At 43.5% G+C, this 72,089-nt stretch overlaps 3 protein-coding genes and 1 long non-coding RNA gene across 5 annotated transcripts; all 4 read left to right on the top strand.

Moving 5' to 3' along the window:
- Nucleotides 1-21,644: 21,644 nt before the first annotated feature.
- Nucleotides 21,645-33,158, top strand: LOC133895152 (serine/threonine-protein phosphatase 7 long form homolog). The gene is made up of 3 exons (XM_062335331.1): nucleotides 21,645-22,138; nucleotides 22,204-22,447; nucleotides 33,030-33,158. Exons 1-3 carry the CDS (start codon nucleotides 21,675-21,677, stop codon nucleotides 33,156-33,158), a joined length of 837 nt encoding a protein of 278 aa, XP_062191315.1. The 5' UTR covers nucleotides 21,645-21,674.
- A 2,811-nt stretch (nucleotides 33,159-35,969) lies between these two features.
- Nucleotides 35,970-38,190, top strand: LOC133896124 (alpha carbonic anhydrase 7-like). Of its 2 annotated transcripts, none has more exons than XM_062336641.1 (7): nucleotides 35,970-36,289; nucleotides 36,374-36,591; nucleotides 36,768-36,874; nucleotides 36,963-37,101; nucleotides 37,219-37,386; nucleotides 37,584-37,637; nucleotides 37,843-38,190. In XM_062336641.1, exons 1-7 carry the CDS (start codon nucleotides 36,187-36,189, stop codon nucleotides 37,951-37,953), a joined length of 900 nt encoding a protein of 299 aa, XP_062192625.1. In that variant the 5' UTR covers nucleotides 35,970-36,186; the 3' UTR covers nucleotides 37,954-38,190. The 2 variants fall into 2 exon arrangements, with proteins under 2 accessions (XP_062192625.1, XP_062192626.1); XM_062336642.1 differs by having other exon boundaries at nucleotides 35,972-36,289; nucleotides 36,999-37,101.
- A 10,080-nt stretch (nucleotides 38,191-48,270) lies between these two features.
- LOC133896301 (uncharacterized) lies at nucleotides 48,271-48,813 on the top strand. Its single transcript, XR_009905741.1, has 2 exons — nucleotides 48,271-48,450; nucleotides 48,578-48,813. It is a non-coding gene; the product is annotated as an uncharacterized LOC133896301 (long non-coding RNA).
- Nucleotides 48,814-49,875: 1,062 nt separating this feature from the next.
- Nucleotides 49,876-52,033, top strand: LOC133896123 (alpha carbonic anhydrase 7-like). The gene is made up of 7 exons (XM_062336640.1): nucleotides 49,876-50,020; nucleotides 50,105-50,322; nucleotides 50,498-50,604; nucleotides 50,729-50,831; nucleotides 50,948-51,115; nucleotides 51,300-51,353; nucleotides 51,640-52,033. Exons 1-7 carry the CDS (start codon nucleotides 49,918-49,920, stop codon nucleotides 51,721-51,723), a joined length of 837 nt encoding a protein of 278 aa, XP_062192624.1. The 5' UTR covers nucleotides 49,876-49,917; the 3' UTR covers nucleotides 51,724-52,033.
- The last annotated feature ends 20,056 nt before the right edge of the window (nucleotides 52,034-72,089 follow it).

Raw genomic sequence — 72,089 nt, 5'->3', positions numbered from 1 at the left:
CAACAATATATATATGGCAAAGTTCTCCCGGTCGTTCAGTTATCACCAGATTGACTGGTGGGTGAGGAGCGGCAACCATCTTGCCATGCTGACAAGAAGCACAACTAAGGTTCTTCTCAAACTTGAGCTTGGGCAATCCTCGGATCAAACCTAGGGCACTCAAGCGAGTAAGCAAATGAAAGCTTATGTGACCTAGTCTCGTATGCCACATCCAAAGCTTAGAAGAAGGTTATGTAATCAAACAACGAGAAGAACCAAGAGACTCAGAAAAATCTGCTCCAAAAACTCTCCTAACTCTAGAAATTTGACAAATCAAAGCATCAGAAGAATTAAGAACTTGAGAAGTATCGCGATTGAACCGCACTTCTAAGTCCTCATTTAGCAACTGAGATACAGAGAGAAGATTGTTTCCCAGATGTTGCGCACCAAAGCCACATCTTTGAGAGTGAAACTCTCATTCACCTTTACCATACCTTTGGCCTTCACTCTTCCTTTCCGATCATCCCCGAAAGTGATGTTCTCATTCCGCTTCATCGGGGTGAGGCTAGAGAACCATGATGCATCTCTGGTCATATGCCGCGAACAACTAGAGTCAATGAGTCACTTATTCTCGAGGCCTCGTCCTGCCACCTACATATGAGAAGAATAGTAGGTGGATGGCTTAGTACTGGGGTTAGATAGAAATCCCTTGGGAATTCAGTACTGGGTCATCCGCCCTGAAGCAGTGAGCGCTGGTGAATGCATATCAATACTAGCTCGCTGGGGGTGAGAACCACAATGAGAAAAATATGATCCGCCAAAGTGCTGGGACTCAAAGTCTCTTACACGTGGACAAAAACCATATGAGTCATGGTAAAATCCATGAAGGACAAAGCCTCTGGAAGAAAACTGATGAGTGTCTTAGACTCGTGGGAGAGAGCGAGGAAAAGGCTCATGTACACCAACAAAGGAGCAGTATATGTCCCAGGTACTCCACTCCTACTCACGCCGCCCATCTCTCCTACGACGAAAGCAAAAACCAATAAGGTGACCCTCTCTCTAGTAGTAGGTGCAGTGGTAGCGTCTCTCGAGAACTCTATTGTCGGTCACTCTAGGCTCTCTCACTGGGGCTCTCACCTTGGGTTGTGGAGTTTTCTTGGGTTGTGGTGCTGGATTCTTCTTGATAGGCTGTGGTGTGGGTTTCTTCTTGTTGGGTAGTGGTGTGACATTGATTTTGGACTTCTTAGCTTGTAGGGTAGTAGGTGTGGTGAAAATAATCTTATTATCACCATTGTAAGCAACCCTCTCAAATCCCAACCCAAGAGCCAAACCCGCCTTGTCAGCACACATATTTTTCTTAGTCAAGATCAAATTCATTTTTCCCTTGCCCTCTGAGTACTTCTCCACTAGAGAAAGGAGATACTAAGGGCCTGTTTGTTTGAGCTTCTGCTTTTGGTTTTTCTGAAAAGCTGTACTTTTGGCTTTTCCGAAAAGCTGCTTTTGGAAGTAGCCAGTTGGCTTCTACAATAAATTTTTGGCTTCTCGGTACATAACTTCTCAGAAAAGCTACTCTCAGCGAGCTTCTCAGCTTCTAGTTCATTTTCCTCAGAAGCAGCTTCTAGCTTCTCTAGAAGCCACTTCTCAGCAAACCCGTTTGTTCTGGCTTCTGGCTTCTGGGCTTCTGACAGAAGCAGAAGTCAGAAGCAGCTGGAAACAAACAGGCCCTAATTCTCATCCAAGAGTTTCTGAACTTGCCCTCTAACTCAGTTGAACTTGTCTTGAAAGACTATACAAGTGGAACAATTCAGCTATACATTCTTCAAACACTCAGCACTCGCCAATATAGATTCTAGCTCTTTAAGAAGCTTGTCTATCAGTTCAATATCCTTTGCAAGCAAAGGGAAATTCTTGCAAGCACCTAAGAGAGTAGACCTAGATTCCTTCTCAAGGAGCTTCTTCTCGACATTCTCAAGCCGAGTGGTGACTTGAGCATGCACATTTTGAAGCTCAGCAAGTTCAGTCATAACCACCAAACAACTCTCACACTCTTCATCATCAGACATAGACCTAAGCAATGCAAGTTCAGAAGAAACAGACTCATACTTAGGCCTAAGCCCCTTCAACTCATGTACAGCTTTCTTAAGTAACCTATCCTGGCTAATGAGAGCATATTCAAGATATCAACTTGGACAGAAAGCTGGTCGTAGGAAGGAAATACCTTGGAGGGATCAAGCTCAGGATCGCTGCCATTGTTGTCATCTGCCATGAAGTAGAGGCTGGTGAAGTCTTTGTTCTTCTTCTTGTCCTTCACCGGTAGCACCCCCTCCTCTGAGCTCTCATCCTCACTAGAAGAGGTGTCGATGTCGCTGAGAGCATGTAACACCCTGGTTTTTAGAGTTTGCAACTTTTAAAAAAAAATTCAACATTAGTAAGTAGCTTCACCAGTTGAATAGGTTTAAAACCTATTTTCATAAACAATCAATCAATATAAGTTATAATTTTGTGTGCATTACATGCTGAGTTTTGTTAGGAGTCACGTAAATGCATTAGAGATATTTTTCTTTTTCTTTCTATTTGGTGTTTTGAGTGAAAAATATTTTGAAAAGGTTTTTACAAAACTCAGTAGTAAATTAGTTAAGGATCTTAATGGTTAGAATTTAAAATCCTTGAATTCATCATCTATTCAATCCTTTATCATACCTGGTTCTTCTCTAGTTCAATTCAAATCTTATCCAAATCCTTGTTTAAAGCGAATCTCTCATCTTTGTCAAATTCTACCCAAATCCAAATTCAAATTCCTTACCTACTCCCATTCTTGTCAACCTCATTTTTCGTTTCTCTCAAATTCACTCCACGCTCAAATCAATTACAAAACCTATTCAAATTTCTCTAGAAAAGTTTTTTTTCTAAAACCCTATATATGCCTAAAGTGTCTTTGGACCCAATCCTACCTAAGCCCAAGCGCTTGGCCGGCACACAAGTCATGTAGAAGGTCCAACACAAAGGATCCACGAAATCTGTAAATATTAGCGGAGTCCTGGATAGTCTCATCTTCCCATACAATTTCGGAGTTCAAGATGATCTCAAATGCAAATGTTGACAATACCAAAGTTGTAGGTCTCATCAAGATCTTCAATTTGAACATATGGAAGCCCCCTTTTGGATAATTGAGCTAGGAGTTATGGCCCCCGAAATCAGTGTTGCGTAGATAGGTCTCAGTTCAAACAATTTATCTTGTGACGCATTTTTAGAAATCAAAATAGAGTTTCCAGAAATTCCAATGAATACCAAAGTTGTAGATATTTTCGAGTGCTACAATTTAGATTCTAGAAAAGTAAAATTTGGAGTCCGGACGGTGGCGATATCGTCCACGGAATAGGGTGCTGTGAAAAAAGAAATCCTAACCGACTCAAACTCGAACCCGAATCGTGTACGGCTTGGACTCCACCTCAACCAATCGCCCCTAACCCTATAAATAAGTGTTACACGTCCTCCCCTACCCCTTTCCATGCCTCCAAACCCTAGCCACCTCAGGTGCCCTGCCCGTGCACTGACGTTCGCCGGTGTCACCGCTGTCGCAACCCGTGATGCGCTACGTCATCGTATCCGCAAATCCTCCTTCCCCGATGTCAAAGCAAGGTGAGAACCCCTCCTTCTCCTTCTTTACCCCCTTTTTACAATCATACTAAGTCCCTATCCAAGCCCTAGCCCTGTCCAAAGCCCGATCTACGCCGCCACGGTCATTACCGTCGCCGATTGGCATTGACGTTCCCGGCTATCCAAATGTTAAATCGCCATGCCCTTTCACCAGTGCATGACCCATGATGTTCCCCGCGCTCTCACCAACCGAGTCATCCAGTAGAGCAGCCAAACCGCCAAGATCAAGGTTGACATACCCGCTGTCCGATTTCTAGACGCGTTCTCTGCGTGCACCGAGTTTTCTGTCGCGTTCCCCATCAATTCGGAAGTTGTATGGATGTGCCATCTGCGTCACGACATGTCCCATGAAGTCTTCTACGTGACCCTAATAGCCTTTCATCGGTTGTGCAGTGACTTGAGTGGAATGTGATTGCCAACCGCAGCATATCGCAACTGCCACCCATCTCATCTCCGCTGATCGTTCTTCCTCTCAGGGGATGATCTACCAAAACCCATGCCATATCATTGTGTTCCTAGGAAATACAAACATCTTTGTTTAGACGGTTCCTCAAAATTCATAGCCAATCTCCGGGAATGTGAACATCTTCATTGCTGCATCTGTTCGCAGTTACCACTAAACCTAGTAGCAGTAATTGCTGTTTTACCGCTACCTAGGATGACCCCTTCCAAAAATGACCCTACCTTTGAGTTAGCCTTTCTGTGTTGTATGCTATGCTTCCCTCGTTTCGCTGAAACACCACTGAAGCCCAACATCGATGTCAGTGGCCACGTGCTCGATCGCCATCTTCGACGAAACCCAAGTCACCAGCGCTACATAGAGTTGCCGGCAGTATCCTTAACCCAGAAGCATAACCTCTGACCTTTTTGATCCATCATAACCGGTCGAGACTAGATCTCAACGTACCTCTTCTTTAACCCAAGATTGTGCTTGCATATCATGCCAAGTCAGCACCACATCATCATCCTTAGCTAGTCAGCGAATTCTAGTCAACACTATACTTCTTGAACCTTGTGTAATTGTAGGATCGAATAAGCGCAAAATACCCAATCAGAGGGGGGGGGGTGAATGATTGCAGAAACCTAATTCAAAGATTAACTCACCCAAATCAAAACTCAATTAACTCAGTATTCCACTCGAAACAGAATGCACAAGCTCTAGTAAAAATGATGTAGAGAAAGATCTGCTGGTCAGATTGCTCTCAAATTTGATCAGCGGAAACTATATTCAAATACGAAACTAACCCAATAAGTATCGAGTAAATTGGATATGTGGATCAAAACGTATTCCTGGTCGAAGCAGACTATGTCAACCAGTATCGAGTAAATCAAAACCTAGTCGAGTTAACAAAAAGCTACTCGAGAACAAACCAAATCCACTCAAAAAATTTCTCAGATCAAACATTAGATATTATAGTAAGGTTTTGGATGAATTAAACCAAGATGAAACTTTATAGACACATGAAATTAACTGAAAACCAAAATCGAGCATGCAGAATCTAAAACGGAGAGAAAATTCTGAATCAACAACTCATGAACTTACGAAACTTGATTTTCATTGCATAGATGAGTTTACAAGATGTCTCTCCAAAGCATCCAGTAAGGATTTCCACGAAATTCCAAAACAGCTCTCTCTCGAGTTTCTCTATCTCTCTGCTACGTTCTGCGCCCCTATTACCCAATACAACATACCTCTCTATTTATAGGGTAGCCACACGCACAAACGTGACCGAATCAAACTACAACTCCCTGTCGTATTCAATCTGGTCTCTATCCTCTTCTAATCACAAGAGGACAAACAACTTTCACTAATTAATCTAATTAGCCAACAACTCTTACGTAATCATGCATACACATCTTCGATGCACACATGCATGTACGTAACCAACTCAGAGTCTGTCTCCAACACTAACTCTTGTCTCAAGTCTAGCCACCACACGACTCTCTCGTGCCTTATCCGACTTGAACACAAATTAGTCTTCACGTCCTCTCATGTTCAAATCGTCTCCTGTGTCCCGCATGACATCATCGATCACCACGACCTCAGTTCATCCTGAACCTAGTCGTCGAACCTCAGTTCCTCCGTGAACTTAGTTCATTGATACGTCATCGACCACGTTCGCCTTCGAGCAACACCTGCACATGAATCAATCAATAATCGAGTATGAGCACAAGGCCTTCCCGATTTGACTCAAGATCAGTTCACGCAACACCATGCAAACTCCAAGCAAAACCAACACGCTAACACAAGCATACCCAACTAATGTTAACGCATCAAACTAACTATGCTATCCAAGCATATCTTAGCAACTCATGAACATCAACCAAATGTCATTATGCTAAATCACTTTGCTCTGCCAATTTCATCAATTAAACTAATTTTTCATCACATGATCTCACAATCTCCCCCTTGATGAAAATGTCGGCAACCCTCATGTGAACATTGGCAACCTTTTAACAAACATGATTTGATTTTAAAATCAAACGCAAAGTGAAATCAAAAGATAAAAAAAAATCCTTTGAAGAAATTTTTTTCTCTCCCCCTTTGAAGAAAAAAAATCAAAATGAGCAACTTTCTCTCCCCCTTTGGCAATGATTTGACCAAAAATTCAAAACAGAGAATCAAATCTTGTTATTCAATTATTTCAATGAGCATCAGAATTCATCCACATATATAACAAATACTCGACCAAGCCACACTATCAAGAATACTTGCACCAACCCGTCTACACATGTAAAAATATAGTGTGAGCACAACTTATCAAGTATAATTAATGATTTATTTGTAAGGCATGGTCTCCCAATCTCAATCACTCGAATCCTCAATTTATATTCTATCAAAAACATGAATATCAAAAGTATGTCATCGTTTTGATTTAAAAAGACATATAACAAGATGCCAATTTTGATGTCAAGAACTTCTCATATTCTTTTGCAACGAATTATATGCACCATCAGCCTTATTCTATCCAAACATACCCAGCATATGTCAAAAAGACAATCAGAAGCTTAAGACAATGATTTTGGTCATACACGAGTTCTTCCAAGTTCATATCAAAGTGTAATGATAAGCAGTCTCGAAAAAAGAAGTACAACAGTGCATATTTACTTGATCTTTTGTCTATCAACTATTATTCAACTCCTTTTCATTTCTTTGATTCTTTCACATATAGCATTTTTATCAAAGATCAAAGTAATCAAGAGTTTAACCATGATAAAATTTAATTCAAGTTGTCATTCGATTTAAAAAGCCATGAAAAAAACTACACAGTTACACATGTAGATATGAAAGTGCAAAAACTCCTATATAGCATAAGCACTGGCTTCAAAAGTCACATATGTATCAGATATGATGCTCATCATATTTCATTATTTTCTTATTTTTATAAACTTCGACAAGTTCTAAAGATATAAGAACTCCTCCTCAAAACAATCCCATAGGATGAATAACACCAAGTTCTTCTCGAAGAAAAGTAAAACGAGAAGAATCCATAGGTTTTGTGAAAATGTCTGCCAAATGGTGTTCAGTATTCACACAGATAAGTTCAATATTTCCTTTTTCAACACTGACTCTAAAAAAATGAAATCTGATGTCAATGTGTTTAGTCCGAGAATATTGCACAAAATTTTTAGCAATACTTATAGCACTAGTGTTATCACAGAAAAGTTGAACACTCTCTAAATTAGCCCCATAATCTTTAAGTGTAGCAACTATTCAAAGAGTTTATGAACAACAACTAGTAGCAGCTGCATATTCAGATTCAGCAGTAGATTGTGCAACAGATGACTGTTTCCTAGATGACCATACAACAAGAGAATTACCCAAGAAATATACCATATGTACTTTTTCTGTCAATTCTACAACCTCCAAAATCAGCATCAGAAAAAGCTCTTAAGCTAATAGATGAAGAAGCAGAAAGCCAAATGCCAAAATCTTGAGTTCTATGAAGATACCTTAGAATCCGTTTGACAGCCTGTCGATGTGAAGCACGTGGAGAAGCTTGAAATCGCGCACACAAGCATACAACAAATTGTATGTCTGGCCTTGAAGCAGTGAGATACAAAAGTGATCCAATCATACTTCTATATTCTTTTTGATCAACTGGCTCACCATCTTCATCAGGATCAAGTGTCGTTGTTGCACCAATAGGTGTCATGATCGGTTTGCTGTTTTCCATCTCAAAATATCGTAACAGGTCTCGTGTATATTTACTTTGATGAACAAAAGTACCTTCTTTGGTTTATTTGACTTGAAGTCCCAAAAAATACGTTAGTTCACCCATCATACTCATCTCAAATTCTCTGCTCATCATTTCTGAAAACTGGGACACCAAAGCATGAGAAGAACAACCAAAGATGATATCATCCACATAAATCAGAACAAATAGTTGATCATTACCGTGCTTGAGCACAAACAATGTCTTATCCACTTTTCCCATTTCAAAACCATTTTCAAGCAAAAAGGTTTTAAACCTATCATACCACGCTCTAAGGGCTTGTTTTAAACCATACAAAGCTTTCGACAACTTGTATATATAATCTGGATATTTAGGATTTTCAAAACCAGGTGGTTGCTTAACATAAATCACTTCATTTATTTAGCCATTCAGAAAATAATTTTGACATCCATTTGATATAATCTAAGCCTTTAGATGCAGCAAAAGCTAAAAGAATTCTAATGGCTTCTAGTCTAGCAACCGGAGCAAAAGCTTACTCAAAATCTAGCCCTTCTACCTGTGTAAAACATTGAGCTACAAGTCTAGCTTTGTTTCTAACAACAACACCATCCTCACTTTGTTTATTTTTGAAAACCCATTTAGTATCGATAAGTGAATGACCCGGAGGAGGTGCGACCAGCTTCCATACTTTATTGCGTTCAAAATTTTCAAGTTCCTCATGCATGGCATTGATCCAAGATTCGTCAGTTAATGCATGTGAAACATCTTTGGGTTCAAAAGAAGCAACAAAAGCTGAATAAACATGAGAAATAGAATCAATAAACCTGGACCGTGTGACTCACTTATGCAAATCTCCAATCATCTGATCAGGTGGATGACTCCGCTGAATGTGCAAAGGAGCTGTCACTCGAGAAGCAATCTCTTCTTCTCCTTCAATACGCACAGATGATGTAGTAGCGTGAGGATGTCCAACTGTAACTGAAGTGATTTAAGGTGTCAAGGGATCTACAGCTGATTGTACCATCGGGATAAAAATCTCATCCTCATCAACCTCATCATCATCCACAAAAACTACACAAACGTGGTCAGAATAGGGTAGCCACACGCACAAACGTGACCGAATCGAACTACATAAACATGACTGAATTGAAAAACAACCTCTGGTGCTTGGTAATTTGTGGATTTTATACTCGTTTTCTTTGCATAGGCATCAATTTAAGTTTTCTTCAAAAAGTGCGGAGTATCCACAGAAATCTGCGGAGGTTCCGAACAAATCTACGGAGAGTCCGCAATTTGTAGGATCAAATATGCGCAAAAATACCCAATCAGAGGGGGGTGAATGATTATGGAAACTAAATTCAAAGATTAACTCACCCAAATCGAAACTCGATTTAAACTCAGTATTCCACTCAAAACAGATTGTACACGATCTAGTAAAAATGATATAGAGAAAGATCTGCGAGTCGGATTGCTCTCAAATTTGGTCATAAGAAACTAGATTCAAATACAAAACTAACCCAACAAGTATTGAACAAATCGGATATGTGGATCCAAAGTTATTCCTGATCGAAGCAGACTGTGTCAACCAGTATCGAGTAGATCGAAACCTAGTCGAGTTGACAAAAAGCTACGCGAGATCGAACCAAATCAACTCGAAATTTTCTCAGATCAAACACTAGATATTCTAGCATGGTTTTTTATGGATCAAATCAAGATGAAACTTGATAAAAGCACAAGATTAATCGAAAACCAAAACCAAACATGCATAATATAGAACAAAGAGAAAATTCCGAATCAGCAACTCATCAACTTACAAAACTTGATTTTCATTGCATAGATGAGTTTACAAGATGCCTCTCCAAATCATCCAACAAGGATTTCCACAAAAATCTCAAAACAGCTCTCTCTCAAGTTTCTCTATCTCTCTGTTGCGTTGTGTTGCCCTGTTCTGTGCTCTGTTGTGTTCTGCCCAATACAACAGACCTCTCTATTTATAGGGTAGCCACACGCACAAACATGACAATCGAACTACAACTCCCTGTTGTATTCAATCTAGTCTTTATCCTCCTCTAATCACAAGAGGACAAACAACTTCCGCTAATTAAGCTAATTATCCAACAACTCCTATGTAATCATGCATGCACATCTCCTATGCATACATGCATATACGTAACCAACTCAGAGTCTGTCTCTGACACTAACTCTTGTCTCAAGTCCAGCCACCACACGACTCCCTCGTGCCTGCTCCGACTCAAACACGAATTAGTTTTGACGTCCTCTCACGATCAGATCGCCTCATGCGTCCATCGCGAAGCCTTGTCTCCATATGCACTGTTCTCTCAGCTTGAACATCCCGCATGACATCCTCGATCACCACGACCTCAGTTCCTCCTGAACCTAGTCACCGAACTTTAGTTCCCCCTGAACTTAGTTCGTCGATTCATCATTAACCAGGTTCGCTTTCGAGCAACACCTGCACATGAATCAAACAACAATCGAGTACGACCACAAGTCCTTCCCGACTTGACTCAGGATCAGTTCACGCAACACCACGCAAACTTCAAACAAAACCAACATGCTAACATAAGCATACCTAACTAATGATAGAGCATCAAATCAACTATGCTATCCAAGCATATCTTAGCAACTCATGAACATCAACCAAATGTCATTATGCTAAATTACTTTGCTCTGCCAATTTCATCAATCAAACCAATTTTTCATCACATGATCTCACACAATTTTTTAATCCACTGCATTCAGATTGTTAAATTTTTAGATTTCGTCTATTCACCCCCCCCCCCTCTAGGTGACATTTCATAACCTTCATGTAAAAACTCACAAAGGGAAAAATAGTACCACACTTAACCTTCTCGGTCTCATAATCTTTTACAATTTTTATTCTTCATGAATAAATCTTCATAATCATTGCATACTCTTCAGTGTTTTAGAAAATATGATATGCATGCTCTTTAATAATTAAGTGACATAAAGCTTCAAAGTTAATTCAAATACACTAAGGCTTCTAAGTCTCTCAATAAAATTATCAAAGTTCGACAAATACGCTCTCCCTCATAGCAACATCCTTTGAACTTCATAACTCAAATGTCGTAATCATATTTTTCATAAATATGCATAATCAATGGTACACTATTACCAAAATGTTGAGTCTTTCATCTTCTCCCATAATTAATCTAAATATTGTGATGAGAGTAATTGGAGCAACATGCTTCATTCATGAAAGAGCTTAATTCATTTAAGTAACCACTTATTTGATAGTTGTGCAATTCAAACAAAGTTTACCTTTATAGAGGATTAATCCTTACAGAGGATATTTGGGGTAAATGAGTTGCAATGATGCATACCTATTGGCTATAACATAGAAATTCTCAACACTAAAGGTTGAATACTTGCAACTCTCTCTTAGTGGATTCAAAGTTACAATCAACAAATTTGTTCTATATATTTTTAGGATTTGGCTAGTACCACTATCCATTCTAGTTTAGATCTTGGTGATAGCGACTTCGGTGCCACCGGCAACGTTCTTCGGGGGATGTGGCAATGATGACGTGCAAGTCAACTACAACAGTTTTGGGTTGTGGTGTGCTTGTGTGTGTTGTGGCAGTGGCCTTTGAGCCACCGTGTTTTCTGTTTTAATGAGGCTCCATCATCGGATTCCATGCCGACGACAGCAAGTTCATGGGCGGTGGCTTATGGGCCCCACTACTTGTATGCGTGTGTGCGTTTGTGTATATTCATGCACAATATTGTAGGGCAAAAATAGTAACTCGATCCGATGGCGGTATACTTGTAACACCCGATGTTTTAGCATTTAGAGAATAGTCAAATTCACTCATTTAAAAAAAATCATAATTAATTAAAACCTACTTAAATCCAAGAAATATATATATATATATGTATATGTATATGTATATGTATATGTATATGTATATGTATATGTATATGTATATGTATATGTATATGTATATGTATATGTATATGTATATGTATATGTATATGTATATGTATATGTACATGTACATGTATATGTATATGTATATGTACATGTACGTGTATATATATATATATATGGATTTGTATATTTAAATATTCATGTATATATATATATATACCTTTGTAAATATGTATATGAATGAACAAATACATATGCATGTACATAAGTGTATATGTATGTATATGAATATATTATTATTTGGCTAAGTATTCCAAAATTCACCCGAGTCAATTTCTAAAATTTCAAAGCCAGCACTAATTTGTGCATTTGCATTTTGGTTTCTTGGAGTTCATGGTTCTTTGTTTGGGGACATGAATTTGAATATCTCTTAAATTCAAATCTCGATCTTAGATTTAAATTTAGCTTAAATCCAAATCAATTCCAATCTTGTCAGAATTATATATCTTTAATCCAAATCCTTCCAAATCAAGTCCTCAATTCAAATTCCCGTCAAATCTAGCTCAGAGAAATAATTCAAAATTTGAATTATTCAAACCCCTATCTCTTTTTGCAATATTCCCAAATCAATCCCCCTTTCTCTTTTCTTTCTTTTCTCCCTGGGCCATTTTCCCTTTCCTCCTTTAAATCAACCCAATTCTCCATCTCTAGTGATCTCTTCCCTTTCTCTTGTCGTAGCCCAAGATCAGGCGAGAGGCCCATTTCTTGTCCTTGTGCCACTCGACCTGGCCAGCCGTGCTCCACCGCAGTGTGGGCTGAATGCCTGTGCTCGACCCAGTATTTCCCGGAGTTTTTTTATTTTTATATTTTTTTTGATCAAAAATTTAAATAAATAGATTCCCCGCAAGAGAAATTGCAAAACTAGGCGCCTGCCGCCCTCTCAGGGGGCTGCAGCCCTTTGAGATGGCGGTTAGGCGACCTAACCGTCCCCTGAGAGGGCGGCAGGCCTAACCGCCTCCTCAGAGGGCGGCAAGGGGGCTAACCGCCCCCTCAGGGGGCGGGTAGGCCCGGGGAGGGCGGTTAGCCCCCTTGCCGCCCTCTCAGAGGGCGGTTAGGGCCTTTTTTTCCCTAAAAATGTAATTTTTTTGTGTAATTCAAGAAATAAAAAAAGGGCTTTAAGAAAATTTGGAATTTAAATTTGGAGTAGGTTATGTAATAGTCGGAGAATAAAAAATCAGTAATTAGCACTCGCAGCATTTTACATGAGTATGGGGTGCTAACGACGACAAACATAGTATTAAACATAGGGTGAAAATATTACAATACACTGTAACCGTGACGATACGATGAGGAAACAAAGGTGGCATGTACGGTTCGCACTAAGACCTACTTATTAGTGCACCGATCCTAATCATAACATGCCTTAGAGAGGGAAAGTATGTCGGGTTATATTAGATACTCTCTACTGAGTGCATCTATGATACTTTCCCTTTCGGAGGGCATCGGGACCTGCCGCCTTAGCACGGTGGGCTCTCTCTCGCTTCCTTTCCCTATCAGCCTCCCGATCCTGAGCCACGGTACGGTCGTGCGCCGCCTTTCTCATGCTCTCTTCTTCCTCCCGCTTGAGACGAAATTCCTCTTGCTATTGCTCGTACTCCCGACGTGCATATGCTTCCCTTCTCCTTCTGTGCATCATTTTGCTCATTGTCGAGCCATTGAATAAAATCACAGAGCGGTGGAGGGGACTAAACAAATGGAACAAGATGAGCGGTTAGTAAAATAGGGTGCGAAATCGGAAGAGATGAGGCTGATATCTGTTGTTGTACCGGTCGATAACCAGTTGTTGCATGTTGAGGCTTGTCATACTCGTAGTTGGCACACATGAAGAAGCGCAGCCCATAGGTGTATGAGATGTCCTGCGACTCACGGAGCTTGCAAAGGTTACCACAGAAGCACATTAGTGGTTTGAGACCTTCAGGTATGGTACTCCCCCAATGTTTCTTTGGTGGGCTTGATGGAGCTGAGGAAGACATTGCACTTGAGAGATCTGAGAAATGAGTGGTGCATCAACGTAAGGAGGTTCGGCTATTTATAGTTGGAGGAGGCAGGAGCATTGGATTCACTCTTGAAGAAAGAAGTGAGTGCAGGAGCGTAGCCGGTGGCAGGAGCATCGGATTTCATCTTGAAGAATGGGAAAGTTGTGTCATTGATCATGGTCAGAGATTCCACATTTATTGGTACCCGTGTTGTTATTTATTGTTTGAAAAAAGCTAGATAGTGTTGTCACTTCTTGTTTAAAGCCTGCGCAAGGAGGCATGTGTTGTCAAGTCATGGTTAAAGTTCAGTAGTGTGGTCACTTCTTCATTAAAGTAACACTCCCAACAGAGGAAGCGAGGTTTTTGTAAGATATAATGACGACGACAGAATGTAGCTTGTGATCGTGTCGGATTAAGAAATGCAACTAGGATGCCATCGTTTTGGAATACGAAATGCAGTTACGACATGCTAAGTTGACCATAAAGAGTAAACGTGTCTGAATACGTAGGAGTACATCACGAAGCGAACATGCATATGTAAGTTACATAAAATATAAAATGCTACTGCTGCCTCCCTCGTTGCCGTCGCGCGTGCGCCCCATCGTGGTCCCGATGCCACTGGTTAACCCTCACGTGACCCCTGGAGTAGGTGAGGGGGTCGGGTGGACTGACGTGTCTGGTAGGCCTAGTAGGGAGCACCGGTGTTGAGGCATCGTCCTGCGTGGGCTGTGTCCGAAGGGGAGCACTGGATACCTGGGACCGTTGGAGGACGTCGTAGTCAGGTGTGCCCCCGAAGAAGACACGAACGAGGTCGTATGTGGCGTCTGGGCCAGCCTCATCCTCCTTACTAGGGTAGGAGGACTGTGAAGGCTCTGCTGGCGTCCACGTGTACTGGCTGGAGCGGCCTACGAACAAATAATTATGTTACATACGAACAATGTGGTATTGGAAGTAGTAGTAAAAATTGTTGCAGTATATCAATAATATGGAATTACATCAGGTGCATCACCAGGTACATCAGTGATTAAAATGGTACAAAACGAGCACAACGCACCATAAAACTCACCTAGACAACAGGTGCATCACCAGGTGCATTTTTTGGACAATATTTGTACGTGTGACCTATTTCATTGCACTGACTGCATCACTTGACCCTAGGGCCAGCCTCGGATTCGTCCATATCGTTGCGAATCCGACGAGTTTGTCTTTGGCCAGGTGCGTTCTTCAACTTTTCCAAATCAGGCACATATATTCTTGCAGGCCCTGGATTACTTGTAAAAGTGTCAACAATGTCGTAACCATACAGCTCATGATTTCAGGTGTTGAGTATTTGATCTTTCATAAAATACTTTGAAACATATTGCCTGTGAAGCATATGGTTCTCCGCACACGCAGCTATGATATGTGTACAAGGTTTGTGGTGTAATTGTGGCTTCTGGCAACTACAAATGCATGTCCCACTCCTTAGCACACACTCTTGATCATGCCGCTCACGTCTACCCCCCCCCCCCCTCCGACCCTTATCCTGGCACAGGACACTGAACCTGTGCTCCGCAATCCCCTCTTGATTTGCGCGATGCATGTGGGCCTTCTTATTGGCCTTCTCCATGTACTCACATAGCATCTGTCCGTAAAGCATACGATTGTACTCCATTACAATCTTAGCAGCTGCATACCGATCAATAAAGTACTTATAAGTCCCATGCAAAATGCCTTCTACAATGCCAACTAGTGGTAGGGACCTCATTCCTCGCATGACCTAGTTATAAACCTCTGCAAGATTTGTAGTCATTACTCCATACCTTGCACCACCACTGTCGTACAACAGAGCCCATTTTTCATTTGGCTCATTACGTATCCACTGTGAGAAGCTCCGAATAGATGAGCCTGATCTCCTTACAATCTGCGAAGTATCGGTTGGAAGAGGTCCGAGAGCTATTGGTTCATCACCGTTAGGTGCAGCCTCCGCAGTTTGTTTTAGAGTTATTTCATCAAGTCTTGCCCATAGTGCATTGAACTTCCGTTGCTGGTTTTGACTCCACAACTTTTTGAAAAGCTTCATCAACTTTTTGTTTTTAAACTGTCTGTAGAAGTTCACACCCATATGCCGCATGCACCACCTGCTTTTGAGGTCGGGCCACTGTGTTGCTACACCCCGTCGAACGCTACCATGTTGCATATCCAGCAAAGCCTGCAACAATCCTGCATATCTATCATGAATGAGACACACATCTGGTCGGTCAAGAACAATTGCATGTTTGACCCGCTTTAGGAACCAATACCAGCTGTCCCAATTCTCACTCTCCACGAAAGCAAACCCTAGTGGCAGGACTTGGTTGTTACTGTCGACCCCAATTGCAGACAATATCTGCCCTTTGTACTTCCCAGTCAGGAATGTTCCATCTAGACATATGATGGGTCGGCAATATCGAAATGCTTTGATAGTTGCAGTGAATGCAAAGAAAGCACGCTGCAACACTCTTTTCCCGCTGTACTCCACATCAGTAGAGGGGTAATGCTTGATATCATAGTAGCTGCCTGGGTTCCTTCCACAAATTGTGGCTAATTGACGAGGTAGATTGTGATATGAATCTTCATATGTTCCGAACCTCATCTCAATAGCCTTTTGTTTCGCCCTCCATACCTTCGCATAGTTTATTGTGTACTGGAACCTTTGCTCAATAGCACAGATTATTGATCGTGGCTCATACCTTAGGTTGTCCACAATCTCCCCGTACATAATATTTGCAATGAAGACAGATGACAGGTTCCGGTGCGCGAACTCTATTTCCTCAATGTGACAATTATGTTCCTTAACCATTGAGCACTACCAGTAGTCTACCCATTTCCCTCTGAATGCGTGCACCCACCAAGGACACTGCGGCACCAAACACTTCACATCGTACTCCCTTTTACTGGATTTTACAACCTTGAATTGCCTCTGAAGAGACAACGACCAGAATTTCACTGCATCAATAACTGCCTCATTTGTAGGGTACATAGCACCCTGTGACATCTCATTCTCATGGTACTGCCACGGTGTCCGGTGAGCCTCGCTAACCACCAGCTTCGAAAATTCATGATCCCTCCACTCTGCAGGAACTGGAGCATTACCCTCCTCGTCAGACGAATCCCCATCGGCAAGGCCTTCCTCCAACTCTTCATCCTCCAAATCCATATATTCAATGATGCTAGGGATGTGCTCCCCTTCATCAGCTACACCCATCGTTTGCAGCTCTGGAATATTACCAACATCCTCCCTGGACCCAACATTAGCCGCCTCTGATTCATCTTCCACTGTCTCACTTGGTGCTGCTACTGCTTCCGTAGAGTTCACCTCAGTTTGATCTTTCAGTTACGCCTCAGCTAACAAAACCAGTGGCAGGCCACGTTCACAACATATATCTATATACTGTCTCCAAGTTGATGTGGCTTCAATGGGAACAAGCTCACCAAAGTATCCATGACTAGCACGACTGAGGACAGCTTTCAACTTCAGCTCATGTTGCTGCGGATCCAGTTGGAAAAACCGCATGAGCCATTTGCACACACCCACAATGGTCCTCTCATTAGCTTTACTAAGACCCTTCATGACATGACGAAATCCAGATAAATCTACACCGTTATGACCGTACCTAATTCACCCTCACCATAATATATCTGAAAAATTAATTTATCTGTCATCCCTGGAAACACCCGCAAACATAATCAATGTTAAGACCAACAAACTATATTTCTAATTATCGGATAAAATAATTTCTAAATGCTACATCCTAAGCTCGCAAATTATCATATACTGCTACCTGCTATGTCGCACATTACAACACTAATATAGTAAAAATAATATACTAAAAATAATATTCTATATTTCACTGCTATCGTACAATTTTCTAAGTAAATTTGACAATTTTCTAAACCCTAGGTCATACATGTCTAAAACATATGTCATATATACTACTACTGTACTAATTAACAACAATAAAAGGAAAAAAAGACTTACCCGAAAATAATCTTCAAATCCGCAGCTCAAATGCAGCAGGGCTTCGCTGGGCTCTCTTCCTCCCCTCTCCTCTCCTCTCTTCTCCTCCCTCTTCTCAACTTTTTCTTTTTTCTGAATAAAATGATATTTTGGGCTAATTTTAGCCCCTTTTATAGAAGAGGCCAGGTGGGGCAGGCAGCCGAGCGCGGCGGGCGGGAAGGCCCCTTACCGCCCCATGAGAGGGCGGTAAGGGTCCTTACCGCCCTCTCAGGGGGCGGTAAGGGAGGCGGCTCGGGCGGGCAGGCCGTACCCGCCCTCTGAGGGGGCGGTTAGGCCTCCCGCCCTCGCAGGGGGCGGTTAGACCTAACCGCCCTCTTAGAGGGCTACAGGCATCTAGTTTTGCAATTTCCCCTGCGAGGAATCTATTTATTTAAATTTTTAATGAAAAAAATATAAAAATAAAAAAGCTCGTATTTTCCGCACCAAACCGAGTTCTCACTAGTTAGTGATGCGTGAGACCTGTCAATATGACCCATATTCTTTCTCCAGCACCTTTCCTTTTCGTACTCGAAGAACGACAAAACCGCTCGTGGATGATCTCACCCACGGGCATGTGAGCGGACCACCTCTATCGTGCCTTGGATGCACCCGGGAGAAACTCCACTCCTCTGCCGCACCGCTTTTCCTCTTTTCTCCATTGCCCGGCCACCTACTCACGCTCTTATCCTCATCCGAACCGAGCTTCGCAAGAAACCCTAGCGCCGCCTACCACTGCATTTGCTCACTGCCTCCCACAACAAGACCCAAAGCACTGTCTCACTCCCTTCCACCATTGTCTGCTGCCAAAGAGTCCTATCACACTACGATCAAAGGAGGTCTAGCTCCTTCTTCTTTCCTAGTGAGATCGACAACCGTGCACATCTTCATTAGTGAGCGGCTACCTCTCCTTCCTTTGTTCGTCGGGAGCTCTTCTCCCCCATCCTTCTTCCCTAGTCGTGATGCGCTATGGGACACAAGACATGACAAGATATGCAAGGCAGGGATCTACTAGGAGGGGCGTTCCCTTTTTCTATACTACTGATCCCTTGGCGCATCGGGGCTACGCCGGGTAGGCACCCTGTCGTGGCAACATCGTCTTCTCGCTGCAACTGCTCGATGGCAGCAGGCCACCTCCTTCAGGCCCAACCAAGGCCAACTCGTCCTCGGATAGCCTCAGCCTAGTAGCGCAGGCTCAGTTTCCTTCTTGGCTGAAGCACATCTAGGTCGAGCTTTTTTATATTTTTATATTTTTTCAATTAAAAATTTAAATAAATAGATTTCTCGTGGAAAAAATTATAAAACTAGACGCCCACCACCCTCTCATGGGGATGTTAGACCTTACCGCCCTCTGAGAGAGCGGTAAGCAGTCCGACAGACTCTTACCACCCTTTCATGGGGCGGGTATGCTTGCAGCCCTCTGAAGGGCAAAAATTCGATTTTGTACAACATACGTGACCGTATTTGCTTAAATGGACAACTATTTTTCGTATTTACAATTTTAGCACATGTATTCGGCACACGGTGTGCCGAAAATGATTTTTCGGTACACGGTGTACCGAAAAAGGTATTTTCAGCACACCGTGTGCCGAATACGCTGTATTCGGCACACGGTGTGCCGAAAATGACTGTATTCGGTACACCGTGTGCCGAAATACACTTTTGTCACGTCAAGTCACGTCGTTCTTTTTACTTTTCTCTTTTCTTTTCTTTTTGCTTTTGTCCTTTTGTGCCCACGATTTTTGGCCGGCTGCAGCCAACTGCATGGCGCATGTGCTCACCCATGTGTTGTTGTCTGCTCGGTGAGGCTTTAAATGGAGAGAGCAAGGAGGCATCAGCGAGCAGAGAAGAGCAAGGAGGCATCAGCGAGCAGAGAAGAGCAAGGAGGAGAGCAAGGAGGAGAGCAGGGAGAGGAGAGCAGAGAGGAGAGAAGAGCAGAGCAACAAATTAGTGTGAGCAGTCGAGCCCGAAGAGCTGCGGTGCAGCAGGACAGCCTTCCTTAGTAGTAAGTACTTATATTTATTTGAATCATAGATTATGTATGTACTTATATTTAGATTAGAAAATATAGTTATAGCATGTAGATATTAAGTTGCTAAAATAGAGTAGGTGTAAGATTTGCATATTCTATGATCTTGTAATAATAGATGGTACTATAGTGTAATAATAATCGTAATATTTAGATTAGAAAATGTAATTAGAGCAAGTGGACAGTTCGAATAAATTGGATAAACGATATTAAGTTGGTAAAGTAGAGTATGTATACTATTTGTATATTCTATTATCTCGCAACAGAAGCAACTATAGTGTAACATTAACTGTAATACTTAGAATAAAAAATGTAATTAGAGCAAATATAGTATTTATTCTGCTCGAATACATTGGATAAGTAATATTAAGTTGGAAAAACAGAGTAGGTACAATATTTGCATATTTTATGATCGCACAACAAAAGCAACTATAGTGTAATATTAATCGTAATATTTAGATTACAAAATGTAATTAGAGCAAGTAGATCGTTCAAATCATTTAGATAAATGATATTAAGTTGGTAAAATAGAGTAGGTATACTATTTGTATATTCTATTATCTCGCAACAGAAGCAATTATAGTGTAACATTAACTGTAATACTTAGAATAAAAAAAGGAATTACAGCAAGTATAGTATTTATTCCGTGCTAATGCATTAGCTAAAATAGAGTACGTATGTAACATACATCTAATTAGTTATTTGGTCATTTATGTTTGTTTAGCAGAGACGCTATGACTATCCATATTTATTATGGAGAACATCCCGCTGTTTTGCATGGGAGACTCGTGTCCATTCAAAACTGCCAGCACGTAGAGAGTACGGTTGAGCTACCAATTGATCTAAAAGGCTTACAAACACATGTTATGAGCCTTTTGTGTCTAAACCAGCAGTCCTACAATGTTATCCTAGAGGGTGTTAGGCCACGGCCTGTACCAAACAGCTCGCTCATTGTCCATACGTTGTTCGATTTGAGAACGAACAACGCTTGGGCCTTGTACTCACGTAAGGCATTAGAGGAGAACTTTGAAATAGGAGTGTACGTAACCATAGTATCACGACCGGTGCATGGTGAAGAGGTGGCTACTGTGGAAGGATTAGACCATAATGTGATGCATGATGAGGCGGGAGGGAATGTCGGGGAGGGCACTTCGGGTACGGATGGACCCGAAGTGGACCATGGTGAGGTAGATGCACAATGCATGGAGGATGAAGCCGGTGGTAGTGGCGACGAAGAAGGTGCTGACAATGATGACCCGGTGCCGGTGATCCAGTACTTTCATGGTGCTGGGCTGCTAAATTGTACCATCAGTGAGTATAACACCCTATCTAATTGGGGATATCAGAATAGCGACATCCAGGTGGGGCAACGGTTTCGGAACAGGGAAGAGGTCATCCACTTTATCAGTAACTATGCTGTAATCACAAGAAGGGACTACAAGTGTGCCCGATCTAACCATACAGAGTATGAGGTTAGGTGTACGAAGCATCCGACTTGTCCTTACTTCGTACGAGCCCATAAGCCAAAGCACGAGAACTATTTTGTGCTGAGTAGACACACCCCACATACATGCAGCGAAGAGGCTATTAGGAATGTGAGTCACGCGGTTGATGCGAGGTTCATAGCCCAACTACTCATCACCCTTGTTGGCACAAACATATGTTTGTCGCCAAAATCCATTATGAAGGAGGTGCAGACTAAGACGGGTATGCTGATGCCCACCGGATGCGGATGATGCAACAGTTATGCAACATTATGCGTGAGCTCACATCACGTCCATACGAGCCGACACATTACAGTTGGGGATCTGCTGTGTTGGCTGCTACATACAAAGGATTGTGTGCCGCAACCCAACGGTCAACAAAGATGGGATCTATTTCTGGTTGCCTACACCTTCTACAGCTCTGGAGCTGGGATTATCTCCCGGTGTGTCGACCGTGGGTGAGCAAGACCTACTATCCAGTTCCCATCTCTGACGGCGTCGCCGACGACATGAGGCCAACGATGGGTTATAGGTGGCTTCATGCCAGGCTGCGATGGAGTCACCACCAAGACCATGGAAACTACTCCCGGGTGATCAGTGACCTTGATGTCCTCAGTGCTGATCTTGTGGAGTGGGATCCATGGCGTAGTGAACGAGTGGCCGAAATTGCGACTAGCGGCCTCATCGCACCATCTTGTTTCCGTGACTCCGACCTATGGATGACTAGATGTTTTCTGCTTTATATGAACAATGTAGAAGTGTATTCTCCTGACCGTGTGCAGAGGCAGTTTGGTCATCGTCAGTTGGTGCCAGTACCTCCCCCACGAGACGCTGGTCAGGCGCACGAGTAAGTTTGTTACTGTAGATACCATTTTTATGTTACAAAATTTTAACTATTTATGTCACATACAGGAGGAGTGCCCAAGGAAACGCAAGCACCCACGACTGGGCGGAGATTAATGCAGAACACATAACCCGGTGGATGGAGTCTGGTGCAGTGGATGTCGTTGTTCCTGCGGGACAGTACGACGATAGCTCGTACTGGGAGTACCTTGCGTGGTATCAATCACGAACGCGTCCCACCTTACTTAGCGGCAGCGTACCGCCAGCCCCTAGACCCTTCCCCGAAGATCGTGCCCGGCTTCTACATGTGGTGGTAAGTGATGTTGTACTTATAACGATTTTCATTAGTTTGTCATCCGTATTACTGACATAACCCTCAACAACAACAGACCGAAGCGGGGATCGAAATGCATAGGCATGCGGAGCATGACCGTTGGGAAGCGAGTGGGTCAGCCACGCGAAGGGATAGGCACCCTCTCCGAGACTACATGACGACGAGAGGGTCTCGCCTTTGGTCCGCGATACGTGGACTAGGTGGTTGCGCCCCGCGTTATAGGGCATACGACGTACCTGCCATGGACCCGTCCCATGCCTCCCACAGCAGGCGCTCATCCAGTGCTCATGAGGCACATTCACGGGAGGCCCCTTCGTCTGCGGCACATCATGGGACACGTTCTTCTGCTGGAGCCGAGGAGGTGATACCTGAAGCTCCCGCTCCTGAGGAGTGCATACTGGGTTCCCAGCCCCCTCCGTTCACACAACCTACTCAAGCTACGCAGACAACTCCACCAGGATTATCAACTCACAACGAGGATGTCATTGACTGCACACACCAGACGCCCACCTGGAGTGGCACTCAAGATTTTGACTGGGTTGGTGCATTGCAATCGAGCAGCTTCACGGAGCTACTGAGCGGCCAATACCCCCAATATCCCGATGCACCAGGGGGTTCACACTGGTACCAGGAAGCTGGGACTTCATCATTTCGGACTCCCACCGAGCACGTACTACCGGCGGTCACACTCCTGCATGACGATCCTACAGCATGGTATATGCAGGGCCGAGTTAGCGGTTCTGGATACACATTCGGCGGAGTTGGAACACATCATGAAGACGAAGATGAGGACCAAGGGCACACATGGCAGGGGCCAGCTCAGGCGGCTGGGATGAGGGCCACACACCCGCCAGACGCTTACACTCCTGAGGATTTCTTGCGGCGTAGGCATCGTTAAAGAGCCATTTGTACTATGCCATACACTATATTATGTACTCATTTGTACTATGCCATACACTTCAATGTTCAAGTAATTATATTTAGTTTACATAATCTTTTTTAACTAATTATGACACATAACTTATTTATCAGTAACTTATTAAGTATTTGTATATATCATTTTCGACATTTCATACATGTTTATTGTTTGTTAAATAACCAGCGAATCGTGCTTTGGTGCAGACCAAAAAAGTTGCAGGGAAATCTCAATATGGCGAGAAATTCTACTACTGCATTCCCATGGACATATACAACGATCGATATAGCATTAACTGTCTGCTTGCAGGTTGTGCGTGGAGGGAAGGATGATCCCTTCAAAGAGAGCAACCTAATCCAAGCTGTGTCTAAATTAAATACAAGACCGCCATGTTCTGCGTTCACCGTTCCACTTCTACATGTAACAACCGACGACCTTAGGGCCCTATTACATGAGCGCCGCCGAATATATCTTAGGGTGCGAACTAGCCGACCATCCTTCTTTACTGGGTTTCTGTATGAGGCAACGAAGGATGGCGATGTTGCCCGACCAGTATGCATCCCACATACAGGTTCGTCATTTTCTATTTCATCACCATAGTTGTCTTATTGTTTTTGATTCGAATACCCCTCTTCTGCTTTAGGCATTCCCAGAAGACGCGGAGTTAATCAACAAAGAAATACCACACCTCTTGGCAATGCAAATGCTCTTCGGCGGGGGTGTGCTGCCTGGTTCGCGTCGAAGATGACGAAGATCAGCGAACCCAAGGGGTACAAGAGCTGATGAAAATTTGATGCCACTAATGCCTCGGCGTTCCACCAGCCACACAGGAGAAGGTTCAACTCTTACTACAAGAGCACATCCTACTACCGCGATACCTGAAGACGACAACGACGACGATTTCATGCCACCAATGCCTCGGCGTTCCATCAGCCACATAGGAGAAGGTTCAACGAACAATACAAGAGCACGTGCTCGAACCGTGATACCTCCGGACGACGACGATGACGACGATTTCATGCCATCAATGCCTCGACGTTCCACCAGCCACAGCCACACGGTTCAAGGTTCAACGAACCATACAAGACCACGTGCTCCAATCGTGATACCTCCAGACGATGACGACGACGATTTCATGCCACCAATGCCTGATACCTTATTAATCTTGCGCATGTTCGAATATACCCTGTTAAGACTATTGGTCGCCTTAAAGACTGTTTTTTTACTCATGCATTTTAAAATATTTTAGATTAGCAAATTTTTAATTTTGTTACATAAATTACACAGGCAAATCACATAATGGGAGGAGTACGGAAAAAAAGGTATTTCGGCACACGGTGTGCCGAATACCAACTGTATTCGGCACACCGTGTGCCGAATACGCTTTTTGGTTGTATTCGGCACACCGTGTGCCGAAAATGCCTTTTTCGGTACACCGTGTACCGAAAAATCATTTTCGGCACACCGTGTGCCGAATACATGTGCTAAAATTGTAAATACGAAAAATAGTTGTCCATTTAAGCAAATACGGTCACGTATGTTGTACAAAATCGAATTTTTCCCCCTCTGAAGCGGTAAGCTCAGTAAATGTCGGTGAACAGTATCCGAAATTCAATTTTACTCCTATCTTTTTTATTCAAAACAGTGATATTATGTCGCTCCAAAACTCCTAAAACTTTTTGTAAGTGTTACATAATTCATGTGCAACCCATTTTAATTAAATTCACCCAAAAATCCTATGTAGAATTTAAACTAAAATTCTCCAAAAAAAAAGGCTACTTTTATAACTTCTAGTAATTGTTAGGGCCTCAAATAAATTTCTAAAAATCTGGTAAAATTCACTAATATTATTCTTATGTGATGTGATAATTTCTAAAATTATTTTCAGTCCTAGATTATATGGTAAAAAAGTGGATTCCTTTGTAATGCACCATTTATATGTATTTTTATAATTTCATGTGATATTCTTCTTTTAACTTAATTTGAATTCAAACATATATAAACCTAGTGCTAAAAATAATTTTAGAAATTATCACATCACATAAGAAGAATATTAGTGAATTTTACCAGATTTTTAGAAATTTATTTGAGGCACTAACAATCGCTAAAAGTTATAAAAGTAGCCTTTTTTGAGAATTTTAGTTTAAATTCTACACATGATTTTTGGATTAATTCAATTAAAATGGGTTGCGCATGAATTATGGAACACGTAAAAAAAATTTAGAATTTTTGGAGCAACAGAACATCACTGTTTTGAATAGAAAAGATATGAGTGAAATTGAACTTCGGAGTATTGTTCACCTACATGTACTGTTCACGTACTGTACCTTATCGCCGTCTACGCGCCCATAAAAGTGCGGTAAGAGTCTGTGTGACTAGTTACCGCTCTCTTAGGAGGCGTTAAGTGTCTAATCGTTCTCTGAGAGGACAGTAGACGTCTAGTTTTGTAATTTTTTTCACGAAAAATCTATTTATTTAATTTTTTAATGAAAAAATATAAATAAATAAAAAACTCCATCTAGGTCTGGTTGTTGGCCCAGTAGCTCGAACCCATTATAATCTCTAGCGAATTTCTTTTATCCTTGGTTAGTCAGGCTAAAAACAATCGTGGGCTGTGCTTTTTCCTCCTCCGTGGCCCGCTTTGTATTTAACCCAGCCATTGATTCCAGTCGATTATTCATTTTTCGTAAATGGGCCATTAACTCCCTGGGCTATAGGACCGTAGGTCCTCAGCCCGATCCCAAATCAGACTTAGAACTTTTAGTCAGTTGGGCTTTGCCAAATGCGTCCATTTATAATCAGACCCAATTCCGTATCCAAAGCTCACCTAAACCCAAGTCCAGATCCAACCCAGATCCAGTCAACTAGGGCTCACTCGTCAGGGTCAATGGTCAACTGTTGGCCATTGAATATTGACTTTTAGTGAGGCCCACTAACCATTAATTTTCCTAAAATTTATTTAACATTAAGGACTATTTATGGAATATTCTCTCCTTTCTCCTTTTCATGAATTAATCTTAGACCAATATTTTGAAGATTGTAATTGTTGTGTTTAAACTCTAATTGTGACGATTCTTTCACTAAATTAATCTAAAATCGAGATCCATTTCTCTATCCTAGTGTAGTAGTTGTTAGGGCACTTTTGGTGTTCTGTTTGGTGTTTATTGGTTCTTCAGTTGTATAGGCGTCTTATAATCGTAAGTCATGCCATGCAGAAGTAGAAGACTTCGCATCTGAACTAGAAGGGTAGAGGAAGACTTTGAAGAAGTCACGTCCTAATCTTCTTGACCTTTTTGAACCTAAGTTTCAATAATCTAAAATGACTATCGAGGAATTATGCATGATTGTCCAATATTTGTAATATAAATATAGGGATACCTGTATGGTCGTAAAAAAATATCACAAAGAGAGAGATAGGGTTTATACAGGTTCGGACCTTTAAGTGGATAATAACCATATGCCATGTCTTGCCTTGATTAATCTCAAGATCAAAGTTTACAATAAGGATGTGTGTATATCTAACCCTAAGAAACTATGCAGGTTTCTGCGTGTTACTATTTCTAAAGCCCTAGACGGATGATGGTTGCTTCTGCCGTGGATGGTAAACAATGGAAAAACAATATTTCACCACTACATTTCGTCACTAATGATATATCAAGTGATAATATAAAATTTTGTCACTAATAAACTACATAATATTGAGGAAAAAATATTTTAGTCACAAGTAACCTGGTTAAACAGTGCAAAACAATGTTTTGCTACTATATTTTGTCACTAATGGTATTTCCTATGATGATGTCAAATTTTATCACTAATAAACTACATAATAATGAGAAAATAATTATTTAGTCACAATCAACTTGTTAAATAGTGGCAAAACAATGTTTCACCGCTACATTTTGTTACTAATGGTATATCAGGTGGCGATATAAAATTTTGTCAAAAGTAAACTATATAAAAGTGATGAAAACTAGTTTACTTATAATTAATATGAGAATTAGTGATAAGACAAAATTTTGACATAACCTTTTTGTCACTAATACTCTAATCTCTTTTAGTGTTGGAGTCTAAGTTTCGATAGAAGCCTGAAGTATCCTTCATGGATACTGTTTCATAATATGGCATAGTCAAATTTGTAGAGATATAGGAGCGACGGAGAGCTAGAGGATCGTTAGGTTAGAGCATTGGGCGGGGCCGCGTGGCGTGTGATACGGCGAGGGCATAGCTATGGATGAGTGGTGGTAGGGATGGTTGTGGAGCGATCTGTAGATCTATTGTAGTTCAACTTACTCAACTAACTAGTTATTTTGATTAAATTAAAATAACTAATTTGTTAATTAAATTATATTAATATAGATTCATAGATATTTATTGGTGTTTCCATCCCTACTAGCCGTGTCAAGTGCACTATGGTGTGCAAGCTGCAATGGACTCGTATTCGTCCCGCAAGGCACCAAGCATTTTCGCGTTCGAGCGCCGTGCACGGCCTAGCTTTTCACAGCCCAACGTTCAGAGGCGGCGGGTGCATAGGCGTGGCCTGGCACCCAATCGGCCTCCCTCCGGCACATTGCACACGCCCTCAGGAGTCGCGCACAACCATGTGCCCCGCCACGCTGCGTACGACCTCGAGAAAACCGGGCCTTCCAGGCTCCGGCCTTCCTTCGACGGTCGAGGCTACCTAGGAAAAAATGACATGTTGATCATAACTGTCAGTTATTGAAAATCCAGTTGATGAGAGGGCACCAATATTAGATTAGTTCTACACGTCATGGTACGCGAAAAATGATAAATGAGATACTATATAGGTGACGGATATCTTTAGTGACGGATCATATTACGACTCATCATTTATGTATCCTCACATTAGGATCGATCTATGACCCGTCATTTATGACGGTTCAAGAACGATGAATCACTGATGACATAAGTGACGTATTGTAAATACACCCGTCACTAATATATAACATATTAGTGATGAATCTTTCTAGATCAGTCATAAGTGACGAGTCATGTTACGATCTGTCACTTATGATAAGTTATAAATGATATGTACTATTATGATCTGTCACTTATAACTCAACTTTTTTATTAACAGGATTTTTCTCCTTCTGTTCTAAGGATTTTTCAATTTTTCAATAACAAAATATTACCAAATCTGGATTCATCAAGATTACCTACATCTAAAGAAAGAAAGTCGGACTAGTTGAATTTACATAGCCTTTCATCATAAATATTTTTTTATTTTATTTTTTCTCACCTTAGCAGTATTTGAATATGAATCATTATATATTTTTGCTCAAGTTTGATGTAAGGGGTGGTGGCTATGGGCACAAATGTGAGTTCGGAAAACAGTGCAGAAACTTCAGAGTGCGAGAACTTAATCTTAGAAGCCGAATTTGGCCTCGAAAATTTACCGAACCCATCAAAATAGAGGAGAAATATATGTAACTTTTTTTTTATATCCGTAGAGTAAAAAAACATCCAAATTAGAGTCTATATATAAAAGTTATGCCCGTTTTACTAAAGCACTTCAGGTCACCTATCAAATTACGATAGCTGGTATGAGATATTATGAAATTCATAAAATATTTATACAAATTTGAATGAAGAAAAAATTTTATATGTAAATAAAAAATTCAGTAATCAATAATTCACTGAATTCAGTATCAAACAATTCAGTAATCAACAATTCAATAAAAATAGTCATCAGTATAGGGTCACAGTTATGACCCTTGACAAAAATATTAAAATGATAAAATATTCGGTTCCTTCAGAACGCATGTGAGAGTAAGGTGGTAAGGTAGCTACGCACCCAAGGGTAGGTCGCTGGTTCATTTCCTATGGAACGCAGAGTATAAACATAGTGTGAAAATAACAAGTGATATGTGGTGAGTGATGATGACCCCGGTGTGGCATGGCTCGGATGAAATTTTTTTATTATAAAAACACGAAAATTGTTCATAAGTGACAAGTCATAAGTGATGATCTATTACTTATGATTTCATTAGTGATGGGTCCTAATTCGTGACCTACGGTTAATTATCAGTGACATGTTTAAAATAATAATTATGAGATCAATCACCTATAACGATTATCACCTATCATTTATGATTTTTTTTTTTCATGTAAACAATCGACGCTTACTTACGCGGTACATTAAAACACATCATGATTTTACACCATAATAGACATTTAATCATATTAAATCGTACTTATAGACCTAATCTACATATACAATCGTCTATGCGGCATATTACCAATATTTTCTTTTTTTAAACAAGTGTTAATTCAGTCGTGAAAGTTGAAAAGGATGTTCGTTGAAAAAGATCATCTGCTTTTGATATTCAGCTCGGAAGAAATTTCTTCTCAGATTCTTTTAAAACTTCATTGTACTAAAGACCAAGGACTTCAACTAGAAAACAAAAAGTCTTACATAGTAAAGAAGTCCACAATAATTTTCAGGTCAACTTTGAAAATTACTTTGTTTAATGTGTTGTGTCTGCTGGCGCAATACTGAAGTGCCACACATCTTATATTATTCTGATAGTTTGTTAAGTAATGATGCATATCCACTGTTCTCTGGCAGCCTTTGTGTACTATTACTACTATATTGCAGGCCCATGTGATTTTTCTAATCACGGTGTACTTATGGAAGTTTGAAATAAGATACAAAATTAATCATCCCTGTATTTCTGAAATGTGTGTATTTGTTAATCACGGTGTGCTTATGGCTGAAGTAAACGGAAAAATAGTAAGTTACAAAGTGATGTGCAAAGATGAATAATAATTTATGAAGCCCGTTACTTCTGTGTATAAGAGCTGTGGCGTAGGAGTAAGACTCCGCCGACCGAATTGCGGTGTGGGAACAGAGCTTCGTCGATCTAAGTTGTGTGAGAGACAATCTAAGTTATGTGAGAAACAGTTGTTTGATTGGTTAGCGTATGAGTTGAGTTAGGTTGAACTTGTCTGTTGTCTGATCATGTTATTTAATGTGGATATCGTTCTGTTCAAGTTGATATCATTTTACCATCCCGGGTTTACGAGTTGTTAAAGTGTTTGAGTCAGTTTTTTTATAAACGAGGCAAATTCTTTTTCTTCTATAATCGTCATTTCAAAAAGCACTGGCTTCTAGAACCAAAAAAATTCCTCACTAAAATATTGTTTTAGTATGCAACACCTCACTTGAATATATTGCACTACTTCGCTTGAATATCAGTACGAGCAACAGAGCAGTTTATTCTAATTTTCTGGGTAAAGATCATATTTAAAAAAATCTTGAACCCAGAAAGCACCTAGTAGGGGCTACCGCCTTACCGGTCATCCTCTAAATTTCTTTGAAACTATATATAATTTCGTACCATATATAACATATAAGAATGCTTACTAGATCACTCAAAATTAGCTGAAGACGATATATCTCCACGTAACAACATTGCTAATTTCCACGTAGAGGAAAACTAAATTGGTAACATCATCTCTAATGGTTATAGATAGCTATTATATCTTAATTGAGAGAGTATATTTTTTAAATTTATATTGATTTATCTGTTCATAATATTTTATACTTTACAGAGAAAAGATATGTTGAGATGACTTGTAAGTACTAATTCTTCATCCTTTCTTTTTAAGAGCTAGTATTTACTTTTTTTCTTCTCTCTAAAGTATAAAATATTATATTAATTACAATATTAAAAAATATATTCTCTTAACTTAAAAAATAGCCGCTATCTCTATCCGTCAAAGATGCCGTAACGGAAGGTAATGCCGTTCCATCGCTGTCATCCTGTTTGTTTGCAATGAGTGATCAACGGCATCCGATCCATGCATGCATTTTGGCAGGTGTCAGCGCACATGGCCTGCGATGTAGGCCCTCTTTGCTCTAGGCTGACGTCGGTATTGGTCATCCTGGTAACGATCAAAGTTCGTGTGACTCTAGTACAATTGTTTATTCGTACTTTTGTAGATTTGTAACAAATGGAGAAAAGACATTGGACCTATTTTTTTAAGTAGATGCGGCACTACTTCAGAAAAAATTATCTGTAACATAATATCATTGCAGGTACTGTTATAACGGGCAGGATACTACTACAGAATTTATTTAGTGACACATTCCTGTAAAGACGGATCTATGAAATTGTATGTACAAAGAATACCACAGACGACTTCAAATTAGAACCATATAAGAAAATGATAACGAACAGTTTCAACAAAGTGAAACGCTATAATACATACAATTACAAACTACAACCATCTGTACTAAAAGTACATATAGTTTCAAACTGTAACTGTTTGTACTGTTCCATTTTTACAGACGGTTCAATTTAAAATCGTATGTACTATACACAATAATAGTATATACGATTCCAAACTAGAAAACTATTTGTACTATTAGCGTCTCACTATTTTGAAGCATATCTGTTATATAGATTATTTTCATATAATGCTTAGCATTAAATGATAAGTAAGATGGTAAGAAAGCTTCATAAAGGTGTGGGTAAGAAAATTATTTTTTGGATTTTTTTACTCTAGAAAAATTAGTACAAACTGTTCTAATTTGGAACTATTTGTACTAATCATTTGTACATATGGTTCAAAACATGTCTGTACAAATATAATTTGTTCAGATTCCTTAGTACAGTCGGTTCGAAAAAGTGTCCCACACGGGGTTTTCGAAGTGTCTGTACAAATCATTTCTCTAGTAGTGTGATAAATTATCACTACCGGTTTATAAGCTCAGCCAATAGATAAAAAGCCAAGCAATCAAGAACCGATAGTGATACCAGCACATAAAAGGCGTGCCAATAATAACTGGCAGTGATAATAGCTATCACTACCGGTTGGACTTACGAACTGGTAGTGATAGCCCACTGCCGTACAACTTTCAGCCCCTACCTATTCGGCTTCTCCCAAAAGTATTTAAATTGAACTCTTCAGTCAATCGCTCGGCTTCAAGCCCTTGCTCTCTCTCTCTCTCTCTCTCTCTCTCTCTCTCTCTCTCTCTCTCGCTGTGATGGACCCAACTCCACCACCATCTCCGGCTCTGGCCATTCCACACTCCCCCTTAGGGATGTCAACGGGGAAATTCCCCGCGGGGAATGGATAACCATCCCCGCCCCGATTGGGGGAAATTTTCCCCGTCCCCGCTCGCGGGGGAGAAAATTCTCCCATCCCCGTCCTCGCGCGGGGAAATATACCCGACGGGTTCCCCGTCCCCGCTACGCTAGCACGATGAAGGGCCTGCTGGCTGACGGGCTTTGGTGAGTTAGGCTTTAGTTGGGCCGTTTTTTGCATATATGGGCTATGGAGAGTTTAAATATTTCGAGAAATTATCCCCGCGGAAAAACGGGGACGGGGGACAGGGAACCGTCCCCGCCCCCGCCATACCCGACGGGAGAGAATTTTCCCCCATTAAACCCCCCGCGGGGAGAAAATTGGCCCCATCCCCATCCCCTAATAGAGGAATTCCCCGTCGGGGAACGGGGATCGGGGCCCCGTTGACATCCCTACTCCCCCTCGCCATGGCCACCATCTTCAGCCACACCACCCAGCCTTGTGCCTTTGTCCGTGATGAACTCCAACTCCAGATCGGCGGGGTTCCCCTCTGATGACGAAGTTTGGGACTTCTTCATCGATGAACTGAGGTAGAAGAGGTGCTGGAGCTCGGATGAAGAGGAGGACAAGGAGGAGGTGGAGGAGGAGGAGGTTGAGGACGACAAAGACGACAACGTTAACACCAATGACTACTTCTTCGTCATTGTGGACAATCCCAACTAGTTATGGTAGGCATAGGTGCGCAAAGGGTGTAACTAGTGGTTCTTTTGTGACGGCAGCGAACCAAAAATTGTAGGGTTCTTTTGCGCGTGAGCATCCACGTCGTTTTTTTGTGTGTGTATAGTGACTTAATTAAATATCAGTACGATTTGAACAAGTGATTCTGGATTAGCAATATAAAACTTAATTAATTATTGAGTCAATCAGATATATGGATCAAGATTTATGAACTTTGCAAATAAATTGTGACATATGGTGATAAAAATAGACTAAATCCAAAATTTGCGAGTATACAAGTAGAAAATTCAACCAACTAAACTTTTCAGAACTTTACTTTGATGCTCTAGGATGATTTTGGATGAATCAAACTAAAACAAATCACGTTGACCAAAAGATCCATAAAAAAACAACAATAAACGATGAAAACAAAAATCACAGAGAAGGAACGGAATTACCAACTCATCAACTTATAGAATTTGATCTTCATTACATGAATAAGTTCACAAGATGCATCTCTAAAGCATCCCTAAAAGATTTTTCTCAAAATCCTAAACCATAGATTGCTTTCTTTTTTAAAAAAGAAAATATCAAAACTCTCTCTCGGTCTCTCTTCAATTTATTGTCGGTTCGTCAATAATGATCGACACGGAAACAGCAGCCTTTCGCGTGGGCCACACTGACCGAGCGAGTGCTCCACGCAACCAGACTTGAAGCTTTTCCTTTTTTATTCGGATGACCAAAAGCCCACGTGGGACACGCATGATGGCCCACCAGCCCACATGGGACACGCATGATGGCCCAGCAGCCCACGTTGGCTACGCATTTTTTATTCACAAACACAAGCATGCATGCAACTCATGATTGCCAACCAGCCCGTGGATCACGCGTTTTTTATTCACAGCCGCATGCATGCATGCAAAGGTTACGGAATTAAAAAAACGCCGAAGGCACACGCTCCTCTTTCCTTTATTCTAACACACAATTCATTTCGTGCTTCATCGAATACACCTTCATGACATATGTCTCGTGACACGATTACTATCTCACATGTATCTCTCATGGTAAAATCTATCTCCACGACATCTTATGTACGTCTTATGATCTGTGTACGTCTAATGATATGATTATTTTCACGTATATTGTTCCTTAGTTTGAACCTCTTTGATATCAGTTCTTTTCTGAATCTAGTTTTGGTCCCTACCACTGATCACGTTCATCCTCAAAATACATCTATACATAAACAAAACCAACAACCAATTCCGATCACAAATTCTCTAAACTTGACTCACGCCAATCTACATAACACAACTCACACAAGAGTATTGCATATATCAAACCATAAATATCATTATAATACCACGACCAAATCCAAACAACATATTTGCAACATATGCACATCACCTATGTCATAATGCTGAATCGCTTTGTTTTTGCTAATTTCACAATAAAGCTTATTTTTCAGCATACATGATCTCACAGAAGGAGATTATTAGAAGCATTGATAATGATATAATCATAAGACGCTTCCAAGTGATGAAAAACCGAAGAATAGTATTTCCTCTATAGTTGTATGTTGTATTTTCTCTCTCATTATCTTTTAGTATGTATGACTTTATATATGAAAAAATAGTTATGGTTATGTTTGGTCTATTTGTTTTATGTTGGAGTTCAGTGGCAAGATCGCTCAGTGGAGCTGAGCCCGCCGGGGATCGAACCCCAGGCGCCGCACATTCCCCGTCAAATAGCCTCCGTGAAGGCTCCGGGAAGGAGGCCCGGTTCTTAAAAAAAACAAAAAAAGCCTCCTAGTTTAATTTTTGGCTCCGCTGACGCTACTTCATCAAAGTTGGTTTTTATATGCATTGTCAAGTGAAAGTCATAACCTTTTGTTGCTGACCTGGTAACTGATGTTGGCTCTCTCCTCCTTCCGAATTATCGTGTCTCTTTCCTAAAGGGAGATCATGATACAGCCTGTCTGCGTTTGTTCTCACCATTTCGTGGTAGAAGGCCGAGTACATGCATGTATCTACGTTCTTGAAGTATTCATGCACTGATGTGCAAAGGCCTCTACCGAGTACGTACATGCATGTACCTAAGCTCTTCTGCGGCGATGCGAGATAGAGTAAGGCGTAGAGGCCACCGACGTTTACTTCTGCGCGAGGCGTATGTACTTCGGTACTTGTTCGTATAGCAGGTTTGAAGCGTTGGAACCTGACGTTCTGATACCCACTCCCTGAAAATAACCATACCCCCTCCCTCCATGTCCCTCTGTAGAGACGCCATGAAGAAATAGCACAAAATTGTCTTGAATATAGTCTACGAGCAGACCGACGTTGTCTTGAATATATAGTCTGAAGCAAAGTGCAGTTGTGTGAAACTCTAAAGGTATGGGATTGAACTTCCTATTACTGATAAGCGTGAAGGTCCATACCACTACGAACCTAATTTAGATTAAGTGTCCACACATATGACTTTATATATGGGCCTATATTAAAAAAAAAATTGTCTTGAATATAGCCTGCGAGCATACCGACATGGGATATATAGTCTGAAGCAAAGTCCAGCTGTCTGAAACTCTAAAGATTCGGACTTAACACCGAAACGAATGCCACCGCTCGGTCTAAATTGTCAGTTTCTCATCATTCACAGCGTCGAGGATGTCACCATTTCCATTTCGTGTGGTGGTGCACTTTCCTGATCGTTATCACCATTTCGGCGGTGCATGCACCTAATCTCCTAAAGCATTATACATGTGCACAAGCAGCCACCGTACCATATATATACATGCATCACGCAATTCGTAATGTACCCCTTCCATTTCCGTACTCTGCGAGGCAGAGTAAGAAGTGCGTAGACGCTGCCACGTTTACCTCGTGCTCGTCCGTGCCATGGCAGCAGGTTTGTTTGACTCGTGCGCTCCGATCCAAGCTGACATCTCTCCCAAGTCCCAACTCCCTCTGTCTCCCCCTGTATATATGCCCCCACCATGCTGCACCCCTCTTCCCAGATCAGCTAGCTCAACGATCAAAGAAACATGTGTCCAACTCGCCACCTCCGCCTCGCCCTCTCGGCCCTCCTCGCCGGTGTCCTCCTGCTCTCCGCCGTCGTCCCGGCCGCCAGAGCGCAGGAAGAAACCGGTAAGTTCGCTGGCTGCAACTCCCGGCTAATGCGTCTCTACTAATCAATTTGGGACTGAAACGTTTGGTTGGCTTGTGTTGCAGAGCATGAGGAGGAGTTCAGCTACGTCCAAGGCGCGGAGAACGGACCGGAGAACTGGGGCGCGATCAAGGAGGAGTGGGCGGCGTGCAGCACGGGGCGGATGCAGTCCCCCATCGACCTGTCCGACGAGGACGTCTCGCTGGTGTGCTCCCTCGGCTACCTCAACCACACCTACCGCGCCGCCGAGGCCTCCATCGTCAACCGCGGCCACGACATCATGGTGCGTGCGTGATCGACGTGACAGCGGCAGTTAGCAGCTAGCTAGGAGCATTAACTCTCTTAATTAGCATATATTCCTGGGGTGTTTAGTACTGGGAATCAGGTCAGGATCGAAGCGTTCGCAGGTAGTAGGATAATTGATGGCTCTGGCCTCTGGGTCTCTCTGATCGATTGCAGGTGCGGTTCGATGGCGACGCCGGGAGCCTGGTGATCAACGGCACGGCGTACTACCTCCGGCAGCTGCACTGGCACTCGCCCACCGAGCACGCCGTCGACGACCGCAGGTGAGCCTCAAATCAGCTAGCGGTTAACCACGGCTGTCGTCATGGCCCCGGTTAGCGTTGACATGACATGGACGTCGTCCCGCCGTAGCAATTGCATGCTCAGCTCCGACGCGCGCGCGTGCAGGTACGACATGGAGCTGCACATGGTCCACGAGAGCGCCGAGAACAAGGCTGCCGTGATCGGCATCCTCTACAAGATCGGCAGACCCGACGCGTTCCTGCACAAGGTACGCTTGATCCCTTCTTTGATAAAGCAAACAAAGCGGCGTGCACGTGCTGCTTCGCCGGCAGGTTACAGTTAAATAACATCGCAAGACGCGCGCATGTGCGCTTGGCTCCTGCAGCTGGAGCCGTTCATCAGGCGGATCGCTGACGGGCCGGACAGGGAAGTGCGGGTCGGCGTGGTGGACCCCTGGGGCGCGCGCGGCAAGGGCTGCGCCTACTACCGCTACATGGGCTCCCTCACCACGCCGCCCTGCACCGAGGGGGTCATCTGGACCATCATCAAGAAGGTAGGCGTCGGCGCCATCTCGGTTTCGGTTCTTTGTTTACTTTAGATCATCCTCGTCATGACGCGACCAGCACAGTTTAGAAAAATGTTGTCATGTATACTATATTCTTCCGTGTGGTGTGTATCCAGTCGGTTTGGATTGTTAATGAAATTATTGTCGTTTCACTGAGGTTCGAAGTGTGTTTTTTTTCCCTGCAGGTTCGCACCGTGTCCAGATGCCAGCTGGAGCTTCTCAGGGAAGCCGTGCACGACGTAAGTCTCGTTAACTTTTTTCCACACGCATGACGAAATCGTTCGTAGGAACCATTCGTTTTCGCTTATTTCCCCCTTAACATGCGATTTCCACAGTCGCTGGTTCTGTCTTTCAAACATGGCAAAAATCTAAAGCAATATGAAAGCTGGTTTTGGTTTTTCTTCCAATTGACAAAATTTCGACTCGCATGTCTACCTGCTACAGGGCATGGAGGATAATGCGAGGCCGCTTCAGGAGGTGAACAACAGAGACATCGGCATTTTCCGGCCAAGACCTTGTAAACATTATGGTCTATTTCCATCTGCTGCCGAGTGATGCATGAGCTGACGTGGAGACGCAAGTAGTTCAGAATAAAGTAACAGGATATATACGTATATCCTTGTTCGTTTGATCCTTCAGTTTGAGTGAGCTTTACCCAGGAGGGATCGCAGTTTGATAGCGTATCGTATGGAAGATGAAGAAATGTCTGTAATTCTTTCCATTTCTGTGCCTTTGTTATACGATTAAATAAAACTATAGCTCATCTCCACGTTCATAAGCTTGTCAAGAAAATTGACCCTGGTCATGTGAGAATTTATTTGATTACTGTTGAGTACTTGGCGACTCAATTACTCGCCTAAAAAACTCAATTAGTCAAGTTTGACCATCCAACCGGCAGCGTCTTTTTTGAAAATAAAGAAATGTTAAGCTTATTTTGATCATTTTTCAGCAGTGACAACTCATATAATACCATCCAGCTGGATTTGTTTTCATATGAAAATCAAGAAAATATTAAAGATTATAGCACAAAGAGTTCACGTTGTTGCCTTGTTGGAGGGAGTTGCGGCATCATCTTAAGTGGCAATTGGAGTCCTCGCGCAAGAAGCAGAAGACCTTCGCCGCCGGTAGCCCCGCCTCGACGTAGCACGTTGAGTCTTCTCCCAGAGCAACAGCTGGGGATGCCCTTGCTTTCATTACAAGTCCATGTCCTAAACGGCCACCTGGCCGCACTCGCTCGAAGGAGGTTGTCTGCGGTTCTTTCTCGTCGAACTCAGCTTCTGCCCCCAATGAAGGAGATATTTGACCGCCAGTTCTCATTGAAAGAAAGGATTGAGAAGGATAGGGCGAAGAGTTATGCTGAGATGATGAATGTGGAGCGTCAGAGGCTCAGGCTCGAGGAGGAGCGTATGCTAATGGAAAAGGTAAAGGAAGATATGCTCATAATGAATATGGATCTTTCCCAAATGGATGAGGACCAGAAGGCATACTACAAAAGCCTCAGGCAGAACATTATTGCAGCTAGGCACGCCACTTCTGGACCATCCGTCTAATTTGTGATCTTGATTGTGAATTTGGTTGAGCGAAATCTTGTATGGACCTTTATTTGCTAGACAACTACAACTGTATTATGTTATGTTGAATGTTGCTTTGACAATTTGGGCTGTTGAGCCCCTCTCACGGGGACAAATTTTCAGCAAAGGTGTAGCTCGGCCTGAGCATTTTTTTTCATTTGCCAACATGTTTACATGATAAAAACCGAGCTTTCTACAATATTCTACTCCAATACGCACTAACATAGGACATACTACACATAATACGCACTTGTATAGGACATAGTGCTAAACATATTAACATAAAACCAAAAGAGACTGATACTACTTTCCTCTGTGGATCTGTCAAAGGTGTTCAACAAGGTCATCACAGAGGTGCTGATGACCCTGCCTACTTCTTATAGCACCATATCGTTGGTTGAATGCTAGCAATGGGGGGTTAGGTCGTGTGACGACTGCACATCCTCATGAGCACCCTCGTACACGTGTTTGACTTTCTCATCTAGTCTCTCATCTTCGATTATCATGTTGTGCATGATAATGTAGGAGGTCATGATGTTGTTAAAGGTTTCCTGATCCCATAACCTCGTTGCCCCCCCTGACTATGGAAAACTGGGACTGCAGTACTCCGAAGGCATGCTCCACATCCTTCGTGCTGCTGCCTACTGAAGCACGAAGTGTTGCTGCTTCCTCCCAACTGGAGATTGTATGGGCTTCACGAACGTGGCCCATTTCGAATAGATGTCGTCTGCAAGGTAGTACGCCATAGTGTAATGGTGTTCATTAATGGAGTATTGTACCTTTGGGGCCTCGCCTGCGGCAAGGTCATCGAGGAGATGTGAGCAGTGCAGAACGTTAATGTCGTTCAGAGAACCTGACATGCCGAAAAAGGCATGCTAAATCCACAGGTCTTGCGACGCCACTGCCTCGAGAATGATCGTCGGTGCGTTAACATGGCCAGTAAAATAACCCGACCACGCTGTCGGACAGTTCTTCCATCGGGCACTCGGTAAAGAGGCTATTTGCCGAGTGCCAGAGAGAAAGAACTCGGCAAACATCTGGCACTCGGCAAAGAGGCTATTTGCCGAGTGCCAGAGAGAAAGAACTCGGCAAAGAGGCTATTTGCCGAGTGCCAGAGAGGAAGAACTCGGCAAACATCTGGCACTCGGCAAAGAGTCTCCTTTCCCGAGTGTCATTTTTTGACACTCGGCAAACCCTATTTTTTGTCACTTTTGACCAAGTTCGTGGAGGCTATTTGCCGAGTGCCAGAGAGAAAGAACTCGGCAAACATGTGGCACTCGGCAAAGAGGCTCCTTTCCCGAGTGTCATTTTTTGACACTCGGCAAACCCTAATTTTTTTTTTCACTTTTGACCTCCAAACTTTTTCTGCAGTCCTCATACAATACATGGTACTCCATGTTCCAATGTGGCACATTTCTCGGACTTTTTCTATATTTCTTTAATTTATTTCAATTAATTGAATTTTCTTGGATAATTCAAATTATAACTGCTAGTCATTCGAATAATGAAAAAAAATGAATGGAAAAATGATATTCATGTTATTTAGTATAATGTGAGGTCGTATCCAGGAACAGACCACCAATTTCGAACATCTTGTTCACGAAACATGACCACGAACTTGCGGTCGAGTTGTTTTTAAATTGTATAAAAAAGCAAACGAAGTCCGAAAATCATGAAACTTGTCAAGATGTCATGATATCATATGTGGAGGCTGTGATAAAAATTTGAGAAGGTTTTGCGCAAGTTGTCACGTACGATGCTTGCAAACCACAAACTTGCGGTAAACTTCTTCGGAGATTCTTCGGTTTGCAAGCATCGTACATGACAACTTGCACAAAACCTTCTCAAATTTTTATCACAGCCTCCACATATGATATCATGACATCTTGACAAGTTTCATGATTTTTGGACTTCGTTTGCTTTTTATACAATTTAAAAACAACTCGACCGCAAGTTCGTGGTCATGTTTCGTGAACAAGATGTTCGAAATTGGTGGTCTGTTCCTGGATACGGCCTCACATTATACTAAATAACATGAATATCATTTTTCCATTCATTTTTTTTCATTATTCGAATGACTAGCAGTTATAATTTGAATTATCCAAGAAAATTCAATTAATTGAAATAAATTAAAGAAATATAGAAAAAGTCCGAGAAATGTGCCACATTGGAACATGGAGTACCAGGTATTGTATGAGGACTGCAGAAAAAGTTTGGAGGTCAAAAGTGAAAAAAAAATAGGGTTTGCCGAGTGTCAAAAAATGACACTCGGGAAAGGAGCCTCTTTGCCGAGTGCCAGGACGTCTGGCACTCGGCAAAGAATTTTAATTTTTTCTAAAAAACCCCCTCTTTGCCGAGGGCCAGATCGGGGGCACTCGGCAAAGAATTTTAATTTTTTTTAAAAAAAAACCCCTCTTTGCCGAGTGCCAGATCGGGGGCACTCGGCAAAGGGGGGATTTAACCCCCGGCCCAGCCGGCCCACACACACCGCACACACGCACCCGCCGCCGCCGCTGCCCGCGCCCGCGCCCGCGCCAGCCGCGCCAACGCCGCCCGCGCCCGCGGCGCCCACGCCCGCGGCGCCCGAGCCAGCCGCCCCCGCGCCAGCGCCGCCCGCTCCCGCGCCGCCCCCAGCGCCCCGCCGCCGGAGGAGGAGGAGAAAGAGAGGAGGAGGAGGAGAGGAGGAAGAAGGAGGAAGAGAAGGAGGAGGAGGAAGAAGGAGGAAGGAGGAAGAAGGAGGAAGAGAAGGAGGAGGAGGAAGAAGGAGGAAGGAGGAAGGAGGAAGGAGGAAGAAGAAGGAGGAGGAGGAGGAGGCGCCCTGGCCGCCGTTGCCACGTCCCCGACGCTTCCCGAGCCGTCGCCTTGTCCACCGGCGCCCTGGCCCCTTCACCACCGCCGCCCTACGACGCCCACTAGGTATGCCATACCGTCGTCGTCGTCGTAGTATTACTAGTAGTTGCGGTAGTAGTAGTGGTAGAGTAGCAGTGGTGGTAGTCTAAGTAGTCGTAGGAGTGGTTGTGACATTGTTATATATATGTGGTTGGATATAATCTTGTGCATGTCGGCCATCGTGCTGTTCATATATATGTGCATGTCGGCCATCGTGCCGTTGGTTTTCTTGCAGGTTTTGGAAACCTCACCGTGCAGGGGAGGTGCTGCCGAAATTTTGTATTAACAGTTTTATGTTTATTTTTTTGCAGAGAAGAGCCAGTCGGAGCGGCGCCGGAGTACCTCGGCGACCCCGATCGCCTTCCTTGCCGCTGCGGGTCTGCCTGCACCGCATCGCCTCGCCACTGCACCGACCCGCCACGACCCCGCTAGCCTGACTCCACCGCCACCCTAGGTATAACCCCTCTTTCCGTATCATGGTCGTAGATCACGTAACCCAGTTAGGCGTCTCCCGTTCGAAAGAGATACGGTTGGAAATATGCAGATATTTCCATATCTAAAACCGTATCTGTTTCGAATTGTCCACGTTTTTTGGACAGCCCGCGGATGCGTAGGTGGGGTTAGTTTCCATGGTCTGCTCCGATCCGAGACAGAGTTTCGGCATCATCTCCCTGTTGTTCTCCGGATACACACTCTCCCTAGCAGGACGTGTATTTGGAGAACAGCGGGGAGGTGCTGCCGAAATTCTGTCTCGAATAGGAGTAGAGCATGGAAACTAACCTCATCTACGGATCCTCGCGTGGGATTAGGACCTATCCTCACCTATTAGATAGTAGGAACGTCGTGTAGATGCAATTGATGTTTATATTACTCGCCGCTATATATGTTAGAGGATGGAGGACCGTGAGTGGATGTACACGGGCCGCGCAAGTCAGGGTCAGGTCACCAATGAATGGATCGACAAGACCGATGCTTTCTTGGAACGGGCATTTGGCGTGGCTGCTAAAGGAGCGAGTAAAATTTGCTGTCCCTGCAGCAAATGTGCAAACAGGAAAAGACAAACGAAGAAGGTCATGGGGGAACATCTTTGGAAGAATGGATTTACGGCAGACTATACCCGGTGGGTCTACCATGGTGAAGCCGATCGTATGAGAGAGGAGGTGGTGAGACCACGCGTCGAGGATTATGATGCTGATGCCGGGGTAGCAAACATGTTAAATGACTATCACGAGGCACAGTTCGCTGAAGGACGTACGGAGGAGGAGCCAGAGGCAACCGCAAAGGTGTTCTACGACATGTTTGCCGCGGCACAGAAACCCCTTCACGGCCAGATAAAGGTTTCTCAACTGGATGCCATTGGACGCATAATGGCGTTAAAGTCCCAGTATAGCCTGAGTCGAGACGCCTTCGATGGTATGTTGACAGTTATTGGCAGCCTGCTTCCGGAGGGTCACCTTCTGCCAAAGAGCATGCACGAGTCACAGAAACTCCTTCGTGCACTTAAGATGCCGTATGAGCAGATACATGCTTGCCCGAAGGGGTGCGTCCTATTTAGGAAAGAATACGTGGAAGCAAAGTACTGTCCAAAGTGTAAATCATCTAGGTTCCTGGAGGTAGATTCTGGTGATGGCCAGAAGAGGCAGCTTGACATTCCCGTGACAATCCTACGACACCTTCCGTTCATACCGAGGATCCAACGGCTATACATGACCGAGGAATCCGCGAAACAGATGACATGGCACAAAAATGGCAAACGATACAATCCTGACAGGATGGTACATGCATCCGATGGTGAAGCATGGACCCACTTTGATGGCATTCATCATGAGAAAGCTAAAGAGGCTCGTAATGTACGTGTTGCGCTGGCAACATATGGGTTCAATCCTTATGGAATGATGGCTGCCCCATACACATGTTGGCCCGTGTTCGTTATCCCCCTCAATCTCCCCCCCCCCCGGCATATGCTTTCAACGATAGAACGTATTCTTGTCGTTGATAATTCCTGGACACCCGGGGAATAATATGGGTGTGTTCATGGAGCCTGTGATTGATGAATTGGTCCGTGCTTGGGAGGAAGGGGTATGGACATACGACCGAGCTACAAAGAAAAACTTCAAAATGCATGTTTGGTACCACTACTCCCTGCATGACTTCCTGGCGTATGGGATATTCTGCGCCTGGTGTGTTCACGGGAAGTTCCCATGCCCAGTATGCAAGGAAGGTCTGAGGTTCATTTGGTTGCAGAAGGGTGGCAAGTATTCATCGTTCGACAAACATCGGCAATTCCTCCCTCTTGACCATGCATTCAGACGAGACATCAAGAACTTTACGAAAGGTGTCGTAGTGACAGACCCTGCACCACCGATAATGACTGGTGCCACGGTTCGTGAACAGATAGATGGTCTCGTGGTCAATCCAGAAGGTGGTTTTGTGGGATATGGTGAGCAACATATGTGGACTCATAAGTCGGGCTTGACTCGGCTCCCCTATTTTGATGACCTTCTCTTTCCACACAACATTGATGTAATGCACACTGAAAAGAATGTTGTCGAGGCACTTTGGGCAACAATCATGGACATTCCTGACAAGTCAAAGGACAACGTTAAGGCTAGAGTGGATCTGGCAATGATATGCGATAGACCAAACCAACATATGAAGCCTCCTAGTCGCGGCAAGACATGGAGAAGGCCTAAGGCCGATTTTGTCTTGAGCAAGCCCCAAAGGAGGGAAGTACTAGAATGGATCCAGACGTTAATGTTCCCTGATGGGTATGCAGCTAATCTGAGGAGGGGAGTGAACTTATCTACTATGCGAGTCTTAGGGATGAAGAGTCATGACTACCACATATGGATTGAGCGGCTTCTTCTGGCGATGGTTCGAGGCTATGTCCCTGAGCATGTCTGGCTAGTGCTGGCAGAGTTGAGCTATTTCTTTCGCCAGCTTTGTGCCAAGGAGTTATCTCGGACCGTGATTGCTGACTTGGAAAGAATGGCACCTGTGTTGCTCTGTAAGTTGGAGAAGATCTTTCCACCCGGCTTCTTCAATCCGATGCAGCATTTGATTTTGCACCTCCCGTACGAGGCATGAATGGGGGGGCCCGTGCAGGGCCGTTGGTGCTATCCAATCGAGAGATGTCTAAAGGTTCTTCGAAAGAAATGTAGAAATAAATGCAAAATCGAGGCTTCCATTGCAGAGGCATACATTCTGGAGGAGGTGGCGAACTTCACAACAACATACTATGGTGACAACCTCCCTAGCGTGCATAATCCACCCCCTCGTTACAATGCTGGCGAAAATGAATCGAACCTCAGCCTTTTCCGAGGCCAACTCGGAAGCGCAAGTGCATCGACCCCCAAGACCTTGAATCATGAAGAGTGGCGCCATATCATGCTATACGTGTTGACCAACCTTGACGAAGTGGCGCCGTACATGCAGTAAGTTCTCAACGAACTTGTTAAATACGCCGTCACTATTCTGCATCTAACCCCCTTGTTTCTCGTTGGTACAGGGAATTTCTTCATGAATTCTGGCGTCAATCAAGGGATCCTACCCCGCAGCAGGTAGATACCCTTCTTAGACAGGGTGCGGGAAATGGAATGCCCGATTTCATTTCTTGGTTCAAACGGAAGGTACCGTCCAATTTAGCTCGTACTTAGTTTGACATTCCAAGTTACTCGTACGTGCGAATAATATAACGATGTATCCTGCTTGAGCTTGCAGGGCCAGAGGGATGCGTCTATGTGTACCGAGTTGAGACAGGTTGCCGATGGCTTTGCCTATAGGGTCAGGTCATTTTCTGGTTATGACGTGAATGGATATCGCTTTCGCACAACAAGCTACGAGCAGAGTCGGCCCAATCGAAGAACCACAAGTTCCGGAGTTTTTACGCCCGGCGTTGATGAGGTCGAGTATTATGGAAGAATTGAAGAAATATACGAACTCAAGTTTCATGGTTCCAAACCTTTTAATCCCGTCATATTTAAATGCCATTGGTTTGATCCTGAAGTAACGAGACGGACATATTGTAATATTGGGCTAGTCGAAATTCGACAGGATTCCGTCTTACCAGGAGAGATGTCTATATTGTGGCCCAACAGGCCACGCAAGTTTATTATCTCCCATATGCGTGTCAAACCATAAGGCATCTTAAGGGTTGGGATATTGTGCACAGGGTATCGCCACACGGTAAAGTGCCTGTCCCAAACGATGAAGATTACAACTTAGACCCAAACACATATGACGGAGAGTTCTTTCAAGAAGAGGGACTAGAAGGGAGGTTTGAGATAGACTTAACCGAAGCGATCGGAATGGAAGTAGACAATGAAACGGTTATTGAAGAGGACGTTGGAGATGAGCTGCAAAATGTGAAGGACTTACAAATGCTTGAGCGATTACATTTAGACAATGACAATGGCAACATTGCTCATTCGGATAGTGTTGATTATTTCGACATGATTGATAGTGATGATGAGACTTATGATCCAGCTAATCCCGATCATGAAGATTATTTCTAATACATGTAATACTATGTTATTTTGTAATTACGTTTTGTTTATTTTGCATCTCTTTCTAAGTACTTCTTGTTTATCTGTGCTTATTGGTTTACTCTTTTTAATTGCAGGTGATTGAACAAAGATGGTGGGCGGTGGGATGAGGAAGCTAACGTCCTTGTACCGAAGGACAATGACCGCTGCACCGGGGCAGAGTAGGAGGAGGAGCAGCCGCAGGAGGGAGTCGTCGCTTGCCGCCCCGTCGCGTGAGGAAGAGGAGGAGGAGCAGGTGCCCCAGGAGGACACCGAGGAGGCGCAGGAGGACGCGCAGGAGGACGAGGAGGAGGCGCAGGAGGACGCGCAGGAGGACGACGAGGAGGAGGCGACAGCAGGGGGTTCCGCTTCCTCTAGTTCGTCGAGCGTCTACTTGCAAGGTCCCGCGAGCCTCCCTCAGCGACCGATACCTCGTGAGAGACGCCCGCTGATTCGACCCGAGGGGGAAAAGTAAGTAACTTTAGATGTTATCACTACTTTATATGATATGTTGAAAATCAAAATAGAAATTAATAATTTTTCTTAATCACTTGGGCAGGAACTGGACGATTGTGGCGAGTGGAGGTGCTCACACACGCCAAGTCAATGGCATCCTCGGTCTTCTGTGCAAGGAGCACTTCCCTGGCCTGGTTGAGTACGCCGGAGTGACGGGGCCGGCCTACTCGTTTGACAACTACGCCGCCGCCCCCGATGCTGCAGATCGGGCCCGCAGGGTATTCAACAACAAGGCGGAGCGGGTGAAGCAAGAGCTGTGGGTAAGTCTTCCTCGCACTACATTGCTCAATACATCGTATTTATTGGACATTCTTGAAATAATGAATGGATACATCGTGTTTGTATGCAGGATTTCTTTAGATGCCAGGACGGACATGAGGCCAGGGCGGATGCGGTGGCTACCAAATGCTGCAAAAAACTCGTCGTGGACATGCATTACGAGGCGCGCATCCAGGCCGTCGTAACTTACCACGGGACTGTCGTTGGAACGAAGGTCACCAAAAGGGACGCAAGAACCATGACGCTGACCCGGGACCAGTACCTGCAGGTAAATACAGAACATTAATACTGATTCCTTTTGAGATTAAGTAGGCTTAATTTCATCTTCTGATATGTCATGTACTGGATGGCCTGTAGATGATTCCTTATTGGTGCGCCGCGCATCCCCAGTGCTGGGAACAGATGGTGGACAAGTGGTGCTCACGCGAGTGGGAGGAGACGCACAACTTGTGCCGGGAGCGGCGTTTGATGATGCCAGGTGTAGCACACCATCAAGGCAGCCGCAACCTCAGCGGATACGCACAAACATGGGTACGCGAATTCATTTATTTATTCTAACGCTCAATTCTGCATGATTTCTAATCATCTTGCTGTTTTTCTCGCAGTCGGCGTCACATGGTGGCCAGCCTTGCTCCATCTTCAAGGCATTTGCTATGGCCCACAAGGGCAAGGCGACGTCCGACGTCGACTACAACCCGGAGGACGGGCCCGAGGCGTACAGCAATGCGACCGTCCACAACCACCTTAGTGAGTACACATCGATGGCAAGGGAGGTCCATGGGCCAGAGTACGATCCGAGCACCGAGGACCTTGATGGAGAAGTCGTCATGAGGGTGGGAGGAGGCAAGAAGCATGGGCGATACTGGATTGGCGACGGCGCAATCGACTCGGCCGCTACTCCCAGTCTCTCCCAGATTCGAGCAAGCAGCACGAGCACGAGCCCGGCCATACGACCTCGGAAGGACACTTCACACCACCGGGTGGAGGCACTCGAGGTTATTCCTGGTTTATTCGTCGTTCATTGGTTTTTTCATACCTTTCCTTTGCATTATTGTAACATTAGGGTGAATATATTGTAGGCCCAGCTAGAACAAGAGAGGAGGATACGGGAGCAAATGCAGGCGACGATGGAGAGGGTGGAGGCCGAGCGGGAGGCCGAGCAGCGGAGGATGGTGGAGATTCTTCAGTACATGCAAAGTATTGGCGCCGCTACGGGTGTAGCTCCGCCACCTTCGCTATTCGCTCCACCTCTACCTCCTCACTATTCTACTCCTGTGAGTATAAATGTTTTAGTTTGTATGTTCATGCTTACGGTCAAACCTAGTGGAGTATGAAAGTTTTATTCATGTATGGTATATATTTATCTTGTCTCACACATGCAATCTCTTCTCCTTTGTGCAGAATCAATCGGCGGCATCGAACGATCCTCATGCTTCAGCGAATCCTTCACCAAATCAGTTTCATTGACCATCTTGGTGATGATACTTGTGGTTGTTAATGGTACTTCTATTTGCAATTATGGTTGTAGATGATGGAGCACTTGGATTACTTGTGAACTTATTTGTGATATATTGTGAGACATGTGACGTTTGTGATATATATGTGGTGTTGGTGATATATATGTGATGTTGATGATATATATGTGATGTTGGTGATGTTTGTTATATATATATCTGTTTGTTTGGATGGGATGTCAAAAACAAATAAAAAAGGCTGTTTTCAGTCACTTTGCCGAGTGCAATGGCCATGACACTCGGCAAAGTGACAACATGCTTTGCCGAGAGCCACGATCCAGGCACTCGGCAAAGATGGCCTGTTTGCCGAGTGTCCTCCCGGTGGCACTCGGCACAGATGCCACCTTTGCCGAGTGTTTGATTCACTGGCGCTCGACAAAGCGAAGACCTTTGCCGAGTGTCAGATTAGCACTCGGCAAAGCCTTTGCCGAGTGCCCGATAAAGTGCACTCGGCAAAGAGGTCTTTGCCGATAAACTGTTTACCGAGCGCCCTTTGCCGAGTGTAGCACTCGGCAAAGCCTTTGCCGAGTGTATATCAGGCACTCGGCAAAGAAGCTGTCTCCGGTAGTGGTAGCAGGTTTGAAGCGTTGGAACCTGACGTTCAGACACCCACTCCCTAACGAAAATAACTATACCCGCTCCCTCCATATCCCTCTGTACAAACGCCATGAAGAAATAGAACAAAATTGTATTTGAATATAGCCTACGAGCGTACCGATGTCGTATATATAATATAAATGTAAATTATCTTTCGTGATTTTTTATCTCTGTATTGAAGAGTTTTTTTTTATATTAAATTCATGCCTCTTGTGTCTAATTTCCTAACAAAATTAAACGATCTGTTATCACTTGTTACAATCTCCCATTTGGTAACTCTACCAAAAATCAATCACGGTGTATTTTCGTAATCGCTTGAGCCATGGATCGAGCACGAGCAGCGTTTCAAGTTGTGACACCTTACATTTTCATCTCTAAGACTCAGTGTAGTAGTAACGCAGAGTTGCAGGCCGTAGCCCTTCCATTTTCGTACTCTGCGAGGCAGAGTAAGAAATGCGTAGACGCCGCCACGTTTACTTTATGCTCGTCCGTGCCATGGCAGCAGGTTTGTTTGACATGTTCCGATCCAACCTGACACCTCTCCCAACTCCCTCTCTGTCTCCCCCTATATATATGCCCCCACCATGCTGCCCCCTCTTACAGATCAGCTAGCTCAACGACCAAAAAAGCATGTATCCAACTCGCCACCTCCGCCTTGCCCTCTCGGCCCTCCTCGCCGGTGTCCTCCTGCTCTCCGCCGTCGTCCCGGCCGCCAGAGCGCAGGAAGAGACCGGTAAGCTCGCTGGCTGCAACTCCCGGTTAATGCGTCTCTACTAATCAATTTGGGACTGAAACGTTTGGGTGGCTTGTGTTGCAGAACATGAGGAGGAGTTCAGCTACGTCCGCGGCGAGGAGAATGGGCCGGAGCACTGGGGCGCGATCAAGGAGGAGTGGGCGGCGTGCGGCACGGGGCGGATGCAGTCCCCCATCGACCTGTCCCACGAGCGCGTCTCGCTGGTGCGCTCCCTCGGCTACCTCAACCACACCTACTGCGCCGCCGAGGCCACCATCGTCAACCGCGGCCACGACATCATGGTGCGTGCGTGATCGACGTGACACCAGCAGTTATCAGCTAGCTAACCAGGAGCATTAGCTCTCTTAATTAGCATATACTCCCGGGGTATTTAGTACTGGGAATCAGGTCAGGAGCGAAGCGTTCGCAGGTAGGATTATTGATGGCTCTGGCCTCTGGGTCTCTGATTGATTGCAGGTGCGGTTCGATGGCGACGCCGGGAGCCTGGTGATCAACGGCACGGCGTACTACCTCCGGCAGCTGCACTGGCACTCGCCCACCGAGCACACCGTCGACGGCCGCAGGTAAGCCTCCAATCAGCTAGCGGTTAACCACGGCTGTCGCCATGGCCCCGGTTAGCGTTGACATGACATGGACGTCGTCAAGCCGTAGCAATTGCATGCTCAGCTCCGACGCGCGCGCGTGCAGGTACGACATGGAGCTGCACATGGTCCACGAGAGCGCCGAGAACAAGGCCGCCGTGATCGGCATCCTCTATGAGATCGGCAGACACGACGCGTTCCTGCACAAGGTACTCTTGATCCCTTCTTTGATCAATCTAACAAAGCGGCGTGCATGTCTTGCTTAGCCGGCAGGTTACAGTTAATAACATCGCGAGACGCGCGCATCTGCGCTTGGCTCCTGCAGCTGGAGCCGTTCATCAGGCGGATCGCTGACCGGCGGGACAAGGAGGAGCGGATCGGCGTGGTGGACCCCCGGGGCACGCGCGGCACGGCCTGCGTCTACTACCGCTACATGGGCTCCCTCACTACGCCGCCCTGCACCGAGGGGGTCATCTGGACCATCGTCAAGAGGGTAGGTTTCGGCGCCATCTAGGTTTCGGTTCTTTGTTTACTTCAGATCATCCTCGTCATGACGCGAGCAGAACAGTTCAGAAAAATGTCGTGCTGTATACTATATTCTTCCGTGTGGTGTGTATCCAGTCGGTTTGGGTTGTTGAGGAAATTATTGGTTCCAAGTGCGTTCTTTTTTCCTGCAGGTTCGCACCGTGTCCAGTTATCAGCTGGAGTTTCTCAGGGAAGCCGTGCACGACGTAAGTCTCGTTTAACTCTTTTCCACACGCATGACGAAATCGTTCAGGAACCTTTCCTTTTCACTTGTTTTTTTCCTTTCAAGAATTCAAACGTGTGATTTCCACAACCGTTGGTTCTGTCTTTCAAACATGAACTCCACCGCCTCAGAGTGTGACTCTTAGACCTTACATCTAGAAGGCGCCTGGGAAGATTCAAATATGGCTAAAAGTCTAAAGCAATATGAAAGCTGGTTTTGGTTTTTCTTCCAATTGACCAAATTTCGGCTTCCGTGTTTACCTTCTACAGGACATGGAGAAAAACGCGAGGCCGCTTCAGGAGGTGAACAACAGAGACATCGGCATTTTCCGGCCAATCCCCCGTAAACACTAGGGTCCATTTCCATCTGCTGCCTAGTGATGCATGGGCTGACGTGGAGACGCCAGTAGTTTAGAATAAAGTTACAGGATACACACACACACACACACACACACACACACACACACACACACACACACACACACACACACACACGTATATATAGGCCTTGTTCATTCGATCCTTCCGTTTGAGTGAGCTTTACCCAGGAGGGATCGCATTTTTATAGCGTATCATATGGAAGATGAAGAAATGTCTGTAATTCTTTCCATTTCTGTGGCTTTGTTATACGATGAAATAAAACTAAAGTTCATGTCCACGTTGATGAGCTTGTTCAAGAAAATTGACCGTGGTCCTGTGAGAATTTATTTGATTACTGTTGAGTACTTGGTGACTCAATTGCTCGCCTAAAAAACCTCAATTAGTCAAGTATGACCATCCAACCGGCAGCGTCTTTCTTGAAACTAAAGAAATGGTAAGCTTTTGATCATTTTTCAGTAGTGACAACTCACATAATACCATCCAGCTGGATTTGTTTTGTAGGGCCAAGAATGGTGAATAGAGGAGGTGAATAGTCATTTCACTAAATTTCTTGGATAGTCTTCTCCTATTTAATTACTCAACGCACCTCAAAACAAACAACGGAAGCAAAAAAATGGAGAGACAAAATCCTTCAAAAATCTTTAAGGAAAATGTTGATCCATTTGTATGGATGTGAACCCTATGCTCCATTAAAGATCATATCAAGTGTCATGGCACGAGGTAATTCACTACTCAGAGGAAAATCTCTCAAATCAAGAAAGCAACAACACTGATTGAAAAAATTCTCCAAGTTAATGATCTAGAGGTAAGGGAATTCAAGACCAACTCTGATATGAACTTTATACCTCTAATAACAAGAAGAATAACCTCAATAAGGTGGAAAACCTGCAGCTTAACTACAAGAACGAAAATCACCAAGAAAATCAAAATCTTGCAAACAAAGCAAGGGAACCAATAGAAAGAGACTAGAGGCAGATGAACATAAGCACGGAAAGCCACAAACTTCATTACTCAAAGAGGAACGCCCTATTTTGACAGATTACAAAGTGTTATTATCTCAAAAAGCTCTCGCCTATTACAAAGGCTACGCTCTCCTCTCTTCCTCTAATAAAACTCAATCACATACAACTCAAATAGCTGGCTTAAGCCACCCACACAGCTCTACTACTCTATTTATAGGTCTAGGGAGGTAACTTAACCCTTAACTTTCTTTGTTCCTAAAATACCCATCTCTTCTACTGACCTCCAACAAACCATTGAGGTATTTTGGTCCATTTATTGTTGTGTTCATCAAACGGTCGTGGCTTCTAAATGACTTAGCTTTGCCTCGATGCAAACTTTGCGATGATACCACGAGCACTCCATCCATCCACCGTTTTGAGGCTAAACCATGAAAGCGTCTTGCACGCTTCTCAAAACATGACTCACTGCCGCTTAATTAAGCCCTAAGCAAGCATCACGATATCGACATATGTACTCCATCTTGCGATCTTGACCACTGGCAAGTCTTTCCCACTCTGAATCCCTCGAGACATCTTGTCACTTGCACTGACATCCCCTTCACTTGACTTTATCAATACGTCATCTTCATCCACCTTCACACGTTTTGCTTGACTTCCTGTGCACAGCTAGGATCACCCTTGACACCATCCGATCTCCTCGATCGTCCGACGCCAAACACCCTTCTTAGTCCCGATCCTCCCGCTGTCGACCACCAAGTTGCATCCATCAGCTGTACAACACAAGACAAGCAAATATACATTTCCACCATCATTTAACTCCATCACAAGTTAGTCCAAAACAAAATATCTGTTGCATAGCACATCCCACAAAAAAACATGAACGCCGAATGTTCCGTCATGTTCTGGTTTCTGAACGCTGGACCATCCAATCTATGCAATATTTCCTCTGCTGGAAACCTCCTAGAAAACACTCCAGTGAAGCCTCCGTTGTGCACAAAGCCCATCACCAGACCATCCGGTGAGTACAGTCTCATTAGGGCAATCTTGCACCCTCTCTAGAAAATTTACTCCAACGAAGCATCCGGTGAGCACACTTCAAACGGCAGACCATCCGATGTGTACATCTTCACCAGACACTCTTCGCATCTTCTCTGGAAAAATTAGTCCGGTGTCTATTTCACCCCATCGCTGGACTATCCGGCGTGTAGAATTTACCTCAGACAAGTTTTGTAACCTCTCTAGAAAAAATGATCCGACGTGTACTTCGTCTGAACGCCGGACCATCCGACGAGTACTTAAACTTCTGAGTCGAAATGCTCCGGCGTGAAACTCTTCTGAATGTCAGACCATCCGGCGAGTTCAATTTGCCGAGCGCTGGATCATTCGGCGAGTGCAATTTTCCTGGCTCAAAGACAAATCAATCTAATTCCATTTTCTCTGTAACTTTGGTTAGTCATGATCATAATTGCAATACATAGACATGCTTATGCAATCTCAAAATCATCAAACCCACTTAATCAACCTTGTCAATCACTCATCACAAATAAGTCAATGCACATTTTAACTTGGTTTCTCAATCTCCCCCTTGATGAATGCATTGACAACTCTCAAAGCACAAAGATTTTGGTTTGAAGAATTTTGAATAAGAGAAACTCATCCAAGTGACCAAAAGCTAAAAAAAGACCAAACCGAGATCACTTGGCATAAGAAGATTGCATAAGACCAAAGAGAAACAAAGACAAGCCAAAAAATGCAAAAACTCCCCCTTGATGAATGCACATTTTTCATTATGCAAGATTGTTCTTTGTGATTTATTGCATATTTTCTCCCCAAAAGCTTAGTGCATATTTTCTCCCCTTTTGGCAATGCAAATATCAAGGACAAAAGATCATGCAATGCATAAACATGTAGACCTAATGAGCTTCCACAAGTATATCACAAAGTATTTGCAAAAGCTAGAGACATCAAAGGGCTATGGAGAGTAAATTGTGGAGTTCACAATCGCATAGATGCTCAAAAAGAGATAGTGACATTAGAGCATCAAGCTTTACAAGCTAAGCCTGAAGAATTGTTGGCGCGTTTATGTTCATATAGCCGAATCATGTTAAAAGTGACTACCACATAAGCATTCATTCGTGTCGAGGCAATATAAGTCTTAAGAACTAGCAAACTTCAATCTCGAACTAGGCATACAAGTATTCATGGCAATAGGTTTTGCAAACGCTCACATATGAAACCAAGACTTAGTTAGATCAAATGATTTAAAAGATGAAACATTTAGGCATAGTTCTTTGTTTTTATTTTATCCTCAAGTTGCCTCTTATCCAAGCGAAGTGTCACACAACTAGGTATGGCAACACCTCGAAGCTTCAAGACAACCGTATTGGATCACATCTTAGCACAAGAAACTTGATTGATCTAGATTATTCAAAATTGCACAAATTATCAAGTTTTTCACAAGATCATGTCAAGTATTATCTTTATGACACAAGGAACATATGTTCTTCCAAGGTTCTATCATGAGCTAAACATTTGACAAAGACAGAAAATATAATGCAATATTCCCTAATCCACAGTCTTGAACCAAGAAACCTAGAGTAAGATATTCATCAAACTAGCCATAACTCAAGTATTGACTATGCCAAAGCAATTATGAACATGGTGATTAAGAATTGTAGCATTTCATAGTCTACATGATTCATAAAATAGCCAAATTTCGTATTTAGAAAAGTTAGCTTGTTTGAAATGGTTCATATCAAAGCATCAAGCGGAGCCTAAGTTTAAAAGCTTGCTCCGCATAACTACTCAACTTAGTCCAAATTTAAAACTAGCAACTGAAAATGCTAAAGACATACAAGTCAAAGCTCCACTATTATGATTATCTTACAAGATGCTATGCAATGCAAATACAACAAAAGTAAGATATATTATGTACAATGGAAACTCTCCCTCACATAATGCCATAGGGATGACACACTCCAAGCTCTCCCTTCAGATAGGCAAATTTAGTTGTATCTAGAGGTTTGGTGAAGATATCGGCAAGCTACTGTTGCGTATCTATGTATCTCAAGTCAATGTCTCCCTTCTCATCGTGCTTTTGCAAGAAGTGGAATCTCACATCTATGTATTTGGTTCTAGAGTGTTGTACTGTGTTGTTAGCTAAGCTTATGGCACTGGTGTTACACACAAAAGTGGATCACTCTTGAAGTCCAACCCAAAATCTCTCAAAGTAGCAATCATCCACAAAATTTAAGAACAATAGCTAGCAGCAGCAACATATGCAGCTTTAGCAATTGACTGCGCAATACTAGACTGTTTGCAAGAAGATTAACAAACAAAAGAGGTACCCAAGAAATGACAGGTACCAGAGGTACTCTTCCTATCAATTCTACAACCAGCAAAGTCGGCATCTAAAAAACCTCGAAGAGAAAGCAAAGAGGATGCAGAAAACCAAAGATCATACTCAAGGATGTGTTTGAGATACCTCAATATGCGCTTCACCACTTGGTGATGAGATGTCCTTGATGATGCTTGGAAGCGAGAACACAAGCATATGGCGAATTGGACGTCGGGTCTTGTCGTTGTCAGGTACAGGATGGAACCAATCATGCTCATGTACTCTCCCTGGTCTACCATCTTGCCATCTTCATCTAGATCAAATACGTTCGAGGTAGCCATTGGTGTCGCCAAGGGCTTCGCATCGCTCATGTCAAACTTCTTCAGCAAATCCTTAGTGTACTTCATTTGGTGGATAAATATAACTTGTATTGCTTGATTTAAAGTCCAAGGAAGAAGTTGAGCTCACCCATTATCGACATCTCAAATTTCCTGCTCATAGTTTCTGCAAACTTGTCCACAAGAGTATGAGAACAACCACCAAAGATGATATCATCCATGTATATTTGAATAGGTAGGAAATCATTGTCATGTTTAAAGGTAAATAAAGTTTTAACCATCGACCTTATTATGTACCCATGCTCTAACAAGAAGGACTTAAGCCTATCATACCAAGCCTTAGGCGCTTGCTTAAGCCCATACAAAGCCTTCTGAAGCTTGAAACACGGGAGTTGCTTGGTATATACCTCTTCTTCTATGAAACTATTTAGAAAAGCACTTTTGACATTCATTTGATATAACTTAAAACCCTTGGATGCCGAAAATGCAAGGAGAATCCTAATGACTTCTAGTCTAGCTACAGGTGTAAAGGTCTCTCTAAATTCTATCCCCTTTATTTGAGTGAAACCCTGAGCTACAAGTGTAGCTTTGTTTCTCACTACAGGCCCATCATGCCCCTGCTTGTTTTTGAAAACCCATTTGGTGCCTATGGTATGAACATTTGGGGGTGGCTCTTCAAGGACCCAAATTTTATTTCTCTCAAAGTTTTCTAACTCTTCATGCATGATATTGACCCAATTTGAATCAGAAAGAACGTTTCCAACATCAAGAGGCTCAAAAGATGCAATAAATGCAGAATCAATCAAATAAGCATATTGAGCAGATTTGAACCTCATTACCCTCTCATAAAGGTTGCCAATCATCTACCGTGGGGGTGTCTCCGCTGAATGTATTGAGGAGCCACACGTTGTGAGACGATCTCCCCCTCAAACACTGTCGGTGCAGGCTCGAAAGTAGCTGTAGTGGAAGTAGAGGCTGCAGGGCCTTCTGATAGTGTAGAAGAAGCAGGATCCAGCTCAGTTGCATGTGTGATAGGAAGTAGTGGATTATCCTCATCATCATCGAGAGCTGGAAGGTCGTCATCTACAAAGATACTTACGCTCAGCTCTTGGTCACCTGCACACTCAAGAATAGGGCTAGCGCGAAGGGTTGATTCATAAAAAGTCACATCACAGGATTCTATGATAGTGTTAGTATCAAGATTATAAACCCTGTAAGAATGACCATGAAGTAAATAACCTAAGAAAATCTCATCGAAAGAATGTGACTAGAACTTGTCAAGATTGCCATGATTTAGGATGAAGCAACGACACCTAAAAACTCTAAAGTAAGAAACTTTCGGTTTCCTCCCAAACCGCAACTCATAAGAAATCACATTAAAGATCGAGCGCAAAAAAAATCCTATTGGAGATATAGCAAGATGTGCTAATAGCCTCTGCCCAAAACTTCCCAGGAGTCCTATGCTCATCGAGCATCATCCTAGCCATCTTCACCAAAGTTCTATTTTTCCTTTCAACCACGCCATTCTACTAAGGAACACGTGGGGTAGAAAATTGATGCTCAATGTCATATTCAAGACATAAAGCATCAAAGAGATAGTTCTTAAACTCTGTGTCATTATCACTACGAAATACTTTCAATGCACCAGGAAGTTGCTTGAACAATCTCAAAGATAAGCATTGAAAGTGTGAGAACACTTCATCCTTGCTCACAAGAAAGAACACCCTAAAGTAGTGAGAGTAGTCATCAATAATGACAAGTACATACCACTTCCCACCTGCCAAAAGAACTCGAAAAGGACTAACAGTGTCCATATGGAGAAGTTCCCCCGGTCGTTCAGTCATCGCCAGATTAACTGATAGGTGAGAGGCGGCAACCATCTTGCCATGTCGACAATGAGCAAAAACAAGATTCTTCTCAAACTTGAGCTTGGGGAATCCTCGGACCAAGCCTAGAGCACTCAAATGAGTGAGCAAGTCAAAACTCAAATGCTGTAGCCACATATGCCACATCCAAAGCTCAGACAAAGGTTCGGTAATCAAACATCAAGAAGACCAAAAAGACACAAAAAATCAGCTCCAAATACTCTCTCTACTCGAGAAATCCAACAAATCAAAACGCCTGAGGAATAAGAACTCGGGAAGCATCACGCTTGAAGCGCACTTCCATGTCCTCATCCAACAACTGAGATACAGAAAGCAGATGGTATCCCAGATGCTCCACCAAAGCACATCCTTGAGAGTCGAACTCTCACTCACTCTAACCATACATTTAGCATTCACTTTTCCCTTTCTATCATCTCCGAATGTGACGTACTCGTGCCGCTTCGTCGGTGTGAGGCTGGAGAACCATGATACATCTTCGGTCATATGGTATGAACAACTAGAGTTGATGAGCCACTTGTTCTCCAGACCTTCGCCTGCCACCTACATATGAGACAAATAGTAGATGGATGGCTCAGTACTGGGGTTAGATAGAAATCTCTTGGGAATCCAGTACTAGGTCATCCACCCTAAAGTAGTAAAAGCAAGTGTATGCAAATCAGCACTAGCTCGCTGAGGGCGAGCACCACAATGAGAAGAATGTGGTCCGCCAAAGCGTTGCGACTCAAAGCCTCTGACGTGTGAACCAAAATCATATGAATCATGGTCAGATTCATGCCGGGCAACACCTCTAGTAGGATACTGAAGAACGTCATAACCTCATGACTAAGAGTGAGAAAAAAACTCACGTACACCAAAAAGTGGTGGTACATGCCCTAAGTTCTCCACTCCCACTCACATCGCTCATCTCTCCTACGGCGAAAGCAAAACCTAACTAGGTGAACCTCTCTTTGCCGTAGGTGGAGTGGTAGCGTCTCTAAGGTACTTGACTCCAATCACTCTAAACTCTCTCACAAGTTCTTTTATCTTATGCTGTAGAGATCTCTTGTGTTGTGATGTGGGTATCTTCTTACTGGATTATGGTGTAGGTTTCTTCTTGGTGGGTTATGGTGTGGCATTGATCTTATATTTTTCAGCCTCAAGGGTAATAGATGTGGAGAAAACATCTTATCATTCCCATTGTAAGCCAGCTTCTCAAAACTCAACCCCAAAGCTAAACCCGTTTTATCTGCGCACATTTTGGTCTTGGCCAATATCAGATTCATTTTTCCCTTGCCTTCTGAGCATTTCTCCATAAAAGAAAGGAGATACTCATTCTTAGCCACAAACTTTTGAACTTGCCCTCTAACCTAACTGAGTTTGTCCTTAAAGACAATGCAGGTGGAACAATTTAGTTGCACATCCTTAGAATACTCATCACTCTCCAATCTAGACTGTAGCTTCTTGATGTACTTGTCTTTCATCTCAACATCCTTTGCAAACAAAGGGCAATTCTTATAAGCGTCCAAGAGAGTAAACCTAGACTCCTCCTCAAGGAGCTTCTTCTTAGCAGTCTCAAGCTGATTGGCGTCTTGAGTATGCATAGTATGAAGCTCAGCAAGCTCACTCATGACAAAAAGGCAACTATCACACTCCTCAACCTTTGCCCTAGACTTAAACAAGGCAAACTCAGATGACACACACTCATACCTAGATTTGAGCTCCTTTAACTCACGAACTACTTTCTTAAGTAATCTATCCTGGCTAACAAGAGAATCATTCAAGGTATCAGCCAGAACAAAGAGCTGGTCGTAGGAAGGTGATACCTCTGAAGGATCAAGTTCGGGGTCGCTGGTGTTGTCGTCCGCCATGAAGCAAAGCCCAGTGAAGTCTTTATTCTTCCTCTTGTTCTTCACAGGTTGTTCCTCATCCACCGAGCTCTCTTCCTCACTTGAGGAAGTATCGACGTCATTGAGCGCTACCACAAAAGCTCGGGATGCTACTCTGGCCTCCTTCTTAGCCATCTTGTCGCGGTTCTTGAAGAGTGGCTTCTTGTTCTTCTTGTGCTTGTCATGGTCATGGCTGCGGTTCTCCCTCTTTTTGGGCTTGGGGTAGTTCACCTTGAAATGAGTGGTGTCACCACACTCATAACAAGCACGAGAACCACCTCTCCTCCGGTCTCGCTGGTTGTTATAGAAGAATGTGAACTTCTTCACGATCAAAGCCAAATCTTCATCATCAAGTGTGTCCACCTACTCTTTAGTGATAGAAACCAAGGAGGACAAAGCAAATCCACCAGGTGAAGGGTTAGCATAAGAGAAGCCAACTCTAGCCTAACTACCACCACAAAGTCATAAAACCAACACCATGTTCTGAGACAGGGGGTTTTCTTGGCCTATTCTGGCCACCTTGGCTATTTCTGTGGATTTAATCTTGCTGAAGAGTTTATCACAAGTCAATGTGTCATAACTAGATAACTCTTCAATGCTCGAGATCTTCACTTCCCATATACCATGGTCAAGAGAATAGAGAAGACTGGTCGCCCTCTTATGATCAGAGTATGGCAAAACCCCAATGGATCTAAGGTTGCTAACAATTCCACCAAACCTAGCAAACATAGTATCTAAAAATTCTCTGGATCCTTCCATAAACATTAGATATTCTTGATTATATGTGCTCTGAAGCTAAGCTTTGATTTGGTTAGTGCCTTCATGAAAGACACTAAGAGTAGCCCAAATCTCTCGAGTAGTACGGAGGTGCTGAACTATATCAAACTTATTATGATTCAAGCTAGTGAATAGTATATTTTGAGCCTTGCTATTGGCTTCATATTGTTCAATGTAGACCTAAGAAGTGTGAGCGACAGGAATCTAATAGTTGGAGTCTACAATCTCCCATATAACACTTCCTTAGTTTAAGAGATAAGTCTCTGTGCGCACCTTCCAGTATGAAAAATCACAACCTTCAAAGAGCGGGATCTTACCATGTATCTCCAATGTCGCCTACGGATCACAAAGCCGGTTAAAATCAACAAGTGATCAAACTGGCTCTAATAACAATTGTAGAACCAAGAATAACGACTAGAGGGGGTGAATAGGCTCCTCACCAAATTTCTTGGATGGCTTTCTCCTATTTGATCACCCAACGCACCTCAAACAAAGAGCAGAAGTAGAAATAGAGAGACACAAAATCCTTCAAAAATCTTCGAGGAAAATATGCTCCACTTGTATGGATCTAAACCCTAGGTTCAGTTGAAGACCATATCAAGTGTCATGGCGCGAGGTAATTCACTACTTAAAGAAAAATGTCTCAAAGAAAGAAAGCAACAACACCAATTGAAGAAATTCTTCAAGTTAATAATTATAGGCAAGGGAATTCAAAACCACCTCTGATATGAATTTTATGCTTCTAGTAAAAATAAGAATAACCTCAACAAGGTCAAAAAATTACAACTTAACCAGAATAACGAAAATCACCAAGAAAATCATAGAACCTACAACCAAAGCAAGGGAGCCAATAGAAGGAGACTAGAAAGAGAAGAACACAAGCATTGAAAACCACAAACTTCATTACTTAAAGAGGAACGCCCTATTTTGACAGATTTCAAAGTGTTTTTCTCTCAAAAAGCTCTCATCTATTACAATGACTAGGCTCTCATCTCTTCCTCTTCTAAAACTCAACCACATACAGCTCAAATGGCAGGCTCAAGCCACCCACACAACCCAACTCCTCTATTTATAGGCTTATGGATGTAGCTTAGCTCTTAAGCTTCCTTCTTCCTAAAATACCCATCTCTTCTAATGCCCCCCCTACAAACTACCAGAGTATTTTGGTCTATTTTTTGCTCCGTCCATCGAACAATCGTGGCTTATTCATGATTTAGCTTCACCTTGACATAAGCTTCACGATGATGCCATATGCACTCCATTCGTCCATACTTTTAAGGCCAAACCATGAAACTGGCATTGCACGCTTCTCAATGCATGACTTATTGCCGCTTAATTAAACCTTAAGCAATCATCTTGGTGTTGACACGTGTACTCTATGTTGCGATCTTGACCGCCTACAAGTCTTTCTCGCTCCTGATCTCTCAGGCCGCCTTGTCACTTGTACCGACATTCCCTTCGCTCGACTCTGTCAACACGTCGTCTTCATCCACTTTCACATGCTTTGGTTGATTCCACTTCCATAGCTAGGATCACCATTGACTCCACCCGACATCCTCGATCGTCTAGCACCAAACACTCTTCTTAGCTCCAATCATCACGTCGTCGACTGCCATGTTGCATTCATCACCTGTACAACACAAGACAAGCAAACATGCATTTCCAACATCATTTAACTCCATCACAAGTTAGTCGAAAATAAAATCTCTGTTGCACAGCACATCCCACAGAAAAAACATTAACGTTGGATGTTCCGGCATGTTCTGGTTTCTGAACATTGGACCATCCGGCCTATGCAATATTTCCTCTGCTGGAAATATCCTGGAAAACACTCCGATGAAGCCTCCGATGTGCACAAAGCCTATCACTGGACCATCCAGTGAGTACAATCTCGCCAGGGGCAATCTTGCACCCTCTTTGGAAAATTTACTTTGTCGAAGCATCCGGTAAGCATACTTCAAAGGCCGGACCATCCAACGTGTACATCTTCACCTCACACACTTTGCATCCTCTCTGGAAAAATTAGTCCAACATTCATTTCACCTTATCACCGGACCATCCGGCGTGTAGAATTTATCCTAGACACGTTCTGCAACCTCTCTGAAAAAAATACTTCATCGTGTACTTCGTCTGAATGCCGAACCATCCGGCGAGTACTTCGACTTTTACTTCTGAGTTGAAATGCTCCGGCATGAAACTCTTCTAAACGCCGGACCATCCGACGAGTTCAATTTCTCAAGCGTCGAATCATCTTAGGAGTGCAATTTTCCTAGCTCATAGACAAAAACACTCCAACTCTATTTTCTCTGCAAATTTAGTTAGTCATGATCATAATTGCAATACATAGATACGCTCATGTAGTCTCAAAATTATCAGACCCACTCAATCAACATTGTCAATCAATCATCACAAATAAATCAAAGCACATTTCAACTTGGTTTATCAAGGTTCTTATGAAAATCAAAAAATATTAAAGATTATAGTATTGTTGAGCAGTAGGAACTAAGATTTCGAACATCAAGATCCAGCTCCCACACACGCTAAAAGAGTCCAAGAACCCTAACTTCATTTGACATCTTCCTAATTTTTGATGTACCCATACCGTTCCCAATTAATTCTAACACGGGTTAGTCAAGTAAACTATCGTGACACGCTGGTCGTGCTCAACAAATCGAGGACACTGCAGATTCTGATGAACAGGACAACCTCACCATTACTTTCTTTAGCACTACAACAGAATGGATCATCTGCACTGAGTCATCAGTGTCGGCTAAGGCAAAACCGGTACTGATGAAGTATCAGTATCGATTCGTAACATCTCACACTCGATTATTGATTGAGTAGATTAAACCAATATTGATACTCAGTATTAGTGCTGGTTTTTTTACATAAACTGATATCAGTACCGATTTATAATTCGAGCCGACAATAATGGTTTGAACGGATCCAAAATTTTAGTTGAATGGATCTTTGACTTACGTCTGCTTGCATCCCCTTGGCCAGTTTATCTCCGCTGATATTTTGTAAGTGTCTTGCACTCTCATCCACTCATCTCTCTCGACCACTCTCATATGCTCTCAACCATTTTTATCTGATCCCCCACTAGGCGCCTCGTCCTCCCCGTCGGTGCGTCCCCTGACCCCTTCTTCCTCTGATCCCGTCTCCTCAAGCTTCAGCTCTACGTTGGGTGTGTAATTTGGAGAGGGGTTTTTGGTGCGTGCAGCGGATGGGCTCAGGGTGGACAAGTTCTTCGAGCTAGACGAGCGAGGGAGGTACAGGGTGATGTTCCTACGTGGCGTGATCTAGGAGACGGGCCGGTGGGGGGTCAGCCATGCCCGCCCGGCCATCGAGTCCTGGCCTGAACACGGTCTCCATCATCGTTGATTCCTACAAGGACCCTAGTGCTGTCACCAAAGGTGCCGGTGATGGACGGCCGCAAGCTGTTCGCACGAGGACTGCTTGGTGTGGAGCTTGGGCCCAACGACGTACCACCGTTCGCTGCGAGACCGAACTGGTGCCTGGTGTTCCTTAATGCATCGATGCGGCAATTCGAGGGGCTGGAGGATGCCGACGAAATCCTCATCAACTCATTCCTGGACATCAAGCCCAAGGTGAGGTCATTCGAACCATGCGCCACACTGTTTGTTGTTTTGCACAACTGAAATTAAGAAAGCTCATAGAATTGATCTGTTCTTGTCTCGATCTATGGATATCACATAAATAAACTGTTGACTGAACCGGAGTGAAGTTATTGAAGCAGCAAAGCCATATGGAGTACGTTTGTGGATGGGTCATGAATTGCATTACGAACATAAAAGTTGCCTACATGAGCTAACTGATCAATAGTAAGAACATTTCCTTTTCTCGATATGTTCTTGTCTTGTCTCTTTCAAGAGAATAAAATCACTAGTAAATTGTGCAGGGAATAAAATTGTATTTGTGTGATCTCATTCTTGTTTCATTCTGCTATTCGATTGGTGACTCATCGGATCGGGACAATGGTGGCGGCGGTAGTCAGGCCGATTCAAAATTTTCAAGTCAGATCATTTATTTTTATTTTTATTTTTCTCCCAGGAACCTTTCAGTGTCGACTAATTACTGTGGACCGGAACTGATATTTATTATCAGTATCGATTAACAAGCCGACAGTGATAGTCATATAACTATCAGTGCCGAGTAATCAATAGATGTTCAAAAACCACCACTGATGACCATTTCTATAGTAGTAAAGCCTCAACATTGGGTAAAAGATGTAGTATCTGAACGCACGTCCAAAAGCACACCACACTCACATATACCCTAAAGCGCACGCTAGACCTATAACATATATATACACTTCTACTAAAGAGATTCAAAAAGTCTCAAGCTCCACAAATGACAGACACGTTGTCCTCCTAATATGGTGCACAAATGCTCAAGGCTATCTGAAAAAATAAATGATGCGAGGTCGGGAGTCGATTGCTTACTCACCGCGAGCAGACCATCCCGCTACTAGCACGTTCCTAGCCTCACGGTTGTTGTCCCTGATAGTGGCAGGCACAAGTCTAGACTAGGGTTGGCAATTAGACCCGTGGGTTCGGGTACCTGTGGATTCTGCACCCGACAGCTCCGCTTTAAATTCTAAATTTTCGCTCATGAGTCTGGTGGGTCGGGTACCTGAATAGGGCTGCGTCAAGTCAGGTTCGGATTTTACATTTCGCCCACTGGTCAGCTGGTACAGTAGTAGCCCAACCCACTTCATAGCATTCGGTCCAGCTCATGAACGGAGAAGTGAAAACCCTAGTTGATTAATTCTTCTTGGCCGCCACAACCTATAGTGCTTGACCTCGACGCATTGCTCGCTGCCCAACCAAACCCCTCAGTGGTCGGTGATGCTGATGCATCGCCGCCGCCCGAGCTCTCTTGTTGCTACTCTGCGCTCTCCTCCTCACGATGGCCATCGCATTCTCCCCTACCGATGTCGCGGCTGCCACCGCCGGCAAGGGTGGTGACGAGGGCTGTGTGGGAAAAGAAGCGGGGGAGGGCAGAGACGGGTGACCGTGGTGAAGGCCGGCAGGAAGGTGGTGGCACAGGGCAATGCGAGGGCAAGCAAGGTGGTGGAGGTGCATGGATCTGGGCCTCGCCGACACGCCGATGTCCCGCCGCACCCCAAGTCCAACGCTGGCCGATCCGCAAGGTGAGCGACTTAGCGCCAAGATGTGGTGAGCTACTGTGGTGCTGCTGTGCTAATGTTGAACTGAACCCATCAGGTATCAAAACCCGATGGACGTCTGACGGGTTCGGATTTAGGTTTCATTTTTAGCTTGTTTGATAATTCGGGTTCGGGTTGGATTGTGGCTGGCGGATTTTGGATCAGATGTGATTTTGCTCCATCTGAACCTGACCCGACTCATTGCCAGTCCTAGTCTAGACCCGCGCGCTATGTGCTATGGACCAGTATAAATTAACTCCAGTTTGCGAAAATCTACAAAAGACCATCCAGTGTGGCAGTTGTATTTTTCAGATCAGAGTATCTTTTCTCGTATTTGAATGGACAACGAAGAGAAGACGCGCATGGGTTTCAAGTCTGAACTTTTTTCCGCAGGAGTAGAAAACAGCAAGTGCAAGTTACCGTTGATGAGCGAGACCTTCTGCAGTTCTCACGGTTGGTAGGAGGTTGAATTTTCGATACACCTGTGCTAGTCGTCCGTAGTTGGTGACGCTGAATGACCTAACGCCGCGTCGTTCAGCGTCACAATGCAATGGCATGTGAAAAACGAGTGAAAGGAAACGACATTTTTCAGCTCGGTCGGTAAGACGGCAACGTCCTTTCCACTCCACTGCCTTCTCTGTGTGTTAGACTAGTGCCTGCTTCGGTGCTCGGCGGTGGCTGATCACATGTCTTGCTGGACTTGTGCTGCTCTACTGCTCTAGACTGCCAGTGCTGTGCATAGACGGACGGGATCGAGAGAGAGGCCATCAGGACTCGGGAACGCACAAGTCTACATGTATGGAACAGCGAACTAGACCGGCAAATAAGCGAGGCTCCGTGTGGTGCGGTAGAAATGTCCGCATGGTGTGAAACGCATGCGTGGTGGTCAGCTGGTCACCATTGTGAGGCCCGCGTAACGTTCCTGGTACGCGGTTGCCCTCTTTGGTCAAAGCCTGCCCACGTAAGAGTATGAGATCCTGAATGGTAAGTAGTGCAGCAGCAGATCGTGTGATCTGAGTAGTTCAGCGGAAGAGTGGAAAGGTCCATCGCTGCATTAAAAAAAAAAACTTAAAAGTGACAGATCATAATCGATATGGGTGATGGGTTCTGCACCCTTTATCCCTAACACGTCATTGATAACCAGTCATAAGTGATGAATAAGTATTCGTCACCAATAAGATTATTTATTGGTGACGGATCAAAACTTAATCCATCACTAATGAATATAACAAGTGACGGGTCACAGTTATGACATGTCACTTATGACTTTCAGGTTTTTCTACACGGCCAGGTTATAGACCAGGCCAGCCACTGAAAGTTGCGTATTTCGTCTCCATGATGAGGAAAACGTGGTTCGTCAAAGTGTTTAGACTCAAAACCTCTTACACGTGGACCAAAATCATATGAGTCATTGCAAAATCCACGTCGGGCAACACCTCTAGGAAGAGACTGAAAAGCGCTAGGAACTCGTGAGTGGAAGCGAAGAAAAGACTCATGTACACCAACAGAGGGGTGATACATGTCCCAGGTGCTTCACTCTCACTCACGCCACTCATCTCTCTTATGACGGAAGCAAAACCCAACCAAGTGAGCCTCTCTCTGGCAGTAGGTGCAGTGATAGCGTCTCTTGGGAACTCAACTACCGGTCACTCGAGGCTCTTTCGCAGGCTCTCTCATCTTATGCTGTGGAGCCCTCTTAGGTTGTGGTGCGAGTTTCTTCTTTGTGGGTTGAGGAATGTGTTTCTTGATGGGTTGTGGTGTGATATTGATTTTGGACTTCTCAGCTTCTAAGGTAGTATGTGTGGTGAACACAGTCTTACTCTCCCTACTGTAAGCCATCTCTCAAAACACAACTCAAGAGCCAAACCCGGCTTGTTAGCACACATCTTGATCTTGGCCAAAATCAAATTCATTTTTCCTTTTCCCTCTGAGCACTTCTCCACCAGAGAAAGGAGGTACTCATTCTCAGTTAAAAGTTTTTGAACTTGCCCTCTAACCCAACTGAGTTTGTCCTGAAAGATGGTGCAGGTGAAATAATTTGGCTGCACATCCTTAGAACTCTGAGCACTCTCGAATCTAGACTCTAGCTCCTTTATACGCATGTCTTTCAGTTCAACATCCATTGCAAGTAAAGGGCAATTCTTACAAGCACCTAAAAGAGTAGACATAGACTCTTCCTCAAGGACCTTCTTCTCGACACTCTCAAGTCGACTAGCGACTTGAGCATGCACATTATGAAGCTCGCCAAGTTCAGCCATGACAATTAGGCAACTCTCACACTCCTCAACATCTGACCTAGACCTAAATAATGCAAGTTCAGTAGAGACAGACTCATACTTAGGCCTAAGATCCTTCAACTCACACACATCTTTCTTTAGTAACCTATCCTAACTAATGAGAGCATCATTCAAGGTATCGACTTAGATGGAAACCTGGTCGTAGGAAGACAATATCTCGAAAAGATCCAGCTCAGGGTCGCTATCGTCGTTGTTGTCATCCGCCATGAAGCATAGGCCAGTGAAGTCTTTGGCCTTCTTCTTGTTCTTTGCTTATGGTTCATCATCCTCTGAGCTCTCCTTATTGCTGGAAGAAGTGTTGATGTCACTGAGAGCCGTCACGAATGCCCTAGAAGCCGCCTTAGCTGCCTTCTTGGCCATCTTGTCACGGTTCTTCTTGAAGAAGGGCTTCTTGTTCTTCTTCTTGTGCTTATTGTAATCGTGGTCGCTGTCCTCCCTCTTCTTGAACTTGGGGCAGTCTTCCTTAAAGTGGGTAGTGTCGCCGCACTCAAAGAAAGCACGAGAACCACCCCTCCTCTGGTCTCAACGATTGTTGTAGAAGTGGGTGAACTTCTTCGCAATCCGCGCAAGGTGCTCATCATCCAGTGCGTTCACCTGCTCCTCTGTGACAGAAATCAAGGAAGACAAAGCAAATCCACTCGATGAAGTATTAGCATAAGAAAAGCCAGTTACAGACTAATTTCCACCACCAGATCTGGAAACCAAAGCAATGTTCTGAGACATGGGATTTTCGAGACAGATCCGAGCCTCCTTGGCTATCTCGGTAGATTTGTGCTTGCTGAAGAGCTCATCACAAATCAACGTGTCATGACTTGGAGACTTTTCAATGCTCGAGATCTTTACTTCTCATATGCTACGGTCAAGAGCATAGAGAAGCTTGATCACTCTCTCATGATCAGAATAGGACAAAACACCAGTTCATCCAAGATTGCTAACAATCCCATCAAAGCGAGCAAACATTGCATCCAAAGACTATCCAGGGCCTTGCACAAATATTTGATATTCTTGGTTGTATGTGCTTTGGCGTCTGGCCTTAATCTGATTAGTGCCTTCATGAAAAACACTAAGAGTATTCTAGAGCTCTCGGGCAGTACGGAAGTGTTAGACCCTGTCAAACTCATTCCGACTCAGGCTATTGAACAAAATATTTCTGGCCTTGTTGTTGGACTCATACTGTTCGATTTGAACCTGAGTTGTGCGAGCATTAGGGATCTCGTAGTTGGAATCAACTACTTCTCATATTGTACTTCATTGGCTTAAAAGATAAGCCTCCATGCATACCTTCCAGTATGAAAAATCACGATCATCAAACAGCGAAATCTTCCCACTTTTCTCCATGTTGCCTACGAATCACAAAGCCGGTTAAGGTCAATAAATGATCAAACCAGCTCTGATACCAATTGTAGGAACAAGATTGACGAATAGGGAATGAATAGGCTCCTCAACAAATTTCTTACAAAATCGATGGCCTTCTCCTATTTGGATCACCCAACACACATCAAAAATTCAAGCGGAAACAAAAATCAAGAGAAGTTTTAACAAGAGAAAATTGAAACAACACGACTCCACGGATGATATATGATCCATAGATTCTATTTAAGATCAATCTATATGTCTTAGCACTCGAAAGATCACAACTAGCAAAGAAAAAAGAAAAGATGAACACCGAACAATGAGACTCTCCAAATTGATTGTCTAGAGGTAAGGAAATTCAAGATCCCATCACATAAGCGTGTGTATTTGAATTTTATACCTCTGGCAACCAGAAGAATGATCTCACAAGATGTTGAAATTTCAGCCCAAAAATAAAAACGAAAATCAAAACCGGTAAAAAAAAACTAGCACACAAGGCAAGAGAACCAAGAGAGTGAAACTAGACGGAGGGTAATACAAGCTTCGCGATGGTGCCACATACTCCTCCAGTCCTACCACAGTTTTGAGGCCAAACCGTGAAATCCTAGCACGCTTCTCAAAGCGTGACTAGCCGCCACTTGCTTCCACCTGAAGCAAGCACTCCGATGATGACACATATCCTCCCTCTTGTGATCCTGAACACCGATAAGTCTCTCCCGCTCCTGATCTCTCGAGCTGCCTTGTCACTTGCACTGGCTCCCCTTCTCTTGACTTTGTCAACACGCAATTTTCATCCTCTGTTTCATGCTTTGGTTGACCTTCATGTATACATATAGGATCACCCTTGACTCCGCGAGACCCTCCTTGATCGTCTGGCACCAAGCACCCGCTTAGCCCCAATCACGCACCATCGACCGTTAAGTTGCATCCATCACATACACACCATAAAACAAGCAAACACATTTCTCTACACTCCAAAACTTCTCTAGGTTAGCACAAAATCAAAAACATCAACTCAAAGCATATTCTGTAGAAAACATGAACACCGGATGTTCCGGTGGGTTCCCTAAACACCGGACCATCCGGTGAGTGTAACATTATCTGTTCTAGTAAAAATTTTCTCTCTGAAAGAAAAGGTCCAGTGAAAGCTTCCGGTGATCTCATGTCCATCACCGGATAATCCGATGTGTGCCAATCCATCGAACCACCCTCCTGCAACCTCTCTGTAATAAAAGGTCTGGTGCTTTCTCTGCTGTTCACAATTACAACACTGGACTATCCAGCATACATAATCAGACTTGGCGCCAGAAATCTCCTCCATGTAGGAAATACTTCGGCGCTCTCAAAATCCATCACCGAACCATCTGGTGTTCGCTTTCATTTCTGCTTTAGGACTGAAAATGCTCTGGTGATACCCTCCGGTGTAGCCACCACATCATCAGACCTTCCGGTGCAATGATCTCCAATTTCGCTCAAAAAATTACTCTCTGCAAGAAATAGTCCAGCGAGTATACACTACCCACACTGAAACTTTTGGTAAACACCGGAACTTCCGGGGTTTGTAATTTTTCTGCGTACAGAGAAGAATTCACCAATTCCAAACACCGTCGACTTGAGTTAGACATGAACAATAACAAGCATCCACAAACACATGCTAACCAAGTTCAAAATACATCAACTGTTGTCAATGCCTTATCACATGAAAACCAAGGCACTTCTCCACTTGGTTTCTCAGATATAGAGACTTGGCTCACAAGATGAAGTGAAAGTTTAAGCAAAGAAGCCAAGTATACAAGATTGGGCACTTCAATGAAGATCATGATCATCATATACCCAAATCCTCATCCAAAGGTAAAAGAGGTAAATAGTAGCTAGATATTTGTTCATGCAAAAAAAAATTAATTGTTGTAGCTCATTTGCCTTGTCTAGGTTATGCAGGTGCATATTTCTATTTATTGCAATATCTAGTGTAGATTTTCATATGGTAGGTTGCTTGTGTTTCTCTCTTTCTTATGAGCAACCTACGTAGTTTATTAATTGTAAGTTTTTTCATGTCACTAGTTTCGTAATTGGTATCTTTTATGTGCCACGAACCAATCTATAGGGTATCCTCCCTATTGTTATTAATAATAAGTGCATATGTCTCGCAAATATTCAATACTTGTATGCACGTATTTAGAGGAGCATATCCTTGGGTTTTGATTTTGAGACTAACATGTGTTGCAAGCTACATCTTTTATAGTCTCATGGAGCAATCAACACGTCTCTGGAGGTATGCAATGCTTAAAGTCTTCAATTGTTATCATTGTTAATTTATTTCTACATTTAAGCTA

This window comes from Phragmites australis, chromosome 16 (assembly GCF_958298935.1).
Source record: "Phragmites australis chromosome 16, lpPhrAust1.1, whole genome shotgun sequence".
NCBI classification, from domain to species: Eukaryota; Viridiplantae; Streptophyta; class Magnoliopsida; order Poales; family Poaceae; genus Phragmites; species Phragmites australis.
Note: the sequence above shows the minus strand (reverse complement) of the source record. Positions and strands in the feature narration are given on the sequence as shown.

Bases quoted from the DNA above. Each gene is read 5' to 3' on its own strand.
- LOC133896124 (XM_062336641.1), top strand. From the start codon at position 36,187: ATGTGTCCAACTCGCCACCTCCGCCTCGCCCTCTCGGCCCTCCTCGCC. The intron at 36,875-36,962 runs GTGAGCCTCAAA...GTCCCGCCGTAG, and splicing joins CACGCCGTCGACGACCGCAG to CAATTGCATGCTCAGCTCCG. The intron at 37,102-37,218 runs GTACGCTTGATC...TGGCTCCTGCAG, and splicing joins CCGACGCGTTCCTGCACAAG to CTGGAGCCGTTCATCAGGCG.
- LOC133896123 (XM_062336640.1), top strand. From the start codon at position 49,918: ATGTATCCAACTCGCCACCTCCGCCTTGCCCTCTCGGCCCTCCTCGCC. The intron at 50,323-50,497 runs GTGCGTGCGTGA...GATTGATTGCAG, and splicing joins ACCGCGGCCACGACATCATG to GTGCGGTTCGATGGCGACGC. The intron at 51,354-51,639 runs GTAAGTCTCGTT...TACCTTCTACAG, and splicing joins TCAGGGAAGCCGTGCACGAC to GACATGGAGAAAAACGCGAG.
- LOC133895152 (XM_062335331.1), top strand. From the start codon at position 21,675: ATGGGATCTATTTCTGGTTGCCTACACCTTCTACAGCTCTGGAGCTGG. The intron at 22,139-22,203 runs GTAAGTTTGTTA...TGTCACATACAG, and splicing joins GACGCTGGTCAGGCGCACGA to GAGGAGTGCCCAAGGAAACG. The intron at 22,448-33,029 runs GTAAGTGATGTT...GAACTGAGGTAG, and splicing joins CCCGGCTTCTACATGTGGTG to AAGAGGTGCTGGAGCTCGGA.